Consider the following 72,089-nt stretch of genomic DNA (forward strand, 5'->3'; position numbering starts at 1 on the left):
ACTTGGTAGTCATGAGCCTTATGGGCTAAACATTTGTTTTGTCTAAACTTTGTTGAAGCTAATGAATATGTGATAACATGCAAGTAGATGTGATGATTGTTCTTGTTAATCTTCATGTTGACACTTAATCTTGTTCTTGGAGCTCTTGTACATGCTTAAAGTTCTTGTTCTTGAATGTTTGCTCATAAGTATTTACATGTTGTTTTGGAAAGCCCATGTAAAGATTATGATTATTGAATCTTGTTAACTTGTTAGTATGATTCATAGCATGAAACTAGGAATGGTGATTGTTAATGTGATATGAATGATGATTTTAGCATGTGTATGAATTCTTGCATCTATATTTGGAAAGATCAAAAGTATGTTTATTTGAATTCTATAGTTTGTGTTCATGTTGGTTTGATGATTTAGGCCAAAGTTGTTAACTAGCATCACCATGCTTGTGGTTCATATCAAGAACATGATGATAGTGCCAACTACTTGAAACCAAGTTAGGGTCATTAGTGTGTTGTTCATATTAGTTTTCCCTAATTTGTAGAGTTAGGAGTTTTGACAAACAAATAACTCATGATTAAAGATTAACATCAACTTAGCTAGTGAGCTTAAAATAATAATTTTTAGGTGATTAGAATGTTAATTCATTTTTAGTTTTCCTAAGAATTATAGACTAGGAAGCCTTGATTAGGGACTTAGTTGAGTTTCGAGCTTGCATCATCACAAACCCTTCCTCTTTGTTGTCACATGTGAGTTAGTGGATACTTAGTTTAGGCAACCTTTCTTAGATATTGTTCTTTTCTAGAATTTTTAGTAGTTTGCTTATTTGCATGTTAAGTTAGGAAAATCAACCCACCACTTGAAAAGGCTTTAAAGTAGCAAAAGTTTAGTATCGAGACACCGCATCCACGGATTGATATCCGGTTCTTGCCGATTAGCCCGACGGGTACACTTGCCCTTTTGTGTGTGTAGTTAGTTCCTAGGTGAAAAACCATTTTTAAAACTAAATTTGTGTGAAGAAAAACGAAATTAAAAATATATTTAATTCACGCACATCAGTGGCATTTTAGTAATATTTATGTTTTAAATAAGGATTGATTTAATTGATCGAGGGCAAAAAAGTCATTTGATGTATTTAAAAAAAGCAAGTAACTGTCATTCCATAAAATCACTCCTTAAATCTTGGAAACTTCCCCTTCTCTCTCTCTCTCTCTCTCTCTCTCTCTCTCTCTTTTATACTAATAAACAAGATTCATGATTCATTTCTTCGTTCAAGTTGTTGGTCGTAAAATCAGTCGTAAAATCAGCCCCTGGTGTGTTTTATATATTGTGTATTTCAGACACTGGTGTGTTTTATGTGTGAGGGGTGTGTTTAATTGTGAAAACTAATAAAACACAATGTGAAGAAACCAGAAACTAATAAAACACAATGTTAAGAATTAATGAAAGTGTTTAATGTTATGAAATATGTGAGAGTGTGTTTAATTGTGAAAATTATATAACACAATATGAAGAAACCATAAACGGATAAAACACAACGTCAAGAAATAGTTAATTTGTTTTACGTTTCGAACTTCGGATGATGGATTTTATGTTTTATTATGAAAACTGATATAACACAGTGTGAAGAACAAGAAACTGATAAAACACAATGTCAACAAATAATTAATGTGTTTTACGTTTCGAACTTCAGATGAATCGATTGTGTACATGAAGGATGTAACTACCGATTTTGAATAGTTAATAGATATATAGTTTCCATAAAAATAACATTTATTGTTTAATAGATATATCTTTCAAAAATAAAATTAATTATTGAATTACATTTATGCCCTTTAGTACAAAAACCTTAGATGCCACATGTTACTCTTAGAACACTTTCTACACTTTTTAGAAAAAGTAGACTTTGTAGCCAACTCTCACCCTATATATATATATATATATATATATATATATATATATATATATATATATATAGGTACATGATCAGGAGAAAACGCCCAAAAGTGTGAGAATGGTGAGAATGCATCCTGGCCCAACACGTGGCGCGGGACATGATCAGGGTCCGAGGGGTTTTTTTTTTGTCTTTTCAATATTCTTCTTCTTTCCTGATTTTCGTGTGTGACATGCTGCTTCATTTTTGGCGTGCAAGATAATTTTGGCATTAACTAGAATCATTAATTACTTGGCGTTTTACTGTTTTTCTCCGATTTCTTCTCGTTGAATTTATTCTTTTTGTGTCACATAGTTAATTTTTTTGGCGTTATGGCGTTTTCCAGGTCATTTTTTCGGAGTTCTGGGTAATAACTGATTACCATATATTAATATTTTATAAAATTACAATAATACGAAATCAAAATAAACTAATAGTCTTTTGTGGATGGGATTACATCAGAGATGTACCCATCGGTTTGTTCATCACTTTCTTCAGATTCATCATCATCAAATTTTAGATTGGCGTATAACGCCATTAGCTCGTCTCTTCTTTGCTACAGCCTATTCTTGAATATCATTGCAACTCTGGATTTTGCATCGTTCGAAGGTGCTAAATCACAGAGTTGTTCAATGAGAGACACCCTCCCTGTCTTCAACATTTCCTCCATTGGCAATGAATATTGCACCCCGTATTGATAAGTCACTTCAACCGTTCCTGCTTCTTCATGCATCACCCAACTGCTAAGTGTTGGTAGAGGAGTATCGTCAATATCATCATCATCATCATCTTCTGCAGGAAATTTTTTCTTCAATCTTTTTATTATAGTTCGGGTTCTTTCACAATCGTTGGCCATTGGAACCCCAAGGGCCATGATATCCCTCTGAATCCCTTCATTCATACCAAGCATGGCTTTGATTGTCCTTACCTTTACCCTTCTCCTATCAGAGAACTTTATGATGAATCATTTCTCCTTCCTTTCAAACATCCATGTAATAACCTTAGGCATTTTTGAAGTTTTTGGCGTTTTGGACAATATGTGGCGTTTTTAGTCATTGTTTTTGGCGTGTTTGAGGTTGCGTTCTCATGATCTTCTTTTATATTAACTTTTTTCCCCGTACATGACAGGTAATTATGGCGTTTTGAAAAAGATAAATAAATTCAATTCCCCAAGTATTTGGCTTTCAATATAATAAATGTTAGTAATTATGTTTTCGTCGTTTCATTTTACTGTTTTGTAGTTACCGTATTTTGTTTTCAGATTCATCTGTTTTTATGGTGTAACACATTTAATCTTGACGGCTGTAATTATGGCGTTTGTTTTCTAATTGCGTTTAGATAACGATGGGATTTTTTGTTTTATTTTCTTTGCACATTGTTTTAAGCTTTTTTTTAGATTTATTATAACAATACTTGTTCAGTAATTTTATTATACTTTAGTAGTTTTTGGGGCGTTTTATGGCATGATAGCGTTTTACAAGCATTTGCCCGTTTGGCGTTTTATTATTTTTTTCATTATAGGATTAATGTACTTGTTATTTCTTAGCTGAAATTACATAACAAACAACAGATAAAGAAAATTAAAAAAAAACAAATAGAAGCAATTTATGATCTAAATCTTTAGTGTCATCAGTCTCTTTTTTCTTTTGAAACTACAAGAACTGTCACAAATAAATGGCGTTTTGGGTTTGGCGTGGTTTATTTTCTTTGTTCATGTGTTGAAGTGTCTTTGTGGATTTTGGAGACAAAGATCGACTCCGTGTGGGTGGATGCTATCTACCCGTCGTCTTCATTATAATCATCGAGGCCAAAGTAGCATTTACACTGGGATAAGTCTCTTCTAATCATCCAAACCTTCTTCAAGAACAAAAAAGACAAAATGACATATGGGTGTCATCAGTCCCTCTTTCTTGAATTTTGTCCATCTCATGCAGCAAAATTTTACTCCCCTCACCTAACAAATCATTCAGTGAAACTTCATGCAGAGAAAATACACTAGTGTATGTGACCATTGATTTACATCATCAAATCGTAAAATATACTATTGTATTTTCACCATGAAATCCTAGCCATTAATTTCACACTTGTGTATTGATAATCAAGGGTGTTCACATTGGTTCTCATGATTCTTACAATAAAAGTGGTTCTCAAATGAATCTTACCCTATATATATTGTGAGAACCGCGAGAACCAATGTGAACACAACAAAATAAGCTATAAAAACCAAACCCCCCACCCCAAAAACCTAACCCCTCCCCCACCACCACCCAAGCTAAATCCTAAAAACTAAACCCCTAAAAAACCTAAAAAAATCTAGTAAACACACAAATTTTTTTCAATATTTTTTACTTAAAAATTGGTACTTTTAGTAGCCAAAAATTTTTTGTTGATAACGAAATATAGCGAATTATAAGTAAAAAATATAATTTTTTTTGTGCATTTTTTAGGTATTTTTGGTTGTTTTCACATTGGTTCTCATGGTTCTCGCAATAAAGGGTGGTACCTAACGGATCCTTTTCATATATATATATATATAGGGAGAAGATCATGCGAGAACCACCTCTTATTGTGAGAACCGCGAGAACCAATGTGAACACACCAAAAATGCCTAAAAATCACACAAAAAAATTGTTTTTTTTTAATATTTTTTATATAAAAATCGCTATTTTTCAAAGTAAAAATAAAATTTAAAAAAAAAATTTTTTTTGTCCACTAAAAGAAGCGATTTGAGCATAAAAAATATTAAAAAAAAAAATTTTTAGATTTTTTTTAGGTTTTTTGGGGGTTTAGTTTTTAGCATTTTAGCTTGTGGGGGGGGGGGGGGGTTTAGGTTTTTGGGGGGTGGGGAGGGGGTTAGGTTTTTTTTTTTGGGGGGGGGGGGTTAGGTTTTTTGGTGGTTTTAGTTTTTAGGGTTTAGCTTTGGGGGGGGGGGTTAGGTTTTTTTTTTTTTGGGGGGGGGGGTGGGGGGGGGGTTAGGTTTTTTGGGGGTGGGGGTTAGTTTTTTTTAGCTATTTTAGGTTGTGTTCACATTGGTTCTCAAGGTTCTCACAATAAGGGTGGTTCTCGCATGAGCCACTCCCTATATATATATATTAACCTATGCAGACTACATGTCACCAGACGACGTGTCTCGGTGAAATTATTATTTTCACTTATATTATTTCAGAATAAATAAATGAAAGGTTAAACAAACAATTTAATAAGAGGTTGTCACTCTAGCACTCAGTAATGCGAAAAGCCCATGTCTTCGTTTACGTTCATTCATTTAATTAGTGAGCGAACATGAACAAGAAATTTCATTTAGTTAGTTAGTTAAATGATCAATGAACACGAAAAATGTCTCGTTTGTTCAAATGTGTTCGTAAACTTTCGGTAATGTGTTTGTGAACATTCTTTCGTGTTCATTTGTTTTATGTTGTTCATTAAAGATCTTATAGGATTTATTTATTTATTTTATCTAAACTTTTTATATTCTTTAATTCTTATTTAACTCATTACCCAAATAAATAAAATAAGAAACCCAATTTCCACTTTGTTTATGCACCGTTTCACTTTCCTTTTCATCATTCACATAAAAAAATACTATCGACTTTCGTTCAACGATTAGAGCTTCAAGGTCTAGCCCCGTTCCCTCTCACCATCCACCTCTAGCCATCGTCATCTTCACTAATTTTGTCCGTGTTCGTGAACACGTACCTTTCCTTAATGAATGAACACAAGCAAAAAATCTCTTTCGGTAAGTGTTCCTGAACCGTTCATAAACACATTATATCCTTAACGAACTAACATAAATAAGATCTTATTCGTTTTCGTTCAGTTCGTTTACAGCCCCATTACCAGACCATCAATTTCTTGTAGTGCAAACAACCACCTATATTCCCCATTCATTCTAGAACACCGGAGGTTGTTTAAAACTCAAAGACTACAGAGGCCGTTGTGGATCTTTTGGCAGCTATGCATTGCTTTTCGATCGAACCCATTTCGCATTCAAATAAAAACAATCGAAAGCAGTAGGTATTTTACAAAAATAAAAAATAAAAAAATAAAAAATAAGAAAAGAAAACAAAAAAGTCATCCTAAACACGCCTTTAGACCATCGGGTATGGGATCGGCAGAGGGCCGTCCCCCCCTTTAGCCACGTCGTACACCGCCCCCTTGGGGACCGGCTCGGCACATCCGTCGGAATTCAGACGATGAAGACGGGGCAAGCTGGTGGGCCCCTTCTCTCCTCCTTTATATATATATATTAATATATTATTAATGGTGGGGTAGTCTTGGCTAGTCCCCACACCCTTTGATAGTCCCCAAAAAGACTATAATCCTCCCGTGATTACGTGACGCCTACGTGACGGGTAGTCTCTAAAGAGACCATCCTCTCCATACCTATTGGTGTTATAAAAACAACTGACCTCCAATCAATATTTATAATTTGACCACACCACTAGTACAACCAATCAATATCTTTGTTCAGAAACAAAATAAAAATAATGAAATCATACTTATGTGTCGATAAGATAACCATCCATTTTGTTGCAATTTCGACATTTTTTTCTAACCTAAAATAAGTTGGTTGTTCAAGAAAGAACTCTACGCAAATAAATAAATCACTTTAATATATGCAAATAACCTATCTATTTTTAAAACTTAAAAGTATATTATTTACCAATATAAGCGCTTTGATATCTTCTTTTGGTCAACTGAAATGTAGAAATTATTGGGTAGGGCTTACGATTTCTTCTTTCGGAATTTTTTTTATTAAGTTTTGGCTCTTCACCTAGATGCCGTAGAAAATAATGAGGAGAGTGGGAATCAAACCTGAGTCACAGGAACACCAATTCTTTCACCAATCATTCCACCACTAATTAATTCTGAATCAGTTCTCTAAGTTCTAGATTTTTTGTTCTTTGATTTAATTCTGAATTCTGTTGTCTCAGAATACAGAAAGGGCTTATCAATGATGTTGAACCCACATATTACAGGAAACTAATATATTTTACATAACATATTTTATTTTTTATTTTCCATTACATAATATATCTTATTTATATTTTTTATGTAAGTGGGCTTTTATATTCTCAGCTCCACTCTTTATTTGCGCCTTTCGCCTAGGCCCTAGGCGGCGCCTTAGCGCCTTGAGTGCGCTTCCCGCCTTTGATAACTATGATATTTTGCATCTCGTTCCACCATTTGACAGGAACGTTTTATTAAGTTTTGAAACAAGGCTTTCTCAGACTGATGGATTATTAACTTTTTGTCTCTACTAGCTTCTATTCTTTTGCAGGGTATGTAATTAAGACGACGCTCAAAGAAGACAACATAGACTCTCCAACATCCGGGATCTATGAGATACCTGGGAAGCCCGCATTAGTTATTAACGGGATGCCTCCTGTATGCACCGGTGAAAATGATAATATTATTCTCTGCAAGGTTGAGAATAATGTAGATTCTAAAATGAGCGAGTCCTTTGGTGGGTGGATTGAAGGTAGGGGGTTCAGAAGTCAATCGGTAGGAAATTTTTTAACCGGAAAGTTACTGAATTTGACAAAGAAACGGGTTGGTATAGAGTGGTTTATGAAGATGTAGATTTTGAAGATCTTGAATGGCATGAGTTGCAAGAAGTGCTTATACCTCTTGATGTTACAATTCCATTGAAGACATTAGCGTCCAACGTCATCAAGAAAAAGCAGAAAGATGATAAAAAATCCGGGAGGTCTGTTACTAAACCCAAAATCCGCCAGCATAAATGATTAAGTTCCGGGGTGGAGAAAATAAATGTTAAAGTAAAGGATTAAGCAGGTGCGCAGATAGTTTGGAAACCTTAGCATGAGCCACGAAGGAATCTGATATGTTTTGTTCTCATTTTAGCCCAATTTCTTTTAGTTACCTGTCTTAATTGTGTGTCTTGTTTGCATTGTAAAAATGAAAATTTGCAAGGATCGCAGTAAGGGTGTGTGGGATTGAACAGAGGACCAACATAGTGTATGTTTACATAATTTTGTGAAAGAAAACTGGATTAACGAAGACATATATCGGCTAGTACTTAAGTTAATATGAGTTTAGCCATTTATGTTATTGTCTGAGGTTAGAGCTAAAAGTTCTTTGAATAGAGCAAATCTTGTAGTCAAAATATGAAAGATCATATTCTTTTACCGGCGCGTAAGTGCTATCATGTCTTCTTTAATTTCATAGATAGAATCATTCTCCATAGAAGATAAGTTAATTAAATTATGAACAAAATCTTTGTCATCATCACTTCTGCAATGTTATGATTATGATGTTGGTCGACATCATTTATGTATAAGCATTAAGATTACTAAAACATTTCTCTAGCTTACAGTTCCATCTGCCAAATAAAACATTGAATATATGGATTTCTTGTTCTAACACTTAATTTTATACATAAAAAAAGCTGATTACTTACTAATCATCCCAATTATACTTTGTGGGCACAAGGCGAAGTGGTACTTTCTTACGGAGAACTAAGATACCCTCTTCTTGCATATTCAAATCTTCACTTTTAACTCCATCAGGAACTTCCCAATCAAACCAGTAAAGAAGGTTTGCTATCACAAACTCAACAGTTGCAGGAGCCATGTTCTTGGCTGGACACGATCTTCGTCCACCGCCAAACGGGACCATCTCAAAATCAACCTCAAACTTTTCAAACCTTTCTGGATAGAACTCAGCCGCATTCTCTCCCCAAGTGCTTGGATCTCTTCCTATTCCCCACGCGTTGATTAAAGCACTCGTCCCAGGTAAGACGTCATAACCGCCAATTTGACAATGGCTCATGCATTCATGTGGGATTAATAATGGCGCAGGAGCGTGTAGTCTTAATGTTTCTTTTACCACCATTTTCAAGTATGTCATTTTTGCAATGTCCAATACATCTACTTTGGGTGTTCGTCCTGTGTGGTTTCGGATTTCAGTTTGCAACTTTTGCTTCACTCTAACACTTCTGGCGATCTCAGACATTACCCACACCAACGTCACAAGAGTCGTATCAACTCCGGCAGTGAGTACGTCCTGCCAGTATATTTCATTAGTAACATGTTATGTACATTGTTTAACCCACTTATTTTTAAATAATATGTATTCGGAAAATTTATTCAATGTAATCGATCCGTATCTAATTATCAATGTCTATTTTTGACCGACACCATTCGCTCATTAAGTCCTGTTTATTGTCCAGAAAAAAAAAAATCACACTTACCGTGTTCACCTTTTTAGATAATTACTTGAAGTGATTTGTTGGGATTTCGACATTTTTTTCTTACCTAAAATAAGTTGGTTGCTAAAGATCCAACTCAACACAAATATATAAATCACTTTAATATATGCAATTAGCCTATCCATTTTAAAAACTTAAAAGTGTATTATTTACCATTATAAGCGCTTTGACATCTTCTTTGGTCAACCGATGGCCAGAAGTATTATCTTCGGAAGACAACTCAAGTAAAGCATGCACAAAATCCTTTTCTTCATCAGTTACTTCTGCAATTTGACTCTTATGATCATCGATGATCGACTCGATGTATGCATCAAGATTAGTAAAGCATGTCTCGAGCTTATCGTTCCATCCACTAACATAATCTATAAATCGGCCCGCCCATGGAAAAGAATCCCCGAGCCATCCACCCAACATTTCCAGGGCTTCATAAACCAACACTTCCCATGACGGGCCCTTAATTGGTTGTTGTCTATAGTTGTTACCAAACGCCACCTTGCACACCACCCCTTTGACCGTTGCTAAAAACAACTTGTTTAGGTTTACTGCAACGTTTGGTGGATGTGACCCTATTAAACGAACCATGGTTTCAATCTCGGACACCAACACATGATTAAACAATCGAGCTCTTTTGGGACCAAGGAACTCAGACACCAAAATCTTGCGCATCTCCCTTCGGTGATCGCTTTGAGGGGAGAATCCGATGTCCAAGTAGTTGTAAGTTAGCCGCTTCGCGCCTTTGGACAATGGACGGGAACAAAATATATGATCTTGTGTTTTCAAGACTTGTTTGGCCATGGCAGGAGAAGAGATGATAAGGTATGGTTTTGAGCCTATATAAAATAGCATAACTGGACCATATTCTTTGGAGAGTTGCCAAAGGGCTTCGTGACGAGATTTACCTATTAGTTTGTGCAAGTTTCCAATTATTGGAAGCTTTGGAGGGTTTGGGGGAAGCTTGGGGGTTGTTATGGATGATTTATTTGATCTTAGAGTGTATAGAAACATGCAGAACATGAAGAAAACTAGTGTTGTTGTAAGAAGCCATGAAGGGAAGATAGTGAAGATCTCCATGTGGTTGATTTCGTGTGCAGATTTAATGGTAATATATAGGTGTATATATAGGGTTTTGATTATTTAGAACTCTAAAATATTTAATTATTTCGAGAATTAATAACAACCAATCAATTTTATTCATTTATTTGGTATTATTTGAGAGTAGTTTTACCATATATTATATATATTTTGTGATTACAAGTTCATATACGTGTAATAATGAATTTAGATGTAAGGTAATGTTCATTTGAGAAGAAATTTAATGTGATAAAAAAAAGAAGAAAGAGTATAATGATAAAACATCATGTAGTTTATAACTTCTCTCATTAATTATGTTATCTCTCATTAATAAAACAGAAACTTTTTATCCTACACATTTCAAATTTAACCTATATATATCTTACACTTACCGGAATTTACCATACACACATCGAAATTTATCCTAGACATTTCAAAATTTATCCTACACATACTGAAATTTATCCTTACACATGTCGAAAATTGTCCTTCACCATAAAATTTTTGATTTTGAAAGAGTATATTTAAAAGTGAATTACAAGTTTAATTAGTTAGCTAATTAATTACAATTATAAATTTACCTATATGTCATTTTCAATAACATTAAATACACATATTAAATGAAGTAAATGGAACATTTCTATTGGTTTAAAACTTATTCTTTTTATTCTTAAAAATTTTTTCTTCTTATTTAAATCCTCCACTATATATATATATATATATATATATATATATATATATATATATATAGGGTAAGGTTATTGTAAAAAAGGTTAAAAGTGTGAGAAGTGTGAGAAATATTGTGGAGATGACATGTGTCCTCAATCTAAATTAATTCAAAAGGGTAAACAAGTAATTTTATCATTGATTTAATTAATTCAAAACCTTCCATAACCGCCACCTTATTTATATGAACATGATTATTTTTAAGAGATCTCTATAAAAACGCTACGAATAACACTGCAACCACCATTCAACACGTATATAACACCAGTCAATAATTATATAACACTATTCAATAAGTATATAACACCATTCAATAAGTATATAACACCATTTTAAAAATCTTTATAAAAACACTACGAATAACACTGCAAAATCACCATTCAGCACATATATAACACCATTCAATAATTATATAACACCATTCAATAAGTATATAACACCATTCAATAAGTATATAACACTATTAAAGGCACTACCTCCATTTCCAGAATGTGTTCTTAATATAATGTTCATAGTATGGTTATTGTACATCGTGTTTTAAACCTGCACGCATGGTGTTTTACATCTACATGCTAGTAGATGTTCCAGATTTCATATGTTAAAACACCATGGTATTTTAAACCAACATTCCAGTACATGTTTTCGCATGTTCATCGTATAGTGTTTTACACCTGCATTCCAGTATGTGTTTAAAACACCACGCTTTGAATCACAATACAATTAAAACACCACTATATGAACATAGACAAAACATCATGGACTAAACATCTGACCGAAACATATTTTTTTCTCTATATAAGTATAGCAATATGTTACTCATATTAAAGATAAAAAAACGTTCCTTATTATGGTGAAATTTTTTTAAAAAAAAAAGAAGTTACATATAAAAAGTTGTTGACATGTAAAAGACGGAGAGAAGTTGCATGTGCATTAATGTTAGTTTCTTAATTTAAAAATGTTAAATTTACATGTATACACTTAATTTAGAAAATTAATATGTTTAATAGTAAACATTATTTACAATTTTGCCATTATGATCTCAACCGTTAGATCAAATATCTAATGGTGTAGATTCTTTCTTACCTTTCTCACAAAAAAAAACCCTTTTTACAGGAACCTCTACCTATATATATATATATATCAAATTCCACCGCAATATGTGAAAGAATTGAACTAGTAATATATATAACATAAAAATGTAACCATCAAATATATATAATATATACTAGGTTATCACCCATGGTTACACACGGGTTATTTTATTTTATTACTTATTAATTATATATATATATATATTTTTTTTAAGTATAAAGTGTTATCTATACTTATATATTATAAAGCGTTTCCTGAGGGTCTTCTTAAAAATTAAGACGTACAAGTAGAAATGCTTGATATACAACACACAATGCGTATAATTATGTTTGAGGGGTATAATTATCTTTTTTGCACCCTATTTAATCTAAAGAAACTCAAGAATTAAGAGTTATCTATGAAAACTAATGACATTTAGTTCTACAATTACTTTCAAGACATTAAATAGAAAACTTATAAAAAGCAATTCGTAATGCTGCATGTTTTGATATAATGTTTTATGTAATTTATTTTAAACCTAAAGCAAAATCTGACTATGAGATTGGCTGGGTGATAATATGGTAATATGGGGAAGATGGCTATATTGGCCATTTTAATATCAATTTTATGAAAGTAAAATGATAAAAACTCGTTTTCAACCCAGGGATTCCCATCAAATTTAAGTAATTAAAACATTTTATGCATATGGTACAATAACTAAACTAAATTTGTAAGGGGCGAGATAGTCTTTTTATATCAACATAGTATAGATAATAAAATAGTTTAATGAATAATGAAATAGTGGCAAATTAGAAGTCTTCAAATTAAAAATATTAAATGGAATTCAAAGAGAAGTAATTCAAAATTAAAAATGACGAATAGAGTTAATTAGAAGTCTTCAAGTTAAAAATAATAAATGGAATTCAAAGAGTTATAAGCAGATCGATTGAATGAAGAGTTGTTCATAACCGACCGATAATAATAACCCATCATTTGGGGACTTGAAACAATTTCGCTAATCCAATTCTACATCCAATTCTTTTCATAACCGACTCCTAATAATAAATAATAACTGTAACTCTATCATGAGTTATAAAACAACTCAAAATCATTCATTCTTCATCATTTTAGCTAATCCAATTCTATAAGCACATTCTTAAAACTTTTATCGAGGAGGATGAATCTTAAAAGCATTGCCTAAAGAATTTTGAGATCCATGCAAATAATTATCATGATTTTCTGCCATTAATTTCAATACTTACGTTTATATTATTTTACACTTTTTATATAAATAGCTCACAGGAACATAACATCTTATTCTCCAGTTTAACTCACAGGAAGGTTTGATTGCGAACCATCAGTTTGTTTATTGTTTATGGTTCTCGGTATCTCATTTTCAAGAGCGTGATCAAATTAAATATATCAACAATGCTATCTTCCTTAGATCTATTTGATCCACTAGAAGTGACGTAAATAACGTCAATGTCTCTGTTTAGAACTAGTAACTATCTAGATGCGACTAAACATGCAAAGTATAGAAGATTGACAACGATGAAGAATATACTAATCCAGTGCCGACCAAATTCCCATAACATCATGACATTCTTTCTTTGTAAATTCCCATCACGTCATGATAGGTAACGTTTTCCTTATATATATATATATATATATATATATATATATATATAGAGAGAGAGAGGATAATGCTAGATAGAAAACCCTAAAAATTTGAGAAAACCCTAGAAAACCCAACCTCCCGACTTTTTTATTTTTTGAAAAAAATAACACATGTAGTATACATATTTTTAAGAGTTTTGAGCCAAAAAAAACCAAAAAAGCGCCGAGTGGATGTTTTAAAAAAAAAATAAACAAGTTTCAGCAACTTTCATCACTAACATGTGTTAGACAAAAAGTGCTGAAACTTGTTTATTTTTTTTAAAAAAAAACCACTCAGCGTTTTTTGATTTTTTTTAGCTCAAAACTCTTAAAAACATGTATATTACATCTGTTATTTTTTTCAAAAAAAAAAAAAGTCGGGAGGTTGAGTTTTCTAGGGTTTTCCCAAATTTTTAGGGTTTTCTATCTAACCCGCCCTTATATATATATATATATATATATATATATATATATATATATATATATATATATAATTCCACCGCAACATGTGAAAGAATTGTACTATTGTACTAGTAATGCATATAATATAAAAATATAAGCATCAAAAAGATATATAATATATACTAAGTTATCACACGTGGTTACCCACGGGCTGTTTTATTTTATTACTTATTAATCACATTAATTTTTTAAGTATAACATGTTACTTTTATAATTTTTTTGGAAATTCTAAATTCATAATCTTAATACAATAATATATACTCGTGAGACTCATGTAAATAAACCACGTAGGGGTGCCGTCACAGTTTTCTAGAGAGATAATTGTATTCTTTAAAGTAAAAAATAAATCGAAATGACCTATTGGATCAAAATTTGCCAATTTAACTAATTAATAGCCAAAATATAATTTGTTCATTTCGAGTTCAACTTGAACTGTGAAATAACAAAAATCCATAACTCATTGTTCTGTAGACAAAACTGAACTCGAAATGAACATAACCTCAACATGCACTATTGCACTATGACTAAAATGCCCCTAGTAATCAATGTGACAACTCGTAATTTTGCATGATTTGCCTTACGTTGTAATTGCGTGTACGTATTTGGAATGAATGAATTTACTTGGATGTGCCTAATGTGTTGAATGGATGTGTGTTTTGGTTATATGTTAAAAGGGTAGGTGGGCTTTTATAATCTTGGTCACAAACCCCTTTTACACTCGCACACCCCGTAACCCATGTACCTCTCGGTTTCGACCCACACTCTTCTCGAGCCCAACTGGGCCCGTCCCACTAGTGTTGAGTGGTTACATATCTAATGGTAATTAGGGATGGCATTTTACCATAATCACAGAAGTTAGCAAAACCCTAGTACCCCTTCCCTTCCTGTTCGATGGCTACCTACTTCTTTCGAAGCTTTCCTTCCCCCACGAAGATTGTATCTTGTGTTTACCTACATCTATCTCTCGGTTAGTATGCCCATCACTGAGTTGATTTACATTCAATGATATTTGAGGTTATGTGTTAAGTATTAAACTGTGTTTGATTATATGAAGCTTTGGTGCATGATCGGATAGTTGTTGTTATGATAAACTAATGCCTTGAAACTAAAAATTGATCATACTGTTAACTGATAACCTAGGGCATTATGTATGCTAGTATTGCTATGATTCACCATGGTATTGAAGCCTAGAATTGTTTTCACGGGACTTGGATTTAGAATGATAGTCATGTACTAGTCGGATGATTGCTATGATAGTATTGATGATATGAATATTTGGGTTGGTGATCACATGATTGGTGTATGATTGCGTTTATGTAAAATTGATGATATTATTATGATGAATAACGGCAATTAGGGTTGTAGGCACATGTATGAAAACTGCAAAAATTTCATTGTTTGATCTGATTGGAACATGCCAAAGTTGATAACTGTTGTTACGGAAATAAAGGTGTGTTAATAGGGGGAATCAGTTACATTTTAAGGGGTATCGACAGAGGTTGTGAATCACAATCTCGAGGTTCCGACTCGAAACCAGACTCCACAAAACGAGAAGACTCGAGACCAACTGGTTGCGAGTCGAGACCAGTGGGGTTTCGACTAGTGCAGTTATCACCCGAGACCTTCAGTTGCGACTTGAGATCTTGGGGGTTGTGAGTCGAGACCATGTGGTCTCGACTGGGCCCAACTTGTAACTTACTGGGTCGCACATTTCAGTGTGCGACTGGAAATGTGTTTGCTGATGTGAATTTGTGAGTTGGCTGAATGGTCTGTTATGTGCTACGTGATGATACTTGTTTGTACAATCTGTTAAATACGTGAAACACTTAGATAAATTCCTAACTGTTATTGGTAACCATAATAGGACATGGTTGACCAACCATTGAAACAAGTAAATAACCAACCGAGCAATCTAAGGTGAGTTCACTGCTCTTTTTCAAGCATGTGTCCTAGGGAGGGACAACTGGTTAATATTCCGGGTAGGAATACTGGGTCTATTGGGTTTAAATTCGATGTTGGATAAGACACTCAAATCTATCACCTTTTGGCGAACTGTTACCGGGGAGGCAACAAGGTTTTAGTTGATAGCGCTATTAGGTTTGGCACCCTCACACCGTACCGGGGAGGACGGGCGTGAACTAATGACCTTAACCACTCGACCAATGTTGATAGGCATTGGGGAAGGGCAAAGAAACTGACGCCATCTTGCGGTACTCAAGTTATTATCAACATGCTTTTAAACTAAACACTTGACAATTAAACGTTTTTACAAAACTGTGAACTCGCCAGCTTTGCACTGATACACTTGGCTGCATGCTTGTAGGTCGTTAGATACGCGTCATGGGACTTGCATTCTGGGATGCTGGAGTTGTCATGGGTCGTGATGCTTGGAGTAACTTTGAACATTGTATTATTGAATATTATGGTTTTTGAAATACTTGAACAATTAAATTATGCTTCCGCTGAACATGATCATGTTTTAAATTAAACATGTTGAATTGCACGGTTTACTTTAATGGGAATTTTATTGATTACTTAACTATTAGTTCAATGTGATTGGTGGCTAGATCCTGGTACATTACACGCCTCGTGGGGGTTTCCGCATGTGGTATTTTGGGGGTGTGAAAGTTTGGTATCAGAGCCACTGGTTATAGTGAACTAGGTTTTAAAATGTTTTTATAGAACCAGACTATAACTGAACAGTACTGAAAACGACCATGTCGCTCAGCTCCAGATTGCAAGGTTTGTCTTTTGTTTACTTTATGCATTACATACCTAGTGTACACCTATTTATCATATTGCATATGGTTGCATACTTGGAATTACGATGTTATTACATGTGTTGTTTGATTATGCTATGACGTTTTGATTGTACCTCTAGACTTCTGTGACCCTGAATTTTGTGATATCATTCGTTTTGTTACTTGAATCCAGGGAACCTTTTTGCGCGAGTTAAGAGGAGCTGAGATAAACATGCAAACTGCATTATCATTATGGGTGCATACATAATAATAATGAGGGGTGCATGCGAGTCCCAGTAAAGCTTAACAAGTGTGGAAGGGTGTCCTGCTCCATTATTCGACATAATGGGAGAATTCTGTAATCCATAGAATTCATATCGATGATTGAATTCTACTCGATCGCAATCCTTAACCTTTTTTACTCTTCTTTTATAGAATCATGAGCGGACGCGGTGGACGCAATGGTGGACGTGGTGGTGGCCACGGCGGTTGACGTGGCAACATTGTTATGTCCCAGGCGGAACTGACTAATTTAATCAATACTCATGTGGCTGAAGCCTTAGCAGCTCAGCAGACTGGTTTGTTATATACCAAACATTCTTTACTCCTAGCAGCTCGAGTTGTACATCAACGGCCTAGCGCCACAAGTCAATGGCTTAGTTAATGCGGCCAATCTTGATAATTTGCCCCGAATCATCCGTTTAGCTCACAAGATCACCGAACAGGAAGTTGAGCATGGTTCACTACCACCTCGTAGTGCTACAACTGCTACGACTCCCACCACTAATAACAAGCGTAAATTGAACGATACGGACAAGGTGTCCTGCGCAAACCAATCACAAAAGAAACGAGACAACAGCAATAGTCGTAGTTTCAGCCAGTCGTCTTCTGTTAATCAAAACCAGAGCAGCAACCCGAACCAAGGTTCCTACGTGGGAAGGCAGCCAAAGTGTAACAAGTGCAACTATCATCACCATGGACCGTGTATCCGAGTCTACCATAGGTGTGATAAAGTGGGGCATATGGCAAAGGATTGTAGGACCCTGTTTCTAAAGCAACAGCAACAACAACCGCAACCACAGCAAAGGCAACCACCCCAACAAAACCAAGGTAACCGGAAGGGATGTTTTCAGTGTGGGGACGAGGGCCATATCAGGAGGGATTGCCCTCAGTTGAATAAGAATGCCAATAACAACGGGAATAACAATCGACAGAATAACTACAACGCGGGGAACAATAATAACAACAATGCTGGGAACAACAACAACGGAAATAATAGTTGTAATGGTGCACGTGGAAGAGTGTTTACGATTGGTGCTGGTGATGCTAGGAACGATGGCAATGCCGTGACTGGTACGTTTTCTGTGAACAACCTTTTCGCTTCTGTATTATTCGACTCTGGTGCCGATTGTAGTTATGTGTCTTTGGGGTTCAGTCGACAGTTAGGGTTAGCCCCGACACCCCTCAAAACCAAACATGTTGTAGAATTGGCTGATGGCAAGTTAATTGAAGCCTCACACGTTCATTTTGGTTGCAAACTTGATTTGGTGGGTCAAGTGTTCGACATTGACCTTCTCCCTGTTACTCTTGGTAGCTTTGACGTAGTTGCTGGTATGGATTGGTTGTCTAAGCACCAAGCAGAATATCTCTGCAAAGAGAAAATCGTACACATTCCTCTCCCTAGTGGAGAACAGCTGTCTGTTCAAGGTCATTGAAGTGGTGCAATGGTTGGCATCATTTCAATCATGAAAGCCCAAAAGTGCTTACGGAAGGGATATCCAGCTATTTTAGCCCTCGTTACTGATACACAGCCTGAGGAGAAAAGGATTGAGGATTTACCGGTCGTTCGTGATTTTCCAGATGTGTTTCCCGAAGAACTTCCAGGATTACCTCCACATCGTCAGGTGGAATTCCAGATTGATCTTACGCCAGGAGCAGCCCCGATCGCTCGCGCTCTGATGTGTGTAAAATGAAACAAATAAATCACGTCAAAGGTGGCATAAAACTAACCCTTTTTAGTACTAATGTTGGAAAAAGTGTGCTTTTGTCTTCCTTTTGTATTTTCACGGTTAAATGAGCATAAATGAACAAAAGAAGCAAAACTGCAGCCAAATCTAACAATAATACAAGAAAAGGAATAACCGTGGCATGCCCGACCCCTCGACAGCATCTTCCCAAGCAAAAACAAGACATCTGAAGGCTGAACACGCCCCGTGTTCATTGAACACGAGAGCATGCCCAAGTTGTAGAAGCTTCTATTTCCCAACACGGGGGCGTTCCCAGCGGACACGGGGCCGTGGTCAACACTAAGATTCGCAGAATCCAAGCAAATCTTGATAGTACAGATACACTTCTGCACACGGGGCCGTGCCCAGCGGACATGGGGGCGTGGTCAACTAATGCAGACAAACTGCAATTAATGAAGAAAGAGAAAGTTGGTGGACACGGGGCCGTGTCCGGGCTCCTGTGCAGGCTATAAATAGAGGTGCTTGGTTTACTTCAAAGGCATCCCTTGGCAAACCACCTCTCTCACACTTCACCCACCCACCACCACCATCACAACCCACATCAACCACCATCATCCATCATCCATCATAGAGTGTGTGTAGTAGTCTCGTGATCCAAGATTGATAGTAAGAGTTCTTGACAATCAAAGGCCATGTTTGCCTAAGTCTCTTACATCACTTGGTGAAGACAAGCATTTCGTGTAATACTTTTTATTTTTAATCTTTTCGCACCTTTTATTTGGTTATGTATTAATGACTTTAATAACTAGTTTCTTATGTTGAAGGTGAAACTTCCTTATCATTTGTCCGTGGTGTCTTGGCATTATTTTACTGTCTATATAAAATAAAAGATTTACAACATTCATATCTCTACGGTCTATATAGAGATATGTTGGCTACCTGGTCGGGGGTTAAGGGAATGGTTCGGTAAGGTTCTTGTCTTGTTCAGTGTATAGATCCTGCAAGGAACTGGGTCAAGCTTTGTAGGACCTCCTTCAATACCCACTGGTATTGGATGGCGGGGGTGCGAATTTCTTGATCCCCTCATATGTAAATTACTATTAATACATTAACCCGGCTACTTAGGATTGTATCCCTGCTGACTCAAACTACTTAGCCGAGGGTAACGTCACCTTCAAAAGAGGGGCCTACCATATTATGCATTAATAACTTAATTAATTATCTTTCAATAATTCAACCTTTTAGGATTGTATCATTGCTGACTCAAACTATTAGGTTGAGGGTAACGTCACCTTCAAAAGAGGGGCCTACTACTATAACTAAGATAATCTCTTTAAAAGTGCAAAAGTGCGGAAATAATCAAAGGTTACACTAAAGGCGAGTCGGATCCAAGTGATTCATCTTGTCTATCTGTTTTTATTTTTATTTTTTTTTCAGCATTTTTAGTTTTTATTTTCATGTTTAAACCTTTTTCTAAAAATTTGATTTGATTAGACGTTGAGGATAAACCGATACTAAAAGCTCTTGTGTCCTTGGACGACCTCGGTATCTTACCAACGCTATACTACGCTCACGATGGGTGCACTTGCCCATATGTGTGTTTAGTGTTAGTTAAATATCGTGTTTTATAAATTTAAAACTTGACTAAAGTGTTAAAAAGGGCTTAAAACATACAAAAAAACCTATCACACTCGACACGCATCACGCTCCTTATCATCTTGCACCAAGGGAGTTTCAAGAACTGTCTAATCAACTCCAAGAACTGTTGGATAGAGGCTTTATCCGACCTAGTTCTTCTCATTGGGGAGCCTCAGTCCTATTCGTGAGGAAGAAAGACGAGTCTTTTCGCATGTGTATTGATTACCGAGTACCCAACAAGATGATAGTCAAGAACCGTTATCCTCTACCACGCATTGACGATCTGTAGGATCGGTTTATGACCAAACGAGTCGTTCAAAGGATTTTTAATCTATTTCAAAGGCGGAAACAGAGAAATAGACTTCGAAACAGCTTGCAAATCACTTTAAACTTCTTTCTGATTAATATAACACTGATTACAATCACTGGAAAAACCGGCAGCACTTCGGTATCCAAATCATTAACTGTTACATATGATCTCGCTTGAACTGCTATATATAGAGTTCTGATTTCGCTTGAAGGTGGAAGATGCCATTTCAAGCAGAATTAACAAATCTGATTTCGCTTGAAATGGTACATGTCACATTCAAGTGGATTCACATGTCTCAAGCGAAATCACCTCTAATTCACACTAAAATCTTCTATTTTCTCGAACAACGTGCCCTGATCTAACAATCTAGTACAAGACTCAATACAAGACGAAGTCGACAGATGTATGCACCAACAGACTCCCCCTCAGATGTTGACGAGTCTCGTGTCGAGTCTTCTCATCTTCAATCTTTATCAGACTTTGGGCTTCACTCTATCTGTTAGCACCAACATGCCCCCTTCGAACTAATCCTTCTCTCGGATGTCTACAGACTTCCCCTTTCGATGTACTGGAATTGTAATCAGGCTTTCATAGAATCAGGATCATGATCTTGCTCTCAAGCTTTCTAATTTTCTTGATCAGATCTCTTGATTCCTTAAGTTCATCAGCATCATCAGCTCCAGTATCATAACCTGGTTCTCTATTACAGAGACCTGAACATTCTCTACCTCACAATTAATTTTCCAATTTAATAAATTTACACTCTGCTTACCACTTGTAGAGCAAATCTCAAAATGATCTATCATTTAGTCTCTGATGAACCACTTGCAGGAAAATTGTTTTTATTTCAAAAACTTTTCTTATTTAAACACAGACTCCCCCTCACCACATGCTCATCATGTCTAGCACTTGGAATTTTGAAAATCAGCTTTTCAACATCAGTTGTCGAAATTTTTTTATCTTAATTTTTCAAAAATTATGCTAAAACACACTGAAAATCTTTTTGGAATTTTTGTAATAGAAGAAATGAAATGCAGTAAAGAAATATTTACAGACAATATTTTTGTGAGTTTGTGTAAGAGGATCATATCAGTTTATGAGACAAATCACCCCAACACCGTTAAGCTTCATTTCATTTTAAGTTCTAAACAATTCACTTAGATTGTCAGTATATTGATCCTCTTAAATTTTCACACAAAGTTCAACTGTTTCGAGATACGAGATTAATGTCTTAAGCACTTAAACTTATTCACGTGTCCCACTACTTGAATATACTCCTGTATCCAGATCCCAATATTCAGTCTCACAGGTGAGTATACCTAGATGATATCTGTAAGGGGTTAGATGCGAAACCGTGAGAGCTCAGGTCAGAACTTCCGTTCAGCAGAGAGATGACGGTTCGACTTTTGGTGTGTCCCCTTTAGAGGATCTTTTCTTCAACAACACATGATTAGCATTTTTCAATGTTTCATCATTTTTTGTACTGAGGGCGACGCTATATTTCAAGCATTTGCAGAAAGTATTATACGGGGACTAGGTCAGAATTTCCATTCAGCAGAAGTCCTGGGATAATACCCCAGATATCACTTAGTATAAAGACCTAGTATCTCAGAAAGAGGGACCTTTCAAACAAGATTTCAGGGGTTACCCATATATCCAAGAATTGTTCCCCACGATATAAGCAAGTTTGAAATTTAGGTTTATATCTCGTCACAATCTACTAAATGTGCAAAAACCTACTGGCATATCCGCAGTGAGATTGTTTATCACATTTTTAACTTTCCAATTCTTTAGCGTGTTGTGATAGTCCACTGATGTAGTATCATTTCCACTTTTATACAACAAAAACTCAATTTTGAATTTTATCATGTTTTTGACTTTTTCAAATTTTCTAATGTTTTTGGATTTTCTGAAATTTTCTGAAATTTTTACTCCCTCTAAAATGCAAACACATTTAAAGAAATTTGAAAACAAACTATACAAACAATGTGACAACTGATATCGAATCGCTTCAAATCACCATCCTCTTGGCATAAACAATCAGAACTCCCCCTTTCAACAAACTATTTTCCCATTTAGATTTCAAAACACTCAAGTTTGTTTTAATCAAAATGGTTTTTCCGGAAAATAAGTTGTGTTGATTTTATAAAAACCACTTTGTAGGTTAGGGGTAAACTCATCACATTGTTCATCTTTAACCACTTGTAGGAAATCAAGTACAAGTTAATGTTCCTGATTTACCACTTGCAAATATGCACAATCAAACCTCTGTACCACTTGTAAGACGAAATCACTTTACGTGAATTTCTCAAGAAATATGCCGATACCTACTCCTCACTTACCAACCTGGGAGTTCTGGCATAGTCACAACCTGTAAAATTTGAACAATTATAAAATCTATCACAAAATCTATTTTGACAAGAATGATGCCGATTCCTGATCCGCGATTACAAACTTGGGATCTCCGGCAAGTCAGGTTTTTACAAATGAAACACTGACATCCAAACTTCACCAAACTTGGATGTAACTTCCTCATCTACACTCGGGGTGTAAGTTACCTTCTTTGATTCATAAAAATCTTTTACCCCTTTTACTTTTCCATCAATCATTTTCCCAAAAATCTTTTTAATATTTCCATTAAATGCTTTCTCGACATCAAATTCTTTTTTCTCTGAATAGAATTGATTTGAGATCTCAACTTTTCCAACTTTTGACTTAAAATTTTCAGTCCTCAATGGTGGAAAATTTGCATCATCCGTTGGAGGCACTGAGTTTTCCTTTTTAATCTCAACTTGTGGCTCTTCTGGCTTTGTGGAACCAGAATCATTGCCTGATTTTTCATCAAACATCTTAACAACCCACATTTGGTTGTCTTTGGCTCTCTTTTTGTAAAAAATTTTCTTTGAACATTCACCAACTTCATAAGTTGAATTTTCAAAATTTTTGAACTTTTCAGTTGGTGGTTCAACATCAACAACTTTTTCTTTAAGTTTTTTAGAGATTCCCTGTTTTGTCTTAGTAGCTTGAGAACAATTCCATGCAATGTGACTAACTTCATTGCACTTGTAACAGGTTCTAGTCTCCTTTTGATGAAAAACTCCAGTTCCTTTTCTTTCAGCAAGAAACTCCTGGTTTGATTGTTTTCAAAAAGGTTTCTTCTGTTCTTCTTCAGCACTTCCTCCTGAAACAAATTCTGTTTTTGGTTTAGAATTTTCTCATTTTTATAATTTTCAGATGAAATAAAACCAGGACCTTTCTTTTTGAAATTACCATTATGGTTTGATTTCTTTTGAAAACCAGAACCAGAATTGTAACCCTTTTTCTTGTTTAATCGCTGTTGAACTCTTGAAGTGTATTTTTTAGATTTTTCAGTAAGATTTAAATATTTTATTTCAGAAATATTAATTTCTGTCATTTTGAAAACCTTTTTAATCATTTCAATTCTAACACTTCTTATTGGAAATTCTTTATCAGAATATAATTTGTCAGAATCATTCAAAGTGTATGCAACTTCAAATGTTTCCTCATTCAAATTAATTTTGATAGCAAAAATTCTTTACTATAAACCCTTTTAAACGACGATTTTGGACTGTTGACTGACGAACTTGAACCTCCGGACTCAGACTTTGACTCAGACTCCTCATCCGTATCCAACACCTAATCGACCACCCTTTTTATTAACTAAGACTCATGATCAGTGTCAGACGATGTGAAAGTGAAGTCAACGTTTTCTGGTAAACCATCAGTTGTTTCGGATTTTAGTTTTATATTGACCGCCTTTTGGACTTGCTCCTCATTTGGTTTTCTGGGAGAATAACCTTCCCAGATCGGAGGCGGACACTTGTTATAGCTAACAATCGGTTCCTTACCAGTATCCTTCTTCTTTGGCTTCTCATCCTGAAATGCTTCAAAACCTGCAACAGTTGGATAAATTCGATCAATAAGATAATCAGAACTAGAATAACTCAGTAATAAACGTCTGATTCTCTCATTCTCAATTTTCTCAGTCTCCAACTCTTGTTTCAGCTTGGCACATTCTTCAATATAATGATTTATAGCTTTTTGTTTTGTCATCATCACAGCATTCATCATGGTTAATGCCTTTTCTCTTTCAGAATTCGTCTTTTAAAGACCAGTTACTGTTCTATTCAATACATCATAAGATTCCTTCATGTAATTGAGATTGAACAGTAATTGTTCCTTAATCTTCTCAAACTCAGCCAGCTTTTCATCTTTTGCTGCACATTCCTTGCAAGATTCTAAACACTTTAAGCAAGGCTTGATGACTTCCACAATCTTTTCTGCTTCACTGATTTTCTCAGCTTCAACAACTTTTTCACTTTCACTTTCAATCACCTTCTCAGTTTCAACAATCTCTTCAGCAATAACTTTAACTTCTTCATTTTGAACAGTCTCATCTTTTTGAGCAACACTTTCAGACTTCATTTTCTTTTGTTCTTTTGCAGCTCGTCTCTCCTTAAGCTTCTCCAAGCGATCTGCAAAATAAAATTAAAAACTTTCAGGAGATAGATGAGTTTTTGCAACATTAATATGTCTTTCTCTTCATCATCATCATTGTCATCAGTTGGTGATTGATCAAACTCAATTGACTTGTCAGAATTATCATCTGAAGAACTAGAACAGATGGTGTCTGATCAAAAACAGTTGTTTTTTCTGAACTTTCATCTGAATTTAGTGAGCTTTCATCTGATGAAACAGACTTTTCTTCTTCATTCTTCACACTAACACCAATAGCTTTCATCCACTCGGTAAACATATCTAGTTCTTTCACAATTTTAGCAATGAAAGCTTTGAACTCTGCATTCTTATCTACAAACATATCCCAGCTAAAACCTTCTGGTATCTTGATTGATTAGGCATGCTTTGTTGTCGGATGAAATGTATTTATCCCAACTGAAATTTTCTTGATTTACCAAACATGCCCTCTTTGAAGAATCTTTTATTACTTTTCTACCATGAGCCACTTGTGGTTCTTGTTGTTGTTGTTGACCGACTTGTTGATATATGGCTTTCCGATAGTAGTCATCTTTTCCAAACGGATTCTTTGCTTCACCTGCTTCTCTATTCTTGCATTCCCTCTTGAAATGACCTTTCTCCCTGCATTGAAAACACGTAACTTTAGATTTATCAAAACCTAAAGTAGAAACATGTGCATCGAGAAAATCATTTCTTCTAGTAATCATCTTGAACTTTTCAGCTCTTCTCAGGACACTAGCTAAACACCATTTGATGTCCATGAGCTCCATTTCTTCAGCGTTATTCTCCCTGCAACTAAACCTTCATAGGATTGTAGCACAGTTGCAAGTAAAAACATGTGATCTTTTGCAATTTCTTCAGAAAAACTTTGACCTTCTGGAAGATTCAATGCAATGTTGCATTGTTTTACACAACCATTTCCAGTTTTTGCGCTTTGAGAATGGAAACTCGAAGTTGAGCTCTTTGGATTCACATTTGGGTATGAAGAAAATCCACTACTGTTGTTTGAACCTTGATCAACATTTTCAGATGAATTTCCAGCACTAAACGCAGTTTGAGTCTTTGGACTTCTTTCAACCTCTTGAACACTGCCTTTCTAATACATTTTCACGTCTTCTTGACCACTCGGATTATTCATTCTCGCAATCTTTTGCTGTTCAAGATCTTGACCCTCAATCTTCTCAATGAACTGAGAGATCGTCAAACCATCATATTCTCCGGTGTTTTTCAAGATTATCAAATATGTACCCCACTCTTTCTGAGGTAAAGCGTCAGCTAACTTGTTGACCCATTCCTCTTGATCTTTAGTTATGCTTAGCATTGACATAGATCGTACTAAGTGACAATATCTTTCAATCAATTTCTTTGTATCTTCTCCTGGCAAGCTGGTGAAAAGATCAAATTCTTTCTTAAGTAGCGCCTTTTTACTCTTAATCATTTTCTCACTTCCCTCAAATTTGATTCTAAGAGCATCCCAAATTGATTTTGATGTTTTGTCATGTTGAAGCAATACAAAGATGTCTTCTTTAATAGCTTGCTGAAGTAGACTAATCATCATCTTTTCAGCTTTGTACATGTCTCGTTCTTGATCAGTAAACCCAGAGATTGTTTTTTCAACTTGCAGATCAGTACGTGGTAGAACATACTTCTTGAAAATACACTCCCATGATCTCAGATGGTTAGCTTGAACCCAGTTTTCAAACCTATCTTTCCATCCGTAATACTCCTCAATGCTCATTAGCTTCGGAGGTTTTTGCAATGTTCCAGTTTCATTTTCCAAATTCATGTTTTGAGCAATGGAAGCCGGAGTAGTCGGGGATTGGCAAACGCATTGTAAAATTCTTCACTCATGATTCAGTTATCAAGATTTCAAACACAAAACTTTTCAAACAGAATCAAGTTCAAACGAAATAAGGCTTTCAAACGGAATAACCAGTTCAAGCGGAATACCCTCTTCAAGCTGAATACCAACTCAAGCGAAATAATGTCTTCAAGCGGAATACCAGTTTGAAGCAGAATCACTGATTTCGTTTGAAACTATTCAAGCGAAATAGCCCATTGAAGCGAAATAAGGCTATTTCAAGCGGAATCAGTCAATTTGGAGTGGAATAACAGATTTTGCTTGAAATTTTAAGCGGAATAACAACTTGAAGCGGAATCAGGATGTGTTCGTCCAAGCGGAATTACCTTTTTAGTCCATTTTTATCACTTATAATCCGAATTTTGTTCTGAAACTCTCAAGGGTTTGTTAAAACACAGTTTTGCACAATATGTGAGAAAATTAGCCGATTTTAACCGTAAAAACTTGTTGATTTTGAAAGGAAGGTGTAGAAAACAGAAATTTTGAGCTGAATCGGTAAGAACTCCTCCTCCTGAGCTCTGATACCACTTGTAGGATCGGTTTGTGACCCAAACGCGTCGTTCAGAGGAGTTTTAATCTATTTCAAAGGCGGAAACGGAGAAATAGACTTCGAAACAGCTTGCAAATCATTTTAAACTTCTTTCTGATTAATATAACACTGATTACAATCATTGGAAAAACCGGCAGCACTTCGGTATCCAAATCATTAACTGTTACATATGATCTCGCTTGAACTGCTATATATAGAGTTCTGATTTCGCTTGAAGGTGGCACATGCCATTTCAAGCGGAATTAACAAATCTGATTTCGCTTGAAATGGTACATGTCACATTCAAGCGGAATCACATGTCTCAAGCGAAATCACCTCTAATTCACACTAAAATCTTCCATTTTCTCGAACAACGTGCCCTGATCTAACAATCTAGTACAAGACTCGATACAAGACGAAGTCGACAGATGTATGCACCAACACGATCGGTTTGACCAGCTGCAAGGGTCAAGCTTCTATTCGAAAATAGACTTAAGGTCGAGCTATCATCAGATGAGAGTCCGTGTAACATTTGTGCTCGAAATCATTATGAATAGTTCAATTATCAATAAAACAATGTTATTTGATCCCAATGTTTGTTTTGGTTGTGTTTTACATTTTTCATGTTTTGACTTTTGTTCAATTTCAAACTCTACATCGCTTTCTAGAGAATTATACGCAAACTGGTGCGAAAACGTACTCAGTTTAATGCGACAAATACTCCGGAACATCAACATATACTCAACATACCTTAAATAACCTTTACATAACTTAGAAATAAGTTTTGAAGGCTTTGGTATGGCAAAAACAAGTTAATTCGCTTACAGGGACTAAACTTGACAAACTGCGAAAGTATGCCAATTTGAACTGTAACAAACATTCCGGAACATGTCCATAAGCTAAACATACCATAAATATCCTTTACATAGCTTAGAAATAGGCTTTGAGGGGTTTGGTATGCTAAAACAAACTTTTGGATCATTCAGGGGCTATAAGTGTCAAAAAGTGCATAAGTTTGCACTTTCGCGCATAACTTACGTTCTGAATACATCCGGACATCCAAAAATTTATGTAAGCATCCTTATATTATGCCTTAGTGTATGGCATGAGAAAAATCCATTCGTCACGCATTTTAGATCGTTTTTCGCGCTTATGCGCATTCCGTCGTAATTAAGCGAACATCGCGATCGTACGGCCAAACGAACCAACACCCGACATATTTTTGAGCATGTTTCATGTCCACAATGTTTAGGCATCATTTTAGGGCCTTAAAGTTGGCTTTACGGGCCTTAGAAGTGTCGGAAATGGCTTAAATATGCAACAGGGACTAAAACTGTCATTTCTGAAAACTTGTGCTGATCAGACATGGCCAGGCGGCCCGCCTGGGTTTTGTCTGTTTGCTGATGCGGGCCGCGTGAGCCCTGCAGATGCAGAAACTCGTTTTTTGGCTAAATTTGGCCTTTCAATCACTCCAAAGGGCAATGCCCCTTCACCATCTTTGGGGTTAAGGTCATAATAAGCTACCACAACATCTTGACAAGTGTACGATCGAGATCATGGCACGATATTCAAGAAACGATCCTAACGGTTTTGCTTTTCCTATAAATACCCCCCCCCATTTGTGTTAAAACCCACAAAACTGATCAAAGAACTCTAAGTTGATGCTATTGCTTCATACCTGAGCTCCTGGATCAAGTTTAGCTTTCGGGGACCCTTCGTAAGTGTTTTTTCGTTCTTTTAATCGCTTTCTAGTGCGGAAGTCAAAGTTTTGTTTGACTTTCTACGTTGACCAGCCTATGGTCAACACGAAGTTCGTTGGAACTTCATAACGTGAGCGTGATCACGATGGTTATAGTTCGTAGTGACTATACCTACTGATTTCCACGTTATCAAGGCTCAGTGACGAGTCGTAGTTTCGGCCAAAATGCGCATTCTTGCGTATTTTGTAACCAAACTACTCTTGGGTATCAAAACCGTTTGTTTTGATTCCAAACCTGTTTTCTAAACTTAGTTAAGCATGTTTTAACATGCTTAGCTCGTCACTTTTAGTTTAGTGCTTATATAGGGTCGTAAGGTAAGCGATCTAAACCATCGCTTATACTTTCGAACCCGACCCATTTGGTCGATCATTAGGATCCGACCAAACACATTAGGTGACCATAGCTATAACCTTCCGAGGTTATACCTTATGGTCACAATGTTAGGCATTCCAAACGCATTCTACGCGAACGACGCGTTAAGGTAGCATAAGCTACCTAAACGGGTCGTAATGGGTCGTAAGCACTTAGGTTAGGTTTCATTTTAGTATGTAGGCTTTGTTAAACCATATTACACGAGTCTCCATACTCGTTTGGTTTACGAACCCGCATACTATCCGATCCTCCCGATTTTTGGTCCAGTATATTAATATAGCTACCTATTAGGTGCCGTTTGATATCCGTGATCTCTAGCATTATTTGGTTGTTATACAAGAACTACAAAGCAATCTCAGGTGAGTACATTGAACCCCATCTTTTACTGTTTTCTAAACTGTTTTGGGGTGAAACACATGTGCCTACTTGTTACTTTCATGCTTTCCATGTTTTCACATAATATACCGGCTATGTTCGTTAGTACATTATAGTACATGATTTCGTTACATTTCATGCTATGTATGCCCATTGTGTGCGTACTTAGTACATTGTTTTACATTACATTTCATGCTATGTATGCCCATTGTGTGCGTACTTAGTACATTGTTTTACATTACATTTTATGCTATGTATGCCCATTGGGTGCGTACTTAGTACATTGTTTCACATTACATTTCATGCTATTTATGCCCATTGTGTGCATACTTAGTACCATTGTTGACATCACATGCCTTCATTTTGGTATGACATTTGGGTTGTTTAACATGGAACAATACATTCATTAACATTAGCTACGCCGTTCGTTAGTAGGTAGTGGTACCATAGGAATTAACAACTCCCGTTCCTGAAATCCTGGGTTTGTTTGGATTGGAAGGAATGACTGAATTCGATATACATAACTTAGATAAACCTTTAATTTGTTTAAGGGTTTATCGCCACAGTCTCAAGGCTTGGATGTATGCATTTTCACAATACCGCATAAATGTTTGTATCAGTATAGCATGCATTGTTCCACAAAACATAACGTTGATTTAAACCATATTTTACTTCAATACCTTGTTTTGTGCATTTTACATATGGTTTAGTTGATACATCTGACTTACCATCCAAGATATATTTCGGGTACACATTACATGATCTACATTAAACATAAACATTTTGACATTGATATACATCCTTGGTGGTTTACATTGAACATAGACATTTCGAGATGGTTTACACAATAACACTTGACAATTGGTTTATACATGAACAATTTACATGGTGGTTGGTTTGGGTAAATGGTTTGAGTAACGTGGCGTATGTAATATGTTACAAACATGGTGGATACGCCGCTGGTACTTTCTATATATAAATGCTTGTGTAATATTACATATCTTAGCGTTATCTAAATCATTTCAGTTTAGACATACTACGTTTTACACAAATAACATATTCTTCACAAGACATTATTTTTTACAAACTCATTTTACTTGGTTATTCATTTAACCTTACACTTCATTTATACATATCATCTGATCTTATCGTTTTTCATACGATTTACAAAACAAAACAAATTACAAGGTTCATGACTGACTGTTATTAAACATTTTCTTTAAACTCAAGTCATGAATCCCATTTTCACAAAACCTAAGTATCTCACAGGCATTTTTATGCTGACGTACCTACTTTCACATGTGTTTTCAGGAGCTGTCGTGTAGGATGATGATTGTGATACTAGGGAGGACCTGTGCCTTAGAGACATAAAACGAAGATAGACTTAGCTTAAATATGTTGTGAACTCTTTATTTCTTGTTTTGAAACAATGTAACACTCTTGTTGATAAATAAAATGTAACTTTAATTTCCATGGTTATGAAACAATTAATTCTGTCCCAACACTCCCCGGCGTTTCCGCCGCGGTTGCATGTTATACGCGGCCGGGGTGTGACAGTCCGGGAGGAGGATGTTCCTAAAACGGCCTTTCGGATGCGATACGGCCATTATGAGTTTATGGTTATGCCATTCGGGTTAACTAACGCACCAGCGATATTCATGGATCCCATGAACCGTGTGTGTAAACCGTATCTCGACGATTTTGTCATTGTGTGTATCGACGACATTCTGATTTACTCTAAGAGCAAGGAGGACAACGAATGGCACTTGTGTCTTATCTTGGAGCTCCTGAGGAAAGAGCAACTTTACGCAAAATTCTCTAAGTGCGACTTCTGGATTCGAGAAGTACACTTCCTTAGCCACATAGTTAACGAGTTGGGAATACATGTGGATCCCGCTAAAATCGATTCTATCGGAAACTGGGCGGCACCAAAGAATCCTTCGGAGGTGCGACAATTTCTTGGTCTCGCGGGGTATTATCGCAGATTCATCGAGGGATTTTCTAAGATCGCACAGCCTCTTACCGTGTTGACACAGAAAGGTGTTGTATATTCTGGGGAACAAAATAGGAAGACGCCTTTCAACTTCTAAAACAAAAACTCTACAGTGCACCAATCTTATCCTTACCTGAGGGTACCGATGATTTCGTGGTGTACTATAATGCTTCGATTCAGGGTCTCGGTTGCGTGTTGATGCAATGCGAGAAAGTGATAGCTCATGCTTCTCGACAGTTGAAGATTCACGAGAAGAACTACATAACTCACGATTTGGAGTCGGGGGCCGTGGTCTTTGCAGTAAAAATCTGGAGGCACTACTTGTACGGTACTAAATGTATTATTTATACCGACCACAGGAGCCTTCAGCATATCTTTGATTAGAAAGAGTTGAACATGCAACAGCGTCGCTGGGTGGAACTCCTAAACGATTACGACTGTGAAATCAAGTATCATCCGGGCAAAGCCAACGTTGTAGCCGATGCCCTCAGTCAGAAGGAAATGAAACCCAAACATGTTCGAATTCTGCAGCTCACCATTCCCTCTAATCTTCTGGACCAGATCCGTTCTGCCTAAACCGAAGCGTTGAAAGACGAGAACCTTAAGGCTGAAGCTATGCGGGGCATGGAGAAACAACTCCTAACGAAATTTGATGGTATTTGCTATTTTATGGAGCGAATATGGGGTCCTTTTTATGGTAACATCAGAGAGCTTGTGATGGACGAAGCACATAAGTCTCGATATTCTATTCATCCGGGTTCTGATAAGATGTATCCGGACCTAAAAGTCTTGTATTGGTGGCCGGGCATGAAGGCCTACATAGCGACGTACGTGAGCAAATGCTTGACTTGTGTGAAAGTCAAGGTGGAATACCAAAAACCATCTGGTCAGCTTCAGCAACCAGAAATACCCATGTGGAAATAGGACCAGATTGCCATGGATTTCGTCACTAGCCTACCTAAGACCCAAAACGGCAACGATACCATTTGGGTGATTGTTGACCGTCTCACGAAATCAACACACTTTCTTACGATCAAGGAAACCGAAAAGTTTTCGCAGCTTGCTGGTATTTACCTAAAAGAAGTGGGTTCTAGACACGGGGTGCCAACTTCTAACATCTCTGACCGTGACCCGCGTTTTATATCTGATTTGTGGCAGGTGATGCAAAAATCGTTTGGCTCACGTCTTGACATGAGCACCGCTTATCACCCTCAGACGGATGGTCAAAGTGAGCGAACCATCCAGACACTTGAAGACATGCTACGAGCATGTGTGATCAATTTTGGCAAAGGTTGGGTAAAACACCTGCCCTTGGTAGAGTTTTCCTACAACAACAGTTAACATTCCAGTATTCAAGCAGCACCGTTCAAGGCATTGTACGGATGGAAGTGCCGATCTCCTCTTTGTTGGGCTGAGGTGGGTGACAGCCGAATCACAGGTCCAAAATTTGTAATTGAAATTTCTAAGAAGATTGTTCAGATCAGAAATCGTATGGCGGCAGCGCGTGATCACCAGAAAAGCTACGCTGATAAGCGTAGGAAACCCTTGGAATTCATCGTAGGTGATCGTGCTATGTTGAAGGTTTCGCCCTGGAAGGGTGTGGTTCGCTTTGGGAAGCGCGGCAAGCTTAATCCACGCTACGTTGGGCCATTTAAAATTCTAGAACGAATTGGTAAAGTGGTGTACAAACTTGAGTTACCTGATGAACTAGGTAACGTTCACGATGTCTTTCATGTCTCAAACCTAAAGAAGTGTTTGTCCGACGAAACACTTGTAGTACCGTTACAAGAACTGAAGATCGACGATAAGTTGCAGTTTGTTGAAGAACCTATTGAAATTATGGACCGGGAAGTTAAGGTCCGTAAAAACAGTCGAATCCCAATCATGAGAATTCGTTGGAACTCAAGGCGTGGACCGGAGTTCACATGGGAACATGAGAATCAGATGAAACTTAAGTATCCTCAACTGTTCAAAACTGCTAAATTGAATCCTGATACAACTGGAGAATTTCGGGACGAAATTCCCTTTCAAGTTAGGGATGATGTGGCACCCGAGGAAAATCCGTAGTTACCCTGAGCTACCACTTCCTCTTTCCGAGACTGCTTATCAAATTTCGGGACAAAATTTATTTCAAGTTGGGGATGATGTGACAACTCGTAATTTTGCATCCTTTACCTTACGATGTAATTGCTTGTACGTATTTGGAATTAATGAATTTACTTGGATGCGCCTAATGTGTTGGATGGGTGTGTGTTTTGGTTATATGTTAAAAGGGTAGGTGGGTTTTTATAATCTTGGTCGCACACCTCTCTTACACTCGCACACCCCATAACCCATGTACCTCTTGGTTTTGACCCACACTCTTCTCGAGCCCAACTAGGCCCGGCCCACTGGTGTTGAGTAGTTACATATCTAATGGTAATTAGGGATGGTATTTTACCATAATCACAGAAGTTAGCAAAACCCTAGTACCCCTTCCCTTCCTGTTCAACGGCTACCTACTTCTTTCGAAGGTTTCCTTCCTCCACGATGCTTGTATCTTGTGTTTGGCAACATCCATCTTTCGGTTAGTATGCCCATCAATGAGTTGATTTACATTCATTGATATTCAAGGTTGTGTGTTAAATATTAAACTGTGTTTGATGATATGAAACTTTGGTGCATGATCGGATAGTTGTTGTTATGATAAACTAATGCCTTGAAACTAAAAATTGATCATACTGTTAACCGATAATCTAGGGCATTATGTATGCTAGTATTGCTATGATTTGCCATGGTATTGAAGCCTAGAATTGTTTTCACGAGACTTAGAATTAGAATGATAGTCATGTACTAGTCGGATGATTACTATGATAGTATTGATGATATGAATATTTGGGTTGGTGATCACATGATTGGTGTATGATTGTGTTTATCTAAAATTGATGATATTATTATGATGAATAACGGCAATTAGGGTTGTAGGCACATGTATAAAAACTGCAAAAATTACATTGTTTGATCTGATTGGAACATGCCAAAGTTGATAACTGTTGGTATGGAAATAAAGGGGTGTTAATAGGGGGAATCAGTTACATTTTAAGGGGTATCGACAGAGGTTGCGAGTTGCAATCTCGAGGTTCCGACTCGAAACCAGACTCTACAAAACGAGAAGACTCGAGACCAATTGGTTGCAAGTCGAGACGAGTGGGGTTTCGTCTAGTGCAGTTATCACCCTAGACCTTTAGTTGCGACTCGAGATCTTGGAGGTTGCGAGTCAAGACCTTGTGGTCTCGACTGAGACCCAACATGTAACTTTTTGGGTCGCACATTGAATGTGCGACTGGAAATGTGTTTGCTGAAGTCAATTTGTGAGTGGGCCTAATGGTCTGTTATGTGCTACGTGATGATACTTGTGTGTACAATCTGTTAAATACGTGAAACACTTAGATAAATTCCGAACTGTTATTGGTAACCATAATAGGGCGTGGTTGACCAACCATTGAAACGAGTAAATAACCAACCGAGCAATCTAAGGTGAGTTCACTGCTCTTTTTCAAGCATGCGTCCCGGGGAGGGACAACAGGTAAATATTCCGGGTAGGAATACTGGGTCTATTGGGTTTAAATTCGATGTTGGATAAGACACTCAAATCTATCACCTTAAGTCCCATCTACTACCGAACTGGTTATCGGGGAGGCAATGAGGTTTTTAGTTGACAACGCTATTAGGTTTGGCACCCTCACAACGTACCAGGGAGGACGGGCGTGAACTAACGACCTTAACCTCTCGACCAATGTTGATAGGGATTGGGGAAGGGCAAACAAAATGACGCCATCTTGCGTTACTCGAGTTATTATCAACATGCTTTTAAACTAAACACTTGACAACTAAACATTTTTACCAAACTGTGAACTCGCCAGCTTTGAGCTGATACACTTATCTGCATGCTTGCAGGCCGTTAGATACGCGTCATGGGACTTGCAGTCTGGGATGCTGGAGTAGTCATGGGTCGTGATGCTTGGAGTAACTTTGAACATTGGATTATTGAATATTATGGTTTTTGAAATACTTAAACAATTAAATTATTCTTCCGCTGAACGTGATCGTGTTTTAAATTAAACATGTTGAATTGCACTGTTTACTTTAATGGGAATTTTATTTATTACTTAACTATTAGTTCAATGTGATTGGTGGCTAGATCCTGGTACGTCACACGCCTCATGGAGGATTCCGCATGTGGTATTTTGGGGGTGTGACAATCAATATGTAGGCAATTAATTCATGTTTATCTAAGACCTTCAGTTTAACTAATAAAAGTCAAACAGTTGAGTGTTACCAATTTTAGGCCTCAGCCATTATAAAAATGATGATTCAATCTAGCAATTGTAATTTTTAAATTACTATTAGTACAACTTGTGATGTGATAAGATTAAAATACAACATATAAATCATATCAAATACAGCATAAAATCAACCCTTTTTCAGTACTAATGTTGGAAAAAGCTTGGTTTTCTGTTCCTTTTTAATTTACATGGTCAAAAGAACTTAAATGTACAAAAGGAGCAAAAAGACAGCAAAACCAACATAAATGTAGAGAAGGAGGAATTGACGCAACTCGCCAAGCCCCAATTCGCAACCAAACCACAAAATAGCAAGAAAAAAAGACTTGACACGGGGCCGTGTACACCAGAAACGGATCGTGTCCGAAGATGGATGATGTGCAGAAGAAAAGACAACAACAACAGCACGGGGCATGGTCAACTCAAAGATTTGCTGAATCTGCGATAGTACAATAAGTACTTTGGCCACGGGCCGTGCCATTGACACACGGGGCCGTGTTAGTATAAGATCTGACAATCAGTTAATGAGGAAGAGAGAGAGAGAAATAACCACGGGGTCGTGCCAGGCGGGCACGGGCCATGGTGGAGCTTCTGATTTCAGCTATAAATAGATGTGCTTGGTTCCACTCTAAACCATCCCTTGGCAAACCACTTCTCTCTCACTTGCCACCACTCCACCACCACTACAACACCATCATCCATTTTCCATCTTTTAGAGTGTGTATGTAGTCTCGGGATCCAAGATTGATAGTAAGAGTCTTTCTCAAACAAAGGCCGTGCTTGGTTAAACTCTTACATCACTTGGTGAAGACATATCTTTTATGTATTTTCTTTTATAATTTTGAATATTTGGCAACTTTTTAATTGGGTATGTATTAATGACTTTAATAACTAGTTTTTTATATTGAAGGAAAATTTATCTAATCATTCTTCATATGTCATTGATTCACATATTCATGTCTTTACGGTCTATATAAAGTGCATTAATTGCCTGAAAGGGGGTTAGAAGGGTAGTTGGGTAAATTTTATGTCACGTTCAGTGTATAGATCTTGCGAGAACCTGGTTCAAGCCCAGTAACACCTCAGGAGTCGGAGCGGGCATTACCCACCACGGGAGAGGTGCAAAAAGCTTGAATCCCTTATCTATAAACTACTATTAAAAATTTAAACCAACCCCGCGAGTGCTGTATCCCTGCTGACTCAGACCAATAGGTTGAGGGTGACCACTGCCTGGAAGGGGGCCCACCACTTTTTTCATTAATAACTTACTTAATTATCTTTCAATAATCTGACCTAGTGGGATTGTATCCTTGCTGACTCGAACCACTAGCTTGAGGGTAACGTCACCTTCACCTACTATAACTAAGATAATCTCTTAAAATGCCCAAACTGCGGAAATCATCATAAGGGTATATGAAAGATTAGTCGGATCCAAGTGATTCTTTCTTGTCTATCTGTTTTTAATTTTATTTTATTTTATTTGATGTTTTTATCTTTTCAATTTGGTGCATGACCACTACCTTCGACAACGACATAAAAGTACCGCTTGACGAACCCGAGCGCTTGTTGAGAAAAAGACTTAAAGCTAAACACCAACAAAAAGCCTCAACCCAAAACCCCCCTCTAGTGGATCAACACACTCTCATGGATTACCTATGGCCTACGGTCGGTAATCTTGGAGCCGCTATTAACCCTCCTAATGTCGATGCTAATAACTCTGAGCTTCGACCACACCTTATCTAAATGCTCCAAAATTCCATCACTTTCCATGGCCTAGTCGATGAAGATCCCCATTTACATATTACCAATTTTTTGGAAATATGTGACACCTTCCGGATCAACGGAGCCTCTAGCGATGCCGTTCGGCTCCATATGTTCACTTTTGCCCTCAAAGACCGAGCGAAAGCTTGGTTAAACACCCTCCCAAGTGGGTCCGTACACACTTGGGATGAACTTGCCCAAAAAATTCTCTACAAATATTTTCCTCCCGCTAAAACCGCAAAACTCATGACCGAGATTAACACCTACTCTCAAGAAGATGGGGAATCCTTGTACGAGACATGGGAAGGTTCAAGGAGCTATTAAGGAAGTGCCCACATCACGGTCTTGAACATTGGCAATACGTGTCCACCTTCTACGACGGACTGTTGTCGCACACAAGGCAAATCCTTGATTCTGGCTCTAGAGGACTCCTTGGGAATCGGCGACCCGAGGAAATTTATAATTAAATTAAAGAATTTGCTCAAAACAGTTTTCAATGGCACACTCCTAGGGCTCAAAATCTATAGCCCCTGGTGCCCACAAAGTGGATGAATCCACTTCCTTGCAAGCCCAAATCGAAGCCTTAACTAATAAAATAAAGAAACTTGAATTTAACAAAACGGCTTCGGTTATGGCTTGCGAGGGATGCGGCGGCCCCCATGAAAACTGGATTTGTATGAAAGATCTAGAAAATCAAACGAAAGTGGTAAATTACCTAAATAACCGGCCACGACCGCCGGGAGTTCAAAGTAACAATTTCACTCCCGAATGGCGTAATCATCCCAACATTAGTTGGATGAAATCAGGGGGTAATAACCAAAAAAATCAAAATCAACGATCTAACCTTCAATAACAACCACGAAATGAGCAACAAGGTTTTCAACCACAACAACAAGGAGGAAGAGAAAGGCTTGAGTATATCATCACTCGCCTCTTCTCCGAATCCGATAAAAGATATTTGGAAAGGTTCTCACAAACTCAAGAAGAAATTAGAAACCAAAGGGCTAGTATCCAAAATATAGAAAAACAATTTAGTCAAATAGCCCAACATTTCGTCGAAAGACCACAAGGAGCCTTACCCACACCAAAACAAACCCAAAAACCCAAGTAATAATCAACTTTAGAAGCCATAAGGTAGGACCCGAGAGTGAACCAACACCACAACAAACCGACCCTATCCACACTAAAACACCCACCGACAATAACCAAGAAAATACTCAACCCCAAAATACCGACACAACCAAACCACCACCGGTCCCTTACCCCGGTCGTTTACCTCGGTAAAAGACCGCGAGCAATTCACTAAGTTTGTGAGATTGCTTAAACAACTCCACATCAATCTTCCTTTTATGGAAGTCCTCACTCAAATGCCAAAATATTCCAAGTTCTTGAGAGACTTCCTCATTCACAAAAGAAAGATTGAAACCATTCAACAAGTCACTCTTAGTGAACAATGCTCGGCGGCACTCCTCAACAAGCTCCCCCAAAAGAAGATTGATCCCAAAAGCTTCATCATTCCTTGCTCTATTGGTGGATCACCAATAAGCAACGCACTAGCCGACTTGGGAGCTAGCATTAATTTAATGCCGGTCTCTGTGTTCAACCGATTAGGATTGGGTAAGCCACATCCTACAAAGATGAGCATACAACTTGCGGATAGATCGGTAAAGTACCCTCAAGGTGTCATAGAAAACTTATTGGTAAAGGTGGGATAATTTGTTTTTCCTGCCGACTTTGTTATCCTAGACATGGAAGAAGACACCGAAATCCCGCTCATACTAGGAAGACCCTTCCTTGCCACCACACAAGCTATGGTGGACATGAGTGACGGAAAACTAACATTGAGGGTTGGTGAAAAAGATATCAAGTTTGAAGTTGGGCAACAAGCGGAGGATGATCCGGTCAAATACCTCAACGCCATTGATTCAAGCTTAGACGATGCATTACAATGATACAATGTGTGAGTCATCCCGCACGGGTAACATTTGACCAACTTTGGGTCTTGCCAAGGACCCTTATAAACGTGGCGCACCATGGAGGCATTCCATGGACTATCCATTAACTTAATCTTAGTTTAATTTTAGTTTACTCATAGTTTAATATTTATTTTAATGTTTTGTTTTGAGTATTTAGCTTTGTAGGAGTAAGACACGCTCAACAGAGGATGATGGATGATGAAAAATGGAAACCATGCATGTAAATCAGAGGCCTCCCAACTCATAAACTGTAAAACTGTGGTTGCAGCATGGGGCCGTGCTCACCCAGCACACCCCCGTGTCCAACTTACTGTTGTCAAAATTTTTCTATCCAGAAGGTGGCACGGGCCGTGCTCGCCCAGCACACCCCCGTGGCCACCCCACTGTAAGTCTTCTAATTTCAATTTGTTACCGGCACTTTGGACACGGGGTCGTGTCCCCATAGCACGCCCCCGTGCTGCAAGTGCCAGTAACCAAAGATTTTTGCTATTTTCACACTTTTTAAACATTTTACCAAAATAAATCCTATTTGAGACACATTGAGGGCAATGTGTAATTTAAGTGTGGGGGGGGGGATAATAAAAAACTTGAATCATTTGTCCTAAATCAAGCCTTACACAAACTCACCTTGGAATCGCTAATCACCCCAAACCTTTTTCAAATTCTTTTCTTTACTTATCTTTGTTTAGTTGGGTAAAACAAGTTCTAAAAATTATGTTTTTACGAATTTACAACTAATAGTGTCGTGATAAAAAGAACCAATTTAGAAAATTACGAAAACGGGCATGACAAATCTTTGTAAAATTTGATTATATATACATTTTTACACTACAACCATTTTTCCCACAAAAGTGAGTTTTGAGCCATGACCGAGCATACAAATATACGTCTATACTAATTGCTAAATTTTTGTTTCTTGTGTGAATAGCCCGTTTGGTTCTCACGAATCTAGAACTTGACAATGCGATGCGTTCCAAGTCCTTACCGACAAAAATCCAAGTAAGTAAATGATGGAAGCATTAGGACCAACCCATTTATAAAAAAAAAAAAAAAAAAAAAAAAAACCTTTATTTTTCTTTGCTTTATCCAAACTCATCCCCCTTGCTAAACCATTTAAACCTTTAAAACTTGTTCATTTCCATACCCACAAAAACAAACCTTTTCATTTTTCATCTTTCATTTTTGTAAACCTATCGGTTATGAAATTGCGATTATGGCTCACTTTCAACTTTGGCAACAAAAAAAATAAAAAAAAAATCAGAAAAATATGCCAAAGTATTTTTTGCTAAGCCACAAAGTAATAGAAAAACCGATATTTTAAGTTTTTCACCCTTTTCCAATAAAACATACCAAACCCGAACCACCACCTACCTTTCAAAAGCCCTCTTGATATTTATAAGGATTTAACGTCAAAGGAGGAGGTTTGATCAATTGCCAAGCCTATGGTAGGGGTAAGTTCCAAAAACGGGTACGAGCGTTTTCACTTAATACATCATCGGCCGAGTGTTGAGTGACCACTTGTGAGGTGTATAAATTTGTATATAACTAAATGGAATTTTATAAAGGTATGTTTTGCCCAAAGTAAATAATTTTTCTTCACTTGTGTTTTAAATAAATCATGACGAATAAGATTGTAAATAAAATATAAACAAAATAAATTTAGAACTTGGATTCCCGACACTCTAAAGATGAGACCATAACCTTCTCTTCGACCTATTCCGTTTGGGTGTGTAAGCCACGAAATAGAGTTTTGCTTGAGGACAAGCAAAGATTCAAGTGTGGGGGTATTTGATGTGCTTAAAATACAACATATTAATTATATAAAATACGGCGTAAAATCAACCCTTTTTCAGTACTAATGTTGGAAAAAGCTTGGTTTTCTGTTACTTTTTAATTTTCAAGGTCAAAAGAGCTTAAATGTGCAATAGGAGCAAAAAGAAAGCAAAAACCAACATAAATGTTGAGAAGGAGGAATTGACGTAACTCGCCAAGCCCCAATTCACATCCAAACCACAAAATAGCAAGAACATAAGACTTTACAAGGGGCCGTGTCCACCAGACACGGGCCATGTCCGAAGGTGGATACTGTGTAGAAGAAAAGACAACAGCAAAGGACAAAACTGGCAGCCAACACGGGGCCGTGCTAAGCCAACATGGGGCGTGGTCAACTCAAAGATTTTCTAAATCTGCGAGAGTACAACAAATACTTTGGCCACGGGCCGGGCCATTGACACACGAGGCCGTGCTAGTACAAGATCTGACAAGCAGTTAATGAGGAAGAGAGAGAGAGAAATGACCACGAGGCCGTGTCAGGCGGGCACGAGCCATGGTGGAGCTTCTGATTTCACCTATAAATAGATGTGCTTAGTTCCACTCCAAACCACCCCCTGGCAAACCACTTCTCTCTCACTTGCCACCACTCCACCACTACTACAACACCATCATCCACCACCATCATCCATTTTCCATTTTTTAGAGTGTGTGTAGTCTCGGGATCCAAGATTGGTAGTAAGAGTCTTTGTCAAACAAAGGCCATGCTTGGCTAAACTCTTACATCACTTGGTGAAGACATATCTTTTATGTATTTTCTTTTATGATTTCCAATCTTTGGAAACTATTTAATTGGGTATGTATTAATGACTTTAATAACTAGTTTTTTATATTGAAGGCAACAACAACAACACCCATACCCAGTAAATCCCACAAATAGCAAAGCTACTTATAGGGTCTGGGGAGGGTGGGATGTAGACAGACCTTGCCTCTATCCCTAGGGATAGAGAGGCTGCTTCCAGAGAGACCCTCGGCTCCAAAACGAACATCATACCAACACACTAAGTCAAAGAACATAGAAATAAGAAGTCAACAATACCAAGAAAGTTATCACAGTGACACAGTATAATGTAAATCATGTATAATATCATACAACATTTGGGCATGAACACAGGAATGCAATCACCGGTAAGGTTACTTTAAGAATAAGAAAACCTATGTCCCTAAAATACACCTAAGACCTTTCTGCAATATCCCCTAAAAGTCCTTAACCCTAATCCTACGTCTCCACACAGTCCTATCTTGGACCATGTCCTCAGAAAGATGCAACTCTAGTAAATCATGCTTAATCTGCTCATCCCATGTCAGTTTGGGTCTGCCTCTTCCTCCCCTCCCCTCCACAGTAAGAGTTTCCACTACTCTAACTGGTGCCGTCATTTGTCTCCGCTTCACATGCCCAAACCATCTCAATCTCCCCTCCTTAATCTTATCTAATATACTAGCCACCCCTAATCTTTTCCTAAAAAACCTCATTTCTTATACGATCTAACCTCGTGTGACCACACATCCACCTCAGCATCCTCATATCTGCTACCTCCATCTTGCGCGCTTGTGTCTTCTTGATAGCCCAACAGTCTGTTCCATATAGCATAGCGGGCCTAACTGCTACTCTGTAAAATTTTCCCTTTAGTTTAGTTGGGAACCTCCTATCGCACAATACCCCATTGGCTGCCCTCCATCTACACCAGCCAACTTGTATGCGATGGGTTACATCACTATCTATGTCACCATCTCTTTGTACAAACGACCCCAAATATTTAAATTTAGTTACCTGTGGGACCAATTGATCCTCAATGGTGATTTGGGTGTCATCATCATCGGCTACACCACTAAAATCACAAGGTAGATACTCAGTCTTAGATCGACTAATCCGTAGGCCCTTGCCCTCTAAAGCTACTCGCCACTCCTCTAACCTCGCGTTCAGGCACTGTTTAGTTGTCACGGCCCCCGACCCGGTTTGACCCGTTTCAGGAGCCGCGGGACAGAAATCCCGTGATATTTATTTAATTGATTTTAGCAGCGGAAGTTTATTTATCAGGATCTTTTTAAGCTAAAAACTTTTCCCGATTATTTTATTTCACAACTCGGGATAAAATCCCAGTAATTTACAATAACATGATTTTACTGAGAAATCTTTATTTTTAGAAAACATATTTCTCTATTTTATAATGAGCCACTTTCTTAAGCTTGAAATGCTCCCCAGCACTTTTTCCTGAATTATAATAGATCACCTGAAACATGTTTGAAAAAGGTTTTGTCAGCGGGAAATACTGAGTGAATCATTCTATTTATTTAAAATGACTCGTTTATTATAATTTACAGTATTAAGAGTTTTTACATATGTTTCTGATATCTACCAACTACCCACAGTATTTGTCACTCGACCGGATCTGTGACTATGGTCATATCACCATTGGCTGCCCCAATGAATGACGTATATCACTTAATTTTAGGTTCGCCCACCTAAAGTGATAGAAACAGTAGTAATGTGCACAATACCCCACATACTGGCTGTAATTTGGTGATTACATAAACTTAATCACTGTAATTTATAATTCTGAAAATAATTTGGAGTATTGTAAAACAATTGATAAAAAGAGAATGACTCACATTGCAGATTTAACACCAACAGAATATGGTTTAGCCTTGCTAACCTAATTTAAATAATAATGCACACAAAACCGGGTTAGTGATCAATACAGCATTTACGATAACTCACGAGATCAAATTCTCACAACGAACGACAAAGTGCAATACTTAAACATCCATTGATTTAACGATGAACGACAAAGTATAACCCTAATGTGGGCGGCACTTAAACATCCATTGGATATATTGATCGGTCGGAAAATGAACCGTAATAGCGATCGAGTTATTACCCTGTTTTGCGGCAGCACTTCGTGATCAGTGTGTGTTTAATTGTAATAATACTATGATAACTCGACGTACAGAAAGCTTTTGGCCGTCGTTTCAACTTTTGAAAGCAAATGCCAAGGTCTGCTATTTATAGTGATTTTTTGGACACGCTTACGGACCGTATGCCATTTCCCTTTACGGTCCGTAAGGGATGCAGTCTAATTATATAGGCTAGCTGGGTTCGGGACTAGCCTTGCTGACTCACTTTTAAATCGAATTTCAATCTGGACAACGTATTTTAGAGATAATTATCACTGGGGTTTAACCCCCCCCCCCCGAGTTTTAGGGGCCTGATCCTAATTCCAATTGTTCTGAAAATTTTAGGGTTAGTGCAGAATTACTTGGGTGTCTAGATTAGGGTTTTCTTATTAACTAATTATCATCCTAATTATGGAGTTTAATGAGAGTTGTTACATCCTCCCCACCTTAAGAAAAATCTCATCCTCGAGATTCACTGAAATAGATGAGGGTATTTCCGCTTCATTTCTGATTCCAGCTCCCAAGTATATTCTGGTCCCCTCTTTGAATCCCATTTGACTTTCACCAGTACTAGTCGCTTGTGTTTGAGAAACTTGACCTTCCGGTCTTCTATTTGTAAGGGTTTTTCTATGAATTTTAACTTTTCATTTACCTCTATGTCTTGAAGAGGTACTACCAGGGATTCGTCTGATAGACATTTCTTGAGATTGGATACATGAAATACATCATGTACTCCAGCTAGTTCTTCTGGTAGTTGTAAGCGATAAGCAACTGGTCCTATTCGTTGGATCACTGGGAATGGTCCAACATATCTTGGACTCAGTTTTCCTTTTTTTACCGAATCGTACTACTCCTTTCCAAGGATAGACTTTCAATAGTACTTTGTCTCCTATCTGGAATTCTAGTGGCTTGCGGCGATTGTCTGCATAGCTCTTCTGACGATCTCTAGCTGTCTTCAATCTTTCCTTGATTTGGGTTATCTTGTCTGTGGTTTCTTGCACGATTTCTGGACCTGATAATTGACTTTCTCCTATTTCTGCCCAACAAACCGGAGTTCTGCACTTGCGTCCATACAGTGCTTCGAATGGAGCGGCTTCGATGCTTGAGTGATAACTATTGTTATAGGAGAATTCGATTAATGGTAAATGGTTATCCCAATTACCACCAAAGTCAATTACACATGCTCGGAGCATGTCTTCTAGAGTTTGGATCGTCCTTTCACTTTGCCCGTCTGTTTGTGGATGATATGCAGTACTTAGATTGAGTCGGGTTCCCATTGCTTCTTGGAAGCTTGTCCAGAAACGGGAAGTGAAACGACTATCTCTATCCGATACAATGGAGAGTGGGACTCCATGTAAGGATACTACTTCATCCACATACAACTTGGCTAACCTTTCCATGCTAAAGGTTTCTTTCATAGGTAGAAAATGAGCGGATTTGGTTAACCGATCCACAATTACCCAAATAGCATCATTACCTTTTCTGGTTTTGGGTAACTTAGTAACAAAGTCCATTGTTATGAGTTCCCATTTCCATACAGGAATTTCTAACTGTTGTAGTAGTCCTGAAGGTTTCTGGTGTTCGGCTTTAACTTGTGAACAGGTTAGACACTTAGATACGTATTCGGCTATATCCTTTTTCATTCCTATCCACCAGAAATTCTTTCTTAAATCTTGGTACATCTTATTGTTTCCTGGATGTACAGTATACCTAGATTTATGAGCTTCCTCTAAAATCTTTGATCTTAAATTTCCCTGTTCAGGTACCCAAATTCTGTTTTTGTGGAATTTCCAAATTCCATCATTTCCTTGTCCCAATTCTTTTAGGTAACCTTTCATTCCTTCACCATCATCCTTGATTGCTGTTTCCTGAATTTCCTTCAATTGTTCCATTAAATCTACTTGTAGATTTATTCTAAGAGCACGGACTCGCTTTTGCTTCTCATGATACTTACGACTTAAGGCATCTGCGACTACGTTTGCCTTTCCTTCGTGATATTGAATATCACAGTCGTAATCACTCAGGATTTCCATCCATCTTCTTTGCCTCATATTTAACTCTTTTTGCCCAAATATATACCTTAAACTTTTATGATCTGTATAAACAGTAAACTTACTTCCATACAGATAATGTCTCCATATCTTAAGGGCAAAAACTATAGCTCCTAATTCTAAATCATGAGTCGTATAGTTTTCCTCGTGCTTCTTCAATTGTCTGGAAGCATACGCAATTACCTTCTTGCGTTGCATTAACACACATCCGAATCCTAATTTTGAAGCATCACAATATACTTCAAAGCCTTCTGTTCCTTCTGGTAAGGCTAAGATTGGAGCATTGGTTAATTTCTGCTTCAAGATTCTAAAGGCTTCTTCCTGTTTAGGTCCCCATTCAAACTTAATGGCTTTACAGGTTAGCTTAGTTAATGGTACAGCTATCTTGGAAAAATCCTTAATAAACCATCTATAATACCCGGCTAAACCTATAAAACTTCTAATTTCCATTGCGGTTTGCGAAACCTTCCAATTTGTAATTGCTTCTATCTTAGCAGGATCTACGTGAATACCTTCATGATTCACCATGTGTCCTAAGAATTGCACTTCTTGTAGCCAAAATTCACACTTCGAAAATTTGGCATACAATTTTTCTTTTCTTAACAAAGTTAAGAGTGCATGCAAGTGCTGACTATGTTCGTCCTGACTTTTTGAATAAATAAGTATATCGTCTATGAAAACAATTACAAATTTATCCAAATATAGTTTACAGATCTTGTTCATCATGTCCATGAATGCTGCAGGTGCATTAGTTAACCCAAAGGGAATGATTGTAAACTCATAGTGTCCATACCTAGTTCTAAAAGCAGTTTTAGGTATGTCTTCTTCTTGAACTTTTAATTGATGATATCCGGAGTGCAAGTCTATCTTAGAAAAGTACTTAGCGCCTTGCAATTGATCGAAAAGATCATCAATCCTAGGTAATGGGTATCGATTCTTAATTGTAACCTTATTTAGCTCTCTATAATCGATACACATTCTCATTGATCCATCTTTCTTTTTCACAAACAACACTGGTGCACCCCAAGGGGATGAACTAGGTTGTATAAATCCTTCGCTTAGTAATTCATCTAGTTGCTTCTTCAATTCTAGCATTTCGGTAGGAGCTAATTGATAAGGTGCCTTGGCTATCGGTGTAGTTCCTGGAATTAGATGAATCCTAAATTCTACCTCCCTATCTGGTGGTAACCCAGGTAAATCTTCCGGGAATATATTGAGACTACAGGAATTTTCTTAAGTTCTTTACCTTTAGTACTAATGATTACTGAAATCATATATACTATTCCTTGTTTTCGTTCATAATTAGCAACTTTCATTACTGATATGAACTTCAATGGCTTTCGAGGTTTATCTCCTGTAATCATGATTACTTCTCTAGTAGGTGATTGAATTTCTATAGAGTTTTTATCACAAATGATTTGAGCATGGTTGGCTATTAACCAATACATTCCTAATACAACATCAAATTCAGCTAATTTCATAGGTAATAGGTTTGCAGCAAATTTATGACCTGAAAGTTCTATTTCTACTTTTTGCAAAACCTGATTGATTTTTATTGAATTCCCATCTGCGGTTTTGACTGTAAAAATCTGCCTAACGGTAGTTAAGGGTAACTTAAGAGCTTGGCAGAATGAAGTATTTATAAAACTTTGGTTTGCACCATAGTCAAACAATACTTTTGCATAAACGTCGTGAACTAAAAACGTACCGGCTATCACATCCGGGATGAGCTCTGCTTCTTGAGTGGTTAGCTGGAATGCTCTGACATTCTTTTTAGTAGCTCCTTCGGTCGCCTTGGGTTTGTTGTCTACTGGTTTGACTAACTTAGGACATTCTGTTTTGAAATGTCCGGCTTCTCCACAATTGTAACAAATTATGGATTTCTTTCTGCAGTTTTCTTCACGATGTCCTATCGTTTTGCAAAAATTGCAAATTTTATTACATTTTCCAAAATGTTTCTTTTTGCAAATTTTGCAGAATGGCAAAGTTGAAGATTGCCCTGCTCCTCTTTTCTTGAAATTACTACTATTACCCACCCTAAGTCCTTGGGTAATTTTCTGAGCTAGTTCCTTCTTCTTATCTTCATCTCTTGTGCGTATCAGTTCATCAGTTAGGGTGTTAGCTAATTCTACTGCATCGTCAATAGTGCGAGGTCTCGCAGTTAACGATATTGCGAATTTCGCCAATTAATCCCCAAATATAGCGAGAAATGAGTACCGGTTCTGGCGAAGCCAGTGTTGGTACCACTCTAGCATATTCAAAGAATGTCGAAGTATAACCACGACAATCTACACCTATTATCCGATGATTTAGGAACTTATTTGCCATTTGTTCCTTTTCATACTCAGGACAGAATTTTCTTTCTACAAGATTCTTAAATTCTTCCCAAGTCATAGCATAAGCCCTATTTCTTCCTTTAGCTTGTAACACAGTGTTCCACCATTCGAGTGCTCCTTCTTTAAACAGTTGATGCGTACATGACCTGATCATCTTTGGCACACTTACTTATTGCAATTACTGCTTCGGTTTTCTCTAACCAACGCAGTGATGCAGTTGCCCCTTCATTGCCTGCAAATTCAGTGGGTTTACAAGCAAGGAATTCTTTGAAAGTGCAACCAGGTGTTGCAGCTTTCAGTTTCTTAGGGAGCGGCGTGTGCTGGGATTCATTATTATGATTATCATGATTATTGCCCCCATTTATACTATTACTGAAGTTATCTTCAGAAGTACGTTTACTAGGAACGATATGTTGCGGTTCGATTGGACTTTTTATAACAGCAACGAATGCTGGAATAGCATTAGCTATCCCTTGAGCAACAATATTTTCAATATCTTGTCTAGTCATATATTGATCCCCTGGATGTTGCTCCGACTGATTAACCTCATTTACCGGTTCATTACCAATATTTGCCATCTGAATATATATATAATTTTTATTAGTATCTGATAAATAGCAATTATCCACAAACAATCAGACAATTTACAATACACGTATAGTCAAAACTATCGATTTCTCGATTCCATTTTATATCTGTTATAGTATGCATCAATACACACCAATATCTTACAAAGTTTTATTCGTAGTTATGTTACAGACTGATTTCACTATTACTTTTACTATTACACAACTATAGTCTTACCATCCTATTTCTCATCACTTGTCGTCTTAAAAACGAAGCTCCCTTTCATCATACTTCCAGGCAATTTGTCCCCCTATCTCCCTAATTCTATTTCCTGCATCCATCAATTCTTCACCATAATGACGAATTTCTGCCATATTTTCATTACTCATTGGTGGATTAGGTAGGGGTTCTGGATCGAATTGTGGAAGAAAGGAATAAGGATCGTTGACAATATTTTGAAATTGCCAATCATTTGTCCACCATTCGTCCATTCCTACAGGTTGGGAATGGACTATTGGTTCTGGGATTGCTGGTTCAAGATTTATAGGGAGTGGATTTTCAATAGGATAGGTAAAAACATTAGTATTGACAGGCTGAATAGTCTCACAGCTTGCCAATAGAAAATCTATTTCCTCCTGAAAAGTGATTCCCTGGTTTTGGTTGGAGCTCTCTCCAATTTCTATCTGAGTTGGTCTAGAACCTTGTCCTACTTCCATTTCTATTTCCTTAGAATATTCCTCAAACTGTATTTCCATTTGCCTAGAATCTTTCTTGACTTCAGTTTCCATCTCTTGCTGTTTAGTACTTTCTTTGATTACAATTTCTTTTCCTTTTTCTAAAGGGTTGTTTATTTTAGGAAGTTTCGTAGCTGGCTTTTTCCTACGTATACGACTACCCCATACATAATTCTTTCTTTTCTTTCGTTTTGGCTTTGTCAAAGGTGGAGCATTGAATTCTACAGGTTGTTCCACATCAACAAAGTATCCAGTAAAATCTTTGGAAACTTCTACATTCACCGGGTAAAGATTGAGGTTCTGAAAGGCTTCAGATATCTCATTCATGTTGTGTAGCATATATGCAAAATGCACAAAAAGGCTAAGTTAAAACTTTGGAACAAAGTTTAACAAATAAACATTGAAGTTTTATTGCACACTGTTTGTACAAAATAACAGGAAAGAACACACTTGGATTTATTTATTTATTTACTGGGAAGTGTTATTACTAGACTTAGGGTTTTTTTTTTCTTTTTTTTTTTTAAGATCTACATGTTCTGCTAGTGTGGCTAGCATATACAAATTTGCCAATTTCTCATCTAGCTTGTCTTCCCAAGGTGATTTATTGATTAATTCCTAGGTTTCCTTTTTAATCCTCTTTTATCGGATTTGCTCTTTACTTTTCTTAATAATCATACTCCTTTTTCTAGGAGAAAGCGGTTTCTCATATTGTGCTTTTCGCACAAATATTCCTTCTTCAGGAATTGTAGGGAGTTTTGAAGATTTGGTTTGGGATGAACTTCCCTCTTCGTAGACTGACCTATCTAATTTAAGATAGATATTTTGCACAATACCCCACATACTGGCTGTAATTTGGTGATTACATAAACTTAATCACTGTAATTTATAATTCTGAAAATAATTTGGAGTATTGTAAAACAATTAATAAAAAGAGAATGACTCACATTGCATATTTAACACGGACAGAATATGGTTTAGCCTTGTTAACCTAATTTAAATAATAATGCACACAAAACCGGGTTAGTGATCAATACAGCATTTACGATAACTCACGAGATCAAATTCTCACAACGAACGACAAAGTGCAATACTTAAACATCCATCGATTTAACGACGAACGACAAAGTATAACCCTAATGTGGGCGGCACTTAAACATCCATTGGATATATTGATCGGTCGGAAAATGAATCGTAATAGCGATCGAGTTATTACCCTGTTTTGCGGCAGCACTTCGTGATCAGTGTGTGTTTAATTGTAATAATACTATGATAACTCGACGTACTTAAAGCTTTTGGCCGTCGTTTCAACTTCTGAAAGCAAATGCCAAGGTCTGCTATTTATAGTGATTTTTTGGACACGCTTACGGACCGTATGCCATTTCCCTTTACGGTCCGTAAGGGATGCAGTCTAATTATATAGGCTAGCTGGGTTCGGGACTAGCCTTGCTGACTCACTTTTAAATTGAATTTCAATCTGGACAACGTATTTTAGAGATAATTATCACTAGGGTTTAACCCCCCCCCCCCTGAGTTTTAGGGGCCCTGATCCTAATTCCAATTGTTGTGAAAATTTTAGGGTTAGTGCAGAATTACTTGGGTGTCTCAATTAGGGTTTTCTTATTGACTAATTATCATCCTAATTATGGAGTTCAATGAGAGTTGTTACATTAGTCTCTGCAATCAACACAATATCGTCTGCAAAAAGCATGCACCACGGAACTGTCTCCTGAATCAACTTGGACAGCTCATCCAAGACAACCGCAAAAAGAAAAGGGCTCAACACCGGCCCTTGGTGGAGTCCTACCTCCACAGGAAAGAAGTTTGTATCCCCTACAGGCGCGCAGACACTAGTTTCCGCTCTATCGTATGTATCCTTAATTATGTCTATATACTTCCCAGGTAGCCCTCGACCCTCCAAACTATCCCAAATCAGTTGCCGTGGTACAGTGTCATATGCCTTTTCAAGGTCGATAAACACCATATGTAGATCTTGCTTCTTCGCTCTATACTTTTCCATCAATCTCCTTAGAATATGTATCACTTCTGTAGTTGACCTCCCTTTCATGAATCCAAATTGGTTTACTGAAACCTGAGTTTCTTTTCTAATTCTAGTTTCAATTACCCTTTCCCAGAGCTTCATAGTGTGGCTTAGTAGTTTGATTCCTCTATAGTTCCGACAACATTGAGTGTCTCCTTTATTCTTGTATAGAGGCACCACGACACTAATCCTCCATTGATCTGGCATTTTCCAGTCTTGAAAATACGATTGAACAAAAGTGTTAGCCATCTGACTCCTTCTTCCCCCAAACACTTCCACACCTCAATGGGTATGTTGTCCAAACCCACAGCCTTGCCCCTTCCCATCTTCCTATGTGCCATCCTCACCTCTTCATGTGTGATCCTAGTGCAGTAGCAATTATTCTTTTGTCGCCTTTGAGTCCTAGGATTGCTGCTATCTTGTTGGTATGCCCTACCGTTGTTGAAAAGATTCTGGAAGTAGGTTTGCCATCTTAACTTAATGTCATGTGCCTTGACTAAAACACGTCCATTCTCTCCTTTGATAACCTTTACCACTCCTAGATCTTTTCTTCTTCGCAACCTAGCTTTGGAAATCTTGAACATATCATTTCCCCCTCTTTCGTTTCCAAATGTTCATACATTTGTTTATAGGCTGTGTTTTTTGCTTCGGTCACCGCCTTTTTCGCATCTCATTTTGCCTTCTTGTATATCTCCCTCACCCTCAGTTGCTCTTCCTCATCTGTGCACCTCAAAAGATCTCTAAAACTCTTTTGCTTATCCTTTATTTTGGTATGCACGTCTTCATTCCACCACCAGGACTCCTTATGCCCACTAGTCTTTCCTGTTGTGACCCCTAGCGTCTCATTCGCCACTGTAGTGATCGCAGTCGCCATAGCCTCCCACATCCGGTTTGCATCGTCACCTAGTTACATCGATGTCATCGAGTTAACTTTATCTCTAAACATCATAATTTTTTCTCCCTTCAAGTTTCCCCAACGGATCCTAGGTCAGGTTTTCCTCTCCCCCTCAGTTAGCCTTACTTTTAGGGCTATATCTGCTACTAGCAAGTGGTGTTGAGCTGCTGCAGTCTCCCTTGGTATAACCTTGCAGTCCATCCACATCCGTCGATCTCCCTGCCTCATCAAAAGATAGTCGATTTGCGTGTTACGTCCTCCGCTACTAAAAGTGATCAATTGAGATTCCCTCTTCCTAAAGAACGAGTTTATAATACCTAGGTTGTGAGCTGCCGCAAAGTCTAGAAGGTCTCTACCAGGTTCATTCCTATCGCCAAAACCAAAACCCCCCGTGTACCAACTCAAACCCCCATTTATATTGAAGGCAAATTTCTCTAATTATTCTTCATATGCCGTTGATTCACATATTCGTGTCTTGACAATCTATATAAAGCGCATTAATTGCATGCAAGGGGTTAGAAGGGTGGTTGGGTAAATTTTATGTCTCGTTCAGTGTATAGATCCTGCGAAAACCTGGTACAAGCCTAGTAACACCTCACAAGTCGGAGCGGGCCCACCACGGGAGAGATGCAAAAAGCTTGAATCCCTTATCTATAAACTACTATTAAAACTTTAAGCCAACCCTGCGAGGACTATATCCCTGCTGACTCAAACCAGAGGGTTGAGGGTGACCGCTGCCTGGAAGGGGGGCCACCACTTTTTGCATTAATAACTTACTTAATTATCTTTCAATAATCCGACCTAGTGGGGTTGTATCTTTGCTGACTCAAACCACTAGGCTGAGGGTAACGTCGCCTTCACAAGAGGGGCCTACTACTATAACTAAGACACTCTCTTAAAATGCCTAAAGTGCGGAAATCATCAAAAGGGTATGTGAAAGAGAAGTCGGATCCAACTGATTCTTTCTTGTCTGTCTGTTTTTAATTTAATTTTATTTTCTCTTTTTATCTTTTTATAGTTTTAAAAATCTTTACTCAAAGTTTGGTTCGATTATACGTTGACGATAAGCCGGTATTAAAAGCTCTTGTGTCCTTGGACGACCTCGGTATCTTGCCATCACTATACTACGTCCGCGATGGGTGCACTTTCCCTAACGTGTGTGTAGAGTGATAGTTGAATATCGTTTTTATAAATTTAAAACTTGAAATCGGCGAGTAAAAAGAGCTAAAAATATACTAAAAAAATATATACACGCCCGCATACGTCATGATGCTTGCTATCACAACCCTACCATGTTTCAGTTTAGCAGTTTGTCCATACTATGGAAAGCTAAATACTTTGTCTTGTGCCTCCTTTGGCACAACAAAACCCTACATACAAATTAAATATATTGAAAACAAACTATAAGATCAACAAAGCCCTACCATTTATATGTTTTAGCCATCTCTACAGCTCTAACATAACAAATTTATGGTGTCTCTTGTGTGTTTTTTCCGTAATATGTTTTTAAACAAAAAAAAGAGCAAAATAAATTAAATCTTTAAATCCCTCAAGAAAATTCATTAATTAAAATCTTTAAAAAGATAAACACCTCTGACTTCGCCATATACCACATATATATGTTGTTAAAAGAAAGTTTAAATATTATACTTAAAAAATCAAAAAGAAGTTCAAATACATGGACATTCAAAGCTTATAAGTCGCTTCCTTCCCGTTTGACTTGTCACTCGGACTGCCATTGTCATAGCCCCCGACCCCACCCTGGGAGCGGGAGTCGCGAGCCAGTCAGATGGTATCGGTGTTTATTAAATATGCAGCGAAAAACTTTTCACCAGGACCGTAGTTAGGAAATAGTTATCAGAGTTTAAAACACCATATTTTATAATAAGCAAGTGGGATAAAGCCCGAGTTTCATTTGCGATACATTTATAGGGATAAACCCTATTTATTGAAAACCAAGTCTCATTTTTATTTAGGTAATTTTATAGCCACTTTTCTAAGCCTTCAGTGCTCTCCAGCTAGCTTCTTTTGGCTTCACACTAAGTTACCTGAAACGCATTTTAAAAAGATTTTATCTTCAAGAAATACTAGTGAGTGCATCCCAGTTTAATCAAAACAGTTTGATAATCTTTACAGCATTGAGGGCATCTGCAATTACATTTGTTTATATATACTAAATTACTCATTCAGTACTGTCAACACCTGACTTGTGGGTCATATTACTCATTGGCTAACTCTTTGTCCGATGGTAACGTCTTTCAGTAATGTATACAAAAGCCCAACATACCGACAGCAATTGTAGAATAATCAAATACTCAATTACTGTTAAGTATAATTTAAAACATTTGATGTTTTGGTAAAATATTTTGACTCTCAAAATGTACTCATAAACGGTGAGAAAAAAGAGAATGAACTCACATTTGCAGACTTAGGTATTACTACAGGCTTTCTGGTATTATTATAGCTTCCTGTTGCTTTTCCTGATTATTATCTAAATAATGCACACGTATTAGTAAAATAACCCAAATCACATTAACCGTACAACTCGTGACAGAACTCCAATGACTGAGTCAGGCAGAGCCTTGACATGCGTTACGGAGTCCTAGATCAATCGGGTGTAACACGAGACAGAACTGCAACGACCTGAGTCAGGTAGAGGCTTAACATGCACTACGGAGCCCTAGATCGATCATGTAGGGTAACAAATAGGGTTATAATACTTACAATGAAGCAGAGCTTCGCTTCTTGGGGGAGGGGGGGGGTATTTGGCTATAGTTTTAGCCTACAGAATGTTGAGGGACAGAATTAGAATTTTGAACGAGGAACAAATGAGGTGATCGACCCCCTTTTATAGCCTGATTAGGGGTGGGTCGTGCCCCGCAATGTCATCCTCTTCTGCTCTCGTGGCCTACGAGGGAGTTCAAAGAAAACGCCACCACATGGTGTCGTGATTTAACAAATGATTTATCGGAGTTGAAGACTTTAAACAGGTCTACGATGATTCCAACAAATGGAGGGTTAGTTGAGATTACTTTGAATATGATGATCTCAATCATCGTATGGGACCTTGAATTGATACATATTGTGAACAAGCTCAAACAATTGAGCTTGGTTTGGACATATTCCAACAATGGATATATGTATTTGACAAGAAATGGTTACAATGAAATACGGTAAGTAATTTTTGAAAAAGAACGGAGTTTTCCAAGAAATATGTTGACTTGATATCAAAAAGTCAACGTTTTATCAAAATTTAAAATGAGGACAACGAAATAATATTCAAACTCATGAATAAATGATCTTTTGAACTGAAAGCACGTGCATAATAAGCAACGCATGTGCGACACAGGAATTTGTCAAGAGATGAGACAAATGAGTGTTGACTTTATGAAAGAAAAATAAAGACCTTTTATTTATAAAACTTTGATTAGAACCAAAAGTTAACTAATACTTTAGTACAGACAAAATGTACGGGTGTTTATGTTAGAAGTTGCTATTGCTTCCTATGTCGTAGATATTTATGCCTCCTTCTTAGCTTCCTCTGGTGTTTTAGTCTCGTTGTCGGGTGCCTTAGATAGTTACGGGCAGTAGGAACGGATCCGCAGTTGAAACAAATGTTAGTTTTTCTTCTATATTCTTCCTCGGTATGTCCAGTCTTCTTGCAGAAGTTACAGTGGTGTATCTTCCTAAAATGGCGTCTTCCTGAATGGTTTTTGTTATAGGTGCTGCAGGTAGGTTGTGCGATTGCTGGTTCTATTCCTTTGTTCTTATATGATTTGTCAAAGCGGAATTCCTTATAAGAATAACTATAGGTTGTGGTTTTCTTTCATTTGTAAGATGGAATTTTGGTATGAATTTCATGGCTTCCATTGATACTAGGGCTATGTTTGAAGTGATGGGTATGTTTACAACGCATAATGGGATTCTCGTTTATAAGCATAGAAATTTTAATAGCTTTAATGATCGAAGGTATAAAAGTAGATAGGCCTTAAGCTATTATATTTTCTATAGTACTTTTATCCCAAGAATTTTAATTACTAGCCTAAATTTCCTGATTACATGTTATTTTCTTTGACATCTGAATTGCAAACATTTTCAGATATTAATATCACAAAACTGAACAATCATTCAGATACGTTTTGTTGCTCATACTGCATTAGCACAACTATAATCATACCTATCAGTATGATGTGTTGATATATATATATATATATATTATATATATATATATATATTTATCAAAAATATAAAGAAATAATATATATCTAACTACTATAATAAAAGAAACCAATATTTGGACACGTGTCATTCATTAAAGGTATCATCAAATTTATATTTATTTTATATTATCTAAATAAATAATAAATTAATATTAAATCTCATCATATTTTAATAAAATATTATCCTCAAATCTAAATTATTAATTTAATATATATTTAAAACAAATACCTCTCATATCTACTTATCTTATATTAAATATATAAATAATAAATTTTAATATTAAATGTTATCCTAATTTATTAAAAATATATTTTTTTTATTATTTGGTATACAAAATTATATTTATTCAACTCGTGTAAAACGCGGGGTTTTTAAGGATATATATATATATATATATATATATATATATATATATATATATATATATATATATATATATATATATATATATATATTATTTCGTAGATTTTTCAACCCGACTATACACGGGTTTTTTTAAAGACACGACGTTTTTAGTATTTAATATACAAAATTACATTAACAAATACCTCTCTTATCTACTTATCTTATATTAAATATATAAATAAAAAATTAATATTAAATGTTATCCTAATTTATTAAAAAATATAACTTTTTATTATTATTTGGTATACAAAATTATATTTATTCAACTCGTGTAAAACGTGGGGTTTTTAAGGATATATATTTTTTTATTATTTGGTAGATTTTTCAACCCGACTATACACGGGTTTTTTAAAGATACGACGTTTTTAGTATTTAATATACAAAATTACGTTTATTTAGGATATAATTTTTTTATTATTTGGTAGATTTTTCAACCCGACTATACACGGGTTTTTTAAAGGTACGACGTTTTTAGTATTTAATATATAAAGTTACATTTATTTAATCTGTGTAATACACATGATTTTTAAAGATATAACTCTTTTTTAGATCTATTCAACACGTGTAATATACGAGGTTTTCAAGGATGTAACTTTTTATTATTTGGTAGATTTATTCAACTTGATTATACACGGGTTTTTTAAAGATATGACGTTTTTAGTATTTAGTATACAAAATTACATTTATTTAATCTGTGTAATACACATGGTTTTTAAAGATAATTTTTTTTTTATTATTTGATATATAAAATTACATTTATTTAACCCGTATAATATACAGAGTTCATAAAGACATAACTTTTTATTATTTAATATATAAAATTACATTTATTCAACCCGTGTAATACACGGGGTTCTAACCTAGTTATATTATATGATGTTCCCTTTCGTCGCAGTTGCAGGCGAGTTATATATATATATATATATATATATATATATATATATATATATATATATATATATATATATATATATATATATATATATACATAGAGTAGGGTTCCTGCGGAAAGTGTGTTTTTCCTAGAAAGTCTAGGAAGCAATAAGAACGCGACATGTGGCATTGAAGGATTTTAACTAAAAGGGCAATTGTGTAATTTAAATATTATTTTAATTATGGATTATTTTATTAGGATAACTAACTAAGCTATAATTATGGAAACTAAATATTCCATTTAATTCAATTTAAATCATACAATCCATACAACATATTCAAAGGAATTCGTAAAAAAAGATTTTACAACATTGCTGGGGGATTCTTGACGCTGTGTTTTAACAGCAAGCAGATTTCTTGACGCTGTGTTTTAACAGCAAGCATATTTCTTGACGATTGTGTTTTAACAGCAAGCAGATTTCTTGACGATGTGTTTTAACAGCAAGCAGATTCCGATTTCTTGACGATGTGTTTTAACAGCAAGCAGATTTCTTGACGCTGTGTTTTAACAGCAAGCAGATTGCTGGAGGATTCTTGACATTGTGTTTTAACAGCAAGCATATTTCTTGACGATGTGTTTTAACAGCAATCAGATTTCTTGACGCTGTGTTTTAACACCAAGCAGATTGTTGGAGGATTCTTGACATTGTGTTTTAACAGCAAGCAGATTTCTTGACATTGTGTTTTAACAGCAAGAAGATTTCCTTGACGTTGTGTTTTAACAACAAGCAGATTGATGGACATTGTGTTTTAACATCAAGCAGATTTCTTGACATTGTGTTTTAACAGCAAGCATATTGCTGGACACACTGTCAGTGTCTTCGTCTTCAAACACAACCCAGTGTCTTCGTCTTCAACACACTGTCATCATCAACATTAAAATGGTAAAACACATAAACCTTAAAACACACTGCCATCATCAACATATTCAGATGTCATTTTAAAACACACTTTTATCATCAACATTAAATTGGTAAACACTTAAACCTTAAAACACACTGCCATCATCAACATTAAAATGGTAAAACACATAAACCTTAAAACACACTGCCATCATCAACATATTCAGATGTCATTTTAAAACACACTTTCATCATCAACATTAAATTGTTAAACATATAAATCTTAAAACACACTGCCATCATCAACATATTCAGATGTCAAAAAAAGAACCCGATTCAATGATAGATAAAAAAATTGGAACAGGTATGAAAAACAACAACCGATAGGGAAACATCACCGGCCGACCAACGATTAAAATCATCTTCCTCGTAATATAATATAAAAGAAGAATGACAAAATTAATAACTTACAATCTTCCTTATTCACGTGATGATGATTAATACTTGATATGATGTTGCCGCTAATATGAATGATGATCATGTTTTTCTTCTCAAAAAATCGTGCCCTCCAAAACCTGTTGTCGATGATGATGTATGATATTGTCACAACATCTGGCTGCCGTAAAAAACAAGTGTTGATGATGATTTTGTGATTGTTCCTAGAAAATCCTGGCATTTTCGCAACACACATCGCCATCGAGAGAGAGAGAGAGAAAGAAAGAGGAAATCCCATGATTTTAGGGATTGGTTATTGATATGGCAGTTTCTTGATTTAAAACACTTACAATTACCAAAATACCCTTACTATATTAAAAGTCTCTAATTATATAACTAAGATATTACGAAAATGCCATCCATTTGATCTAAGCCATTAAAAACACCAATCGGAGTGCCCAGATCGCTTCCTAGATTTTCTAGGAAAAATGCACTTTCCGCACAACTCCTACTCTATATATATATATATATATATATATATATATATATATATATATATATATATAAGGTAAGGTTCTTGCAAGAACCACTTTTATTGCGAGAACCGCGAGAACCAATGTGAACACAACCTAAAATAGCTAAAAAAACCTAAAAAAACTAACCCCCACCCCCTCCCCCAAAAACCTAAACCCCCCACCCCCCCCCCCCCAAAAAAAAAAAAAAAAAAAAAAAAAAAACCTAACCCCCCCCCCCCAAGCTAAATGCTAAAAACCAAAACACCAAAAAACCTAAAAAAAAAACCTACCCCCCCCCACCCCCAAAAAAACCTAAACCCCCTCCCCTACCCCCCCACCCCCCCCAAGCTAAAATGCTAAAAACTAAACCCCAAAAAACCTAAAAAATCTATAAAAAATCAAAAACAAATCTAAAAAAAAATTTAATATTTTTTATGTTAAAATCGCTACTTTTAGTAGCCAAAAAAAAATTTTTTTTTAAATAATTTTTTGGCTACTAAAAGTAGCAATTTTTTTATAAAAAAAATTAAAAAAAAAATTGTGTGTTTTTTAGCTATTTTTTGGCATTTTTGGTTGTGTTCACATTGGTTCTCGCAATAAAGGGTGGTTCCTAACGGATCTTTGTCCTATATATATATATATATATGTATATATATATATATGTATGTATACATATATGTATGTATGTATGTATATATATATATATATATATATATATATATGGAGCCGCTAAAATGAAAACCACCTAGTTGTAAGAATCGCGAGAACCACTCTCAGCCAATCAGAAGAAGGGGTGTTTTAGTCATTTCCCCCAAATGTCAAATCCACCTCTCTCTTCATTTAAAATCTCTAAATTTTTAATTACCTCTATTCTCTCTCCTCTCATTTAAATGCCATCTCTATCTCTGTGTTTCTTTTTTTGAGCATATATTGAAATCCTCATCTCCTTAATCTCCTTATCTCTGATGCGTGGGATCTCAAAGGTGAAACACCTTATCTCCTCATCTCCTTTTTCTGTCACAAAACCACCGTTCAAAGCTCCGATTTGGCGTAACTATCACAAACCCACCGCCCCAAGCTCCGATGCGTGGGCAACTGCCACAAAACCACCGCCCAAAGGAGAGAGAAAGACGAAATGCGTGGGCAACTGTCACAAAACCACCACCCAAAAGCTCCGATTTGGGGTAGTGAGCTCCGATTTGGAGTTTAGGGTTGGATGGTGGTGGTTTTGATGGTGACCGATGGGACCTGTGTTGTTATCTCCGGTGGTGTTCGGTGTTTTTGATGTTGATGACCTGTGTTGTTATCTCCGGCGGTGGTGGAGTGTCGATGGCGGAGGTGGTGGGTGCTTGATGACGGTGGTGGAGTGCCAATGTCGGAGGTGGTGAGTGCTCGATGAGGGTGGTGGAGTGTCGTTGTCGGAGGTGGTGGGTGCTCGATGGCAGGTGGTGGGTGCTCGATGTCGGAGGTGGTGGGCGCTCGATGATGGCTTGAGTTGGGTCAGTGAAGTTGGGTTTTCATTTTTGTTTTGGTTGGGTTTCTTTGATTTTTTGTCTGATGAACTCTGTGTGACTATGTGGGTCTGATGAACTCTGTGGACTATGTGGGTTTGATGGTTTGATTTTTTGGTTGGGTTTCTTTGATGTTTTTGCATGTGTTCTTGTTTATCTGGTGATTTTGATCAGTGGACTTTTGTGTGTTTGATATGTTGGATGTGGGCGGCGATGATGAAAAAAAAAACGCCGATTTTGAGGACGATGGCGCGGCAAGGACGGCGGAGGGTAGGTTTTTTAAACCTGCAACCTCTCTTTTGTAGCCTTTTGATTATCGGTTAATCTGAGCCAAACCCCGTTTTTTCGAGATAGACTTTGTTTTGATGTTGTTGGTTTTTTAATTTTCCCCCCTAGTCGATGATGATAACGATATATCTGAGACATCTCCCGAGTTTGCGATTTCTCGGTGCGTTCGTTTTTGCGTAAATAAGTTTTTGTAAAAAAAAAAGTTAACCCGTAAACTTTTTAACGTAAAACGTTTTATGTAAAACGTAAAAAGTTTTCACTTAAAACGTAAAACGTAAAAAATTTTAAAGTAAAACGTAAAAAGTTTTACATAAAAGCGTAAAACGTAATAAGTTTTTCGTAAAACGTAAAAAGTTTTGCGTAAAACGTAAAACGTAAAAAGATTTTCGTAAAACGTAAAAAGTTTTTCGCAAAACGTAAAAAGTTTTTCGTAAAACGTAAAAAGTTTTACGTAAAACGTAAAAAGTTTTACGTAAAACGCAAAAAGTTTTACGTAAAACGTAAAAAGTTTAACGTAAAACGTAAAAAGTTTAAAAGGTTTAACGTAAAACGTAAACCTTTTAACATAAAACGTAAACCATTTTCTACGTAAGTTGTAAAACATAAAAAACCGTGTGATAAAACGGCGCCTAAACAAGAGGCGTGAATGTGGCGCATAAAAACGCCGCGAAAAAAAAGGGACGTAAAAAACGCCGCGTTAAAACGGGACGTAAAAAACGCCGCGTTAAAACGGGACGTAAAAAACGCCGCGTTAAAACGGGACGTAAAAAACGGCGCGTTAAAAAACGACGTTTGAAAAAGTCGAGCGTAAAAACGGCGTGAAAAAACGACCCATTAAAAAACGATGCGTTAAAAAGCCGGGCGTAAAAACGGCGCGCAAAAACCGGCGCGCAAAAAAATTGTCTTTGTTAAAAAAATTTGAATTTAAAAATGTTTTTAATAAAAAAATCTTTTTAAAAAACAATAAGTAATATAATAAAACTAAAAAGTAATATAATAAAACAAAAAAGTAATAAAAAAATAATAAATACAAAAAGACAAAAAAGAGTTATTTTACTAAACTACCATTTTGAATTAAAATATTAAAGACATAATAAGACAAAATGTATTTAATATTAATTTTTGTTACTTTTAATCTCATCCATCCATCTTGTTGATCTAAATGCTAGAAAGTGGTTACCATTGTGACAACTCATACTTTTGAACCTAATGATCGGAAAGGGGTACAAATCTTAAAATATTTTATTATGGGTTTAAATAATAAAAACTTACGACGAGTGAAACATGTTTAACTTGTAATATTTGTTTAACATATATACTTCAAATGTTCATTTTTATTTGGGTAACATATATATAGTTAGTCGGTAAATTTGTTTAGTGTATAGTAATATATTTATTTAATGAGGCCTTTGACATCAAACGGGTTCGTATACGCGGTATACACCCGCATACTAACTTACCCTAACCAAATGTGTAAATAATGATTATTCTCAAATTCCTATCATTTTTTTCCCTTTCAACGTACAAACCCTAAAATCAAAAAGAAAAGGCATTGCAGCCGTCACTTTCCCCTTGAATCTTTCTCACGACAAACCCTAATAATCAAATACCATCTCGCCGCAATCATGCCTCCATCCTCTCTGTGAGATACACTTTCGTTGACTCTCTCTCTCTCTTTACTAAGAGCGGCCGCCACAAATCTTTAGACGTAGGTTGTAGTGGGTGTTCATGTAGAACGATGAAGGTGGTGGTGCAATAGTGGGAACGTGACGGGGTTGTGATGGATGGTGAAGTAGACGGGCTGCAACGATAGCGGAGCAGTAGTGGGTAATTCCTGTTTCCGCATAGACTCGACGTCGACAAGAGGTTTTGGGAAGCAGCTTGTGATTTGTGTAATACACCAACTTCGGGTACGATCTTTCAGTGCATTATTGATAGAACTCACTAAGTTGAGACGGTTACATAGACATGGTGAACACGTGTCTCGTGCGTGAACCCGTTTCGAGTAGTACCGGTGGTTAGGTGATGTGATGCTTGACGTTTGGGTGCGGGTTGCGGTACTCGGTAATGTGGGCATAGTGTAGTGGCGTTGATGAAGGGTTGTAATGGCAATGTTATTCGACGATGATGACGTGTGAGGAGGTGACCGGTGATGATGTTAATAGGGTGATGCGGCGCAACAGACGTAGCAGAGATGGTTCTTAATTGAGCGTGGTGATTGTTAAAAACATGCATGATGAAGATAGATGGGGTAGGTTATGGCATATTTGACTGTTGTAACTTTGCTGGTTGCTTGAGGGTAGAAGATAACCTGGGATTGGATAATTCAATTTGGGGTGTGCATGGAAAATCCTAGGGCCACGTATGATGATATAAGTGATGTGGTTTCTTATAAACAAAATTAAAGGCAGACTCGATTGTCATGCATATCGACTTAACTATCGAGCCAACAGGAAGGTACACCACACACTCGCAATATTGTATTATTTATTTACAAACTTCTATTTATATTTAAGCTTTACTTGGGTTAGAAGACCAAAACGAACCATTGGTGATATTGTACACGTTGAAGTGTAATTGGTGATGTTTGAAAATATGAAACTTATACGAGTTACACACGAGACTTTAAACTATAGGTATATTCATATATATTTACATAAAATATAAGTGTGAGAAACCAAACTAAATCACAATCGTTTCATCAAGTTAATTTGTCTATATCGAATAGTGTTTCGATCTAGACTAGGTAATTGGATAACTATCTTTATATCCAAGTTGTTAAACTAGGGTTATTTGCATTAGACCTTAAGGTGTCCTTTCACTTGTAGTAGGGCATGGGAATGTTGGATATTTCAAGTTGTGGGCCTTTCTTGCCTTCTTTTGGTACATGGAGTATTATGCGGTGCTAATCAGGTGAGTTCACTACATTCGAGCATGCGTCCCAGTGGTTGGGGACAGTCAGTGGGTATCCCATGGGGGGATAAGTCTTTGGGTAAAAACGGGTATATTGGTTAATATTCTCACCTATCATCTTTTGTAAGTCCCTCATCGGGTATTAGTTAGTAGCGCTATTTAGGTTTGGCACCCTCACCCCGTGCCTGTAGAGGACGGAGGTGAACTAATGACCCAGTCTGGCCCAGTACTAGATAGGAGTACGTGGGAAGGGCAGTCGTGTATTTCAGGAGCCGTCATTGTTCGGAATTGAGATATTAACAATATTACTTGCATTGGTTGTTGAACTGTTTTATATACAACTGGTAACCAACGTTCTCTAAAACTGTGAACTCGCCAGCTTTGTCTGATACACTTGTTACATGCTCGCAGGTCGTTAGGTACTTGGGAACAGGAACTTGCTGGCTGGAGTGCGTGAGTGGTCATGGTTGCATTGATGAGTTATTTATCAAACATTTATTTACTATGGTTGTTTGGAAAGTATTTACATTATGTTACGTTAACGCTTCCGCTGAACTTGATGGTCTTGAATTAATTATGTTCGGATTTTATTACTATTAAATGATGAAACTTTATTTAGAACTTGTGATTCAATGTAATTGGTGGCTCATTGCTAGTCGTCACACGCCTAACAGGGACACTCCCTAGTTGGTAATTTGAGGGTGTGACAGTTTGGTATCAGAGCCACTGGTTATAGTGAACTTGGTTTTAAAACGCTTTTATAAAACCAGACTATAACCGAACAGTTTTGACAACAAGAATACGACCATGACACTCAGCTCCAGATACGCAAGGTTCGTCTCTCGTTTACTCATTGCACAACATAACTAGTGAACACTTACATATGATATTACATGTAATTGCACGTTTTGCGTAATAGTATGAATTCATGTACTACTTGCACGTGTTATGTGGCCGATAGGGTGGTATTTTCCCTAAACATTCATGACTCACGTTTCGTAATGCTTTTTGTTGCTACTTGAGTTTGAGGAACCATTTGACATGAGTTAGGAGGAACTGAGATAAGCATGCAAATCACAATATTATTGTGGGTGCACACATAATAATAGTGTGGGGTGCATGCGAGTCCCATTGAGGCTTAACAAGTGAAAAAGGGGTTCCGTTCTGTTATTAAATTGATGTGAAACACAAGAGTCTAAAATAGTCATAGCAGTGATTGTATCTCACTTGATCGTGATCTTTTCATTCCACTCTAAATCCTTACGAATCTCGATGCTATCGAGTATTACTTGAACACCCATCTGAACGCCTAGCGAACTGTGTAGAATGTTAGGTGCTTGTACGAACGTCCCTGAGATGGATGCCTCCGCGTTGAATGATTGGTCTATACCTTCCTCACCTATCTTTGTTTGTTAGAACCTAGCGCGTTAACGTCTTAGACCCTGAAGTGCGATCACTTCTGCAACGCTTTGGAAACATACCGTGTATTACTCAGTCAACTCGCAAGAACGATGGAGAAGAGGATGAGCGTAATACCTTACCAACCTTAGTATTGGACGACCCTGATTACCAGCAACGGACATCAGTAGTTTGACGCAAATCGAATCTTTAACCCTGGTAAGCGACTTATGGGAGTCGACTCTTACAAATCAATTGAGACAAAAGCGGTGACAACTGATTACAGTCTGGAATGTGTGACTACCAGCACAGTGATTAGCGCTTTAGGGCGTGGCACCGAATGTGGAAAGATGGACTTGATTGGTGAAAGATCGTAGGGTTCCGTTTCAAGCAACGACATTATAGGAAATAGTCATGGCAACACCAGGGTACTTGTAATAGTGGCCTACAATATGGAAATGAAGGTGCCTACGGCATGGATTGGTCGTTGATAAAATCAAAACAACAACAACCAAGGGAACGATGACCGTATTGGGAATCCACGTGATTGTAACAACAACACCGATAGTGGTGCTTGTGGAAGGGCATTTAGGATTGCCGTAGGCGACGCCAGGCATAATAACAACATGGTAGCTTGCATGGGTAGCTAATCGCTTCATCTCGATTCCGTTTAACCCTGATGCTTCTCGAAACCAAACCTGTTCTGGAAGCGGCTGATGGCAAGTCAAGTGAAGCCTGGTATGCTCTTTGGGATGCAAGCTCGACCTTGTGGGACAAGTGTTCGACATCGACCTACCTTTTTACTATCCTTGATGGTCTCGATGCAGTAGTAGTGTAGATTGGTTATCTCGATATCGCGTAAATATACCTCGAGAGAAGGAAATTTTGCGTCACTTTATACTTTGAAGTGTTAGAGTGGTGTAAGGGTTAGCATCATATGAGCAATGAAGGCCCAGAAGTGTCTACGGAGGGATTACCCCACAACGTTAGCAACCGTTACTGATGTTAAGGCTAAGGAAAAGAGGATCGATGATCCACCAATTGTTCGTGAATCCTCTCGGCGTGCTACACGAGGAGCCTTCGGACTTGTTTCCACAACTGTTAGGCAGAATCTCAGTTTGACCTCACGCCAGGGGCAGCCCTGCTTACTTGTACTCATACCATCTTGCGCCACAATGGGTTGCAAGAATTGTCTAATCAACTTCAGGAACCATTGGACAGGAGTTTGTAGGACCCAGTTTTTTTCGCTTTGGGGAGCCCAATTTATATCCGTGAAGATAAGCCTTTTTGTATGTGTACTGATTATCCAGAACTCGGCAAGGCGACAGTCAAGAACTGTTTGCCTCGACCATTGTAATGACAACCTGTTGACCAATTGCGAGGGACAAGCTTTCATTCGAGGATTGATTTACGAACAAGCTATTATCAGATAGAAGTCCAAAGGAAGGGTGCTCCGGGAACGGCATATCAAACGCAATACGGCCAATGCAATCTTGTACACTATAACCATTGGGTTAATCAACACACCAGCAGTTTTATGGACCACATGAATTGATCGTGTTTATCGACGACGTTCTGGATTATTTCCAAGAGAAAGGGACATCATGGATGACACCTGTATCTTATCTTAGAGCTCCTGAGGGAGGAGTCATTATGTGTGAAGCCTTGTTTAATGTAACATCCAGATTCGAGAGATGCATTTTGATCATGTAGCCAACGAAGTGGGGATACGCGTGGGTTGTGCTAGGATCCATTTTGTTAGAAGTTTATTGACACCAAAGATTCCTGCGGGGGTACAACAATTTCTTGGTTTCGGTGGATGCTGTTGTAGACTCAGCACAAGATATTTGCACATCGCACAGCTAACTCCCTTAAGCACAGCAGGGTGTTGTGTTCGTGGGAGACAAAACAGTAGAGCGTCTTTTAAGCTTTCGAATCCCAACTCTGCAATGCACTGAGCATCGTCTTCTCCCGAGGGTGCAAGTGATCTACTGGTATACCTTAAGGGTTCGAATCAGAGTCCTAGCTACACATTGATGCAACACGAGAAAGTGATGGCTTACGTAGTGGATTTACAAGAAGAGTTACACGAGACCCAACCTGCGATGGAACCCATGGTCTTTGGATTTGAGTTGGAGGCATTACTTGGATGGTACGAAACGCACTACCTAGACCGATCACAAGGGTCCCGTGTGCCTTTGTTCTTAAAGAGCTAATCATGTAATAGCATCGCTAGATGGAACTTTTGAATGATTACAACTGTGAAACCTGAACGTGCACGACCTTGGCAACTTACTATCGACTCTAACTTACCTGTTCAGACTCGCCCTGTTCAAACTAGAGAACTGAAGGAAGGGAATTTTCAAGTTGAACACATGCGGGGCATGGAAAAGCAACCTTTGGCAGGTCGGACAATATTCACTACCTCATGGAATGAATGTGGATCTCATTATACAGCAACTGTAGGGAACTTGTGTTGAGCGAAGCACACCAACCTTGATATTCTAGTCGCTTGGATTTTGATAGGAGATATTAGAATCTACGAATCTGGTACCGGCAACCGGGCATGAAGGCCTACATAGCAATGTATGTGAATGATGTTTGACTTATGCAAAAGTCAAGGTGGAACCACAGAAACCCTTTAGTTTGTGTCAGTAACCAGAAACACCCATATGGAAACGAGAACACATTGACATGGATTTTGTCACTGGTTTATTTAAGGCTTGAAACGAAACAATATCACCTGGGCGATCGTCGAATGTCTCATGTAGGTGGTACACGTTCTTGAAAACAAGTAAAGTTGACAAAGTCTTCGCATCTTGTGAGTATTTACCTGGAAAGGGCGGTCTCTGGGCACGGGGTGCCAACTCCTGTTACCTCTGATTTTGATTGATACCTGATTTATAACAGGCAATACACAACACCCTTGGTTCACGTCTAGGCATCAGCATTGCTTATCACCATAGGACAAACGGTCTGAGTAAACAAATCATCTTGGCACTCGAAGAATGCTACGAGTATGTGGGTGATTGACTTCAGTAAGAGTTAGAAGGACATTTACTTTTGGTTGAGTCCTACTGTAGCAGTTATCATTCTAGTATTCAGACAGCTCTGTTTTGGGTATTGTATGGATGATAATGTCAATCTTCATGTTGGGCTGAGGTGAGTGGCAACCTAATCACAGGTCTGGGACTTGTACTCGGAACTCTTGGGAAGATTGTTTAGATCGGAAATTGTTAGCGACAGTGCTTGACCGTATAAAAGCCGTTAAATGTAGGAAACCCTCAGAACTCACTGCAGACGAACGTGTCATGATTGAAAGTCTCACCGTGGGAGGGTGCGGTGCGGTTTGAGAAACGTGGTAAGCTTAATCCGCGCTATGTTGGGCCCCTCAAAATTCTAGAACAAATCAGTAAAGTGGCCTACAAGCTCGAGTTACATGCTATGCTGGGTAACGTACATGATGTATTCCATGTGACGCAACTAAAGAAGTGCTTGTCTGATGAAACACTTGTCATACCGCTTCAAGAACTGAAGATCGAAGACAAATTGTAGTTTGTCAACGAACCCATCGTAATCGTGGATCGGGAAGTTAAGGTTCATAAGCATAGTCGTATTTCAATCGGGAGAGTTCGTTGGAACTCAAGACATGGACCGGAGTTCACGTAGGAACGCGAGGATCAGATGAAGCTCAAGAACTCTCACTTATTCCCATCTGACCAATCTAAATATGATGCAACTGGCGAATTTCGGGGCGAAATTCCCTTTCAAGTTGGGGATGATATGGTACCAGAGGAAGATCCGCACTGATTTAACATTTCACCGTTTTGGACTACTTGTCAAATTTCGAGGACGAAATTCCTGTAACATGTGGAGAATGTGACAACTCATACTTTTGAACCTAATGATCGGAAAGGGGTACAAATCTTAAAATATTTTATTATGGGTTTAAATAATAAAAACTTACGACGAGTGAAACATGTTTAACTTGTAATATTTGTTTAACATATATACTTCAAATGTTCATTTTTATTTGGGTAACATATATATAGTTAGTCGGTAAATTTGTTTAGTGTATAGTAATATATTTATTTAATGAGGCCTTTGACATCAAACGGGTTCGTATACGCGGTATACACCCGCATACTAACTTACCCTAACCAAATGTGTAAATAATGATTATTCTCAAATTCCTATCATTTTTTTCCCTTTCAACGTACAAACCCTAAAATCAAAAAGAAAAGGCATTGCAGCCGTCACTTTCCCCTTGAATCTTTCTCACGACAAACCCTAATAATCAAATACCATCTCGCCGCAATCATGCCTCCATCCTCTCTGTGAGATACACTTTCGTTGACTCTCTCTCTCTCTTTACTAAGAGCGGCCGCCACAAATCTTTAGACGTAGGTTGTAGTGGGTGTTCATGTAGAACGATGAAGGTGGTGGTGCAATAGTGGGAACGTGACGGGGTTGTGATGGATGGTGAAGTAGACGGGCTGCAACGATAGCGGAGCAGTAGTGGGTAATTCCTGTTTCCGCATAGACTCGACGTCGACAAGAGGTTTTGGGAAGCAGCTTGTGATTTGTGTAATACACCAACTTCGGGTACGATCTTTCAGTGCATTATTGATAGAACTCACTAAGTTGAGACGGTTACATAGACATGGTGAACACGTGTCTCGTGCGTGAACCCGTTTCGAGTAGTACCGGTGGTTAGGTGATGTGATGCTTGACGTTTGGGTGCGGGTTGCGGTACTCGGTAATGTGGGCATAGTGTAGTGGCGTTGATGAAGGGTTGTAATGGCAATGTTATTCGACGATGATGACGTGTGAGGAGGTGACCGGTGATGATGTTAATAGGGTGATGCGGCGCAACAGACGTAGCAGAAATGGTTCTTAATTGAGCGTGGTGATTGTTAAAAACATGCATGATGAAGATAGATGGGGTAGGTTATGGCATATTTGACTGTTGTAACTTTGCTGGTTGCTTGAGGGTAGAAGATAACCTGGGATTGGATAATTCAATTTGGGGTGTG

At 37.3% G+C, this 72,089-nt stretch overlaps 3 protein-coding genes and 1 non-coding gene across 4 annotated transcripts; 2 read left to right on the top strand and 2 right to left on the bottom strand.

Moving 5' to 3' along the window:
• Positions 1-8,142: 8,142 nt before the first annotated feature.
• Positions 8,143-10,242, bottom strand: LOC110885300 (parthenolide synthase). The gene is made up of 2 exons (XM_022132977.2): positions 9,312-10,242; positions 8,143-8,953 (listed from the first exon to the last, which is right to left on the bottom strand). The coding sequence occupies exons 1-2, from the start codon at positions 10,227-10,229 to the stop codon at positions 8,348-8,350; spliced, it is 1,524 nt and encodes a 507-aa protein (XP_021988669.1). The 5' UTR covers positions 10,230-10,242; the 3' UTR covers positions 8,143-8,347.
• A 7,665-nt stretch (positions 10,243-17,907) lies between these two features.
• LOC110882035 (myb-like protein W) lies at positions 17,908-18,600 on the top strand. Its single transcript, XM_022130138.1, has 2 exons — positions 17,908-18,270; positions 18,328-18,600. Exons 1-2 carry the CDS (start codon positions 17,908-17,910, stop codon positions 18,598-18,600), a joined length of 636 nt encoding a protein of 211 aa, XP_021985830.1.
• A 19,910-nt stretch (positions 18,601-38,510) lies between these two features.
• LOC118480639 lies at positions 38,511-38,616 on the bottom strand. The gene has a single exon (XR_004863619.1). It is a non-coding gene; the product is annotated as a small nucleolar RNA R71 (small nucleolar RNA).
• A 1,003-nt stretch (positions 38,617-39,619) lies between these two features.
• LOC110882036 lies at positions 39,620-40,222 on the top strand. The gene is made up of 2 exons (XM_022130139.1): positions 39,620-39,950; positions 40,017-40,222. The coding sequence occupies exons 1-2, from the start codon at positions 39,620-39,622 to the stop codon at positions 40,220-40,222; spliced, it is 537 nt and encodes a 178-aa protein (XP_021985831.1).
• The last annotated feature ends 31,867 nt before the right edge of the window (positions 40,223-72,089 follow it).

Source organism: Helianthus annuus, chromosome 7 (genome assembly GCF_002127325.2).
Source record: "Helianthus annuus cultivar XRQ/B chromosome 7, HanXRQr2.0-SUNRISE, whole genome shotgun sequence".
Lineage (NCBI taxonomy): Eukaryota > Viridiplantae > Streptophyta > Magnoliopsida > Asterales > Asteraceae > Helianthus > Helianthus annuus.

Coding starts and splice junctions, on each gene's coding strand:
- LOC110882036 (XM_022130139.1), top strand. CDS start 39,620: ATGGAAGTCCTCACTCAAATGCCAAAATATTCCAAGTTCTTGAGAGAC. Junction 39,951..40,016: donor ATCGGTAAAGTACCCTCAAG/GTGTCATAGAAA, acceptor TTGTTATCCTAG/ACATGGAAGAAGACACCGAA.
- LOC110885300 (XM_022132977.2), bottom strand. CDS start 10,229: ATGGAGATCTTCACTATCTTCCCTTCATGGCTTCTTACAACAACACTA. Junction 8,954..9,311: donor ATGTCAAAGCGCTTATAATG/GTAAATAATACA, acceptor ATATACTGGCAG/GACGTACTCACTGCCGGAGT.
- LOC110882035 (XM_022130138.1), top strand. CDS start 17,908: ATGGCAAAGGATTGTAGGACCCTGTTTCTAAAGCAACAGCAACAACAA. Junction 18,271..18,327: donor TGAACAACCTTTTCGCTTCT/GTATTATTCGAC, acceptor TTCAGTCGACAG/TTAGGGTTAGCCCCGACACC.